We start from the raw sequence: 60,948 nt of genomic DNA on the forward strand, positions 1-60,948 counted from the left end.
GTGACTGAACTGTGACTTGCATGCTCCTGATATGGCAGGAAAGGCAAAATGTTGCCTAACTCCAGGAATGAGGTAGGGTCCAAAGCACTCCCTCCTTTTCCCTTTTTTCCTGTTGGTCTATGTGTCCTACTGCATAGCAGGATGGCTGGTGAGACATCCAATTAAAAGGTTCTTAGGTGTCTCGGTGCAGAAAATGGGAGATCTAGGACTCATAACTGTGAATTCCACTTATGGGTGCAAATTTCAACAAGACAGCGCACGATTTCATTGCAAACAGATGCCTTTTTGAATCCAAAACCTTAATGTTTTTGAAAATCCTATGAAGGATTTCTATGATTCTACTAGGAGTCTCCTTAAATTGTAGGTATTGTGGTGTCCAAGCAGAAGCACCTTAGAGTTCAATTAACCTCTGGCCAGAGACTATATGTGTGAATACAGCGATCATGCTTATATATCAATAAACTTGAAACCACTACTTTAAATAATTAAAATTTCAAATAAAAAATGTTCCATGGTTTATAACTTGTATCTATAATAGCAGTGCATGTTCCATCTGTCATAAGGAATGTATACTCTGTTATCAGAGTGTGTTTGCAGGAAGAAATCCTGGTGTTGTCTCCTCAAAACTCCCTTCCCAACCAGGCTAGGGTCTTCTCCCATATAGGGTCTTTCTATGTTTGCTGTGTGGGTGGGTGGGTAGGTGTGGGTGTGTGTCTATAAATGCGTAGCAGAGAGATATTCTACTGCCTGGGTTCTTCCCATTCTCCCAGCCAGGTTGGGTGTTCCAGCCCCTTAATTAGAATCAAGTCTGTGCTGGCCTTCTTTGCTCCTATGTGTATGTCCAGTGTCTGACCTGACCAGTTGGGCAAAGCCCTTAGTCCCACAAGTTGCAAAAAGAGCATGCACTTCCTCTTGTACACTGTTAAGATGGTCTTTTGAAAGCAGCTGTATAATGTGATAGTTTTAATAGCAAAAAAGAAGTTTAATGTGCAGTTTAAAAGTGTTTCTTGAATTAGGTTACTTATATTCGGGTTTTTTTTCCTTTGTCTTCTGGCTTCAGGAGAGACAGGGAAAATCTGGGTTCTGATTCCAGGTGTGCTGCAAATCAAATGCTTTGTGCCAAACAAAGTTTATTGGTGCCTTTCTTTTCCCCTCTTTGGATTGGGTTATTTCCAATACATTTAGAGGCCACATCACATGTTACGCTTAGGACATATCTGCCCTTAAAATGTGAGCTTCTGCGCATTCAAGCAGGAAAACACATGCTAAGTGCACTTGTATTATAGCAACATTGGGGCTTGTTGCAGGAGGAGTATCTCTAGATCTTTTAAGTAGCACAAATTAAGCTGTCACTGGCCCACTTTGTGGAGATGATACTTCATGGAGATGTTAATAATCGATTTGTGGTCCTCCTCATACCATAGGGATTAAGCAGCAGGTGAGGCACCCTTTCCCAGACCCAGGTCCCCATGCCTCCTCGGCCTGCAGTCAGACCCTAATACGCCAAGGGAAGGTGCTTCTGGACTGGTGCTTCTGGGCTGGGTAGTGCTGGGAACACAGCTGGAAGTGCACAAGCTCCAGCTGTGGGAGTTGCCTGTCCTCATGAGCAGACATACTGTATGTGAGCTCCGGGGCCTGGTGCTAGGCTCAGTGTCCCAGAGATGTGGGGGGAACACAGCCGGCTTCAACCCTGTCCAGGGGCAAATCAAGACAGTAAGCATTACTGTGCAACTTCTCAGAACGCATTCTAACTTTTAATACGTCATGGTAATGTTTACTATGATCTCCAATAAAACGTGTTAAATGTCTATTGCAACAAGGCTCTAGGGAGATATTAATGCATCCCTGCTTCTAAAATATTTTGACACCCTCATATTATTAATTATTGCATTAGATGACTACTTGAACACTGGTTTGTGATGCAGGTGGGGGCACAAAATAGTTTTGGGTACAAAAGGCTTCTATGTTTTTGTTTTTTCTTTTGTTTTTAAATTAGTCTCCTTATGGTGACCTTTGTTGTATTTCTCTGAAGAAAACGGCCTATACCAGTGGGGCTCAAATGGAAAATCCAAACTAGGAAATTAGAAAGAAGGCAGGAACTAGCAAAGTAACAATGTGCCATAGTTTTATTTTACATTTCAGTTATGACTTGCTCTGTTTAGCTCTGAAGTGGTGTGCAGGTTTCACTGTGGTCTTGCTTCCCAGACAAGCTGGCTGAGGTAGAAAGAGGAAAAGTAACTCTAGTCGCATAATAAGCTGGGACTAGAATGTGGAATCCCACTAGCTCTTTTGTTTTAACATTAAACTACAGAACCTTGACCTCAGCCCACAGGTATCTTTAACGTCCATGGCTATTGTCAGATGGTTGTATGAATGTGTTATAAAATTAAATAATGTGGTATTGTGCTGTATGACTAGCACTTATGTGCTAAATTATCACAGCTCTCCCTGACCTTGGCACCATTATAGGGTTCATATTTTCCCACAGATGATTTGTTCTCAAAACAATTTTTCCAATGTTTTAAGCACACACACTTTTCTTTAACCTTATGGACACCTAGTTTCTACCTCCTTATATTTTATTATTTTACAAACACTGGGCCCAAGCTGATAACCATCAAAATCAATAAAAGTATTCCTGTTGGAAACCCATGCTTCAGCTCCACTCTCAGACCAAACTATGGGATTTTGGTTTCAGAAAGAAAAACAGTATCAGTTCTCTAGCTTTGTTACAGTTCTTTTCTTGTTTCTGAATCTCTAGCATTCTTTTCCAGCATCTGACAACAAGGACACAGCCTGCGATGGGTCTCCTTCAAGACTCTAAAGCCATTGACCAAGTTGTACTGTTTGTTTAATGCTGCCAAGATTTATTCCCAGCAGTAGGTTAACCTTAAAGAAAGAGGGAGAGGGCAAGTATCTGCATCTTGGCAGATGAAAACCAAGGGCTAATCAGTACCTCCTCTGTGCCATGCCCCTGAGTACTGGCATGAAGCATGCTCCACCTGCTCATTCCTGCTCTATGCACTCCAAATCCTAGAACTGAGGCAATGTTGCCACCTCAGGCTAGGGATGGAAATGACAAATAAACCAGTGTAAGTGATTGGAAACTGATGTAAACATGTAACACAACAGAAGTTTAGTACACGTAGACCTGTTTCCAAAAGGCATAATCTGATTTAAGATGGACATGGATGGATGTCATATCAAATTTAATCAGTTTAGTTTAGACCGGTCTGTCGAACTTCTGTTTTAGATTCCTCCCTTCCTGGCTCAACTTCCCTCTCCTGACATCCCAGAATGCTTTTCAACCCTGCTAACCATCCCCTTGCAGGGCAGGCAGGCTAGCCTTCACCAGTGCTCCTCTTCTCCGGCCAAGCTGGGCTGGTCCCACCCCTGGGCTGTCAGAGTTCAGACAGCAAAGACTCTTCTCCCCAGCCTGCATCCTGCCTGCACCTGTCAGCCCAGTGGGGCAATGGGAGGGAGGCAGGGAACAGAGCCACCCTGGCCTTGCCCCCTCCCCTCCCCCAACCAAGCTGGGGTCTGCCCAGCTGGGAATATGTCCTGTGCTGCAAGGGGTTCTGCCCACCATGCCCCCTGCAAATGTCGGCCTCTGACCCACAGGAGAGAGCTTCCCACCCCCATCCTGGCCCCTCTGAGATGGAGTCTGCCCAGCTGAGTGGAGCCCCATGCTGTGGTGGGTTTACCCCATCCTAGCCCTGGGCTTCTCCTGATCCAGGGTCTGCCCAACCCCAAACTGTGGGGGATTCGCCCCCACCCAGCAAGGATGACTGCTCAGCCCTGCTCCCTCCAAGTCTCTGACTCACAGCGGGGTGGGGGAAAGAGCCCCCCACCCAGGTCTCAGGCCCCCCTGAGCTGGAGTCTGCCCAGCTGGGAGTGGCCAGGACCAGGGTGGGGAACTCCTCCCCCCTTCTCCTCTCTAGACCAGAGGAAGAGACTTGCAGGGTGAGGGGCTGAGCAGCCAGCCCAGCTGGGCAGGGGGGATGTTATCCCCTGTAGCAGGGGACTCCCCACATCTGGGCCAACCCCAGTTCAAGATAGCTTGGGGCTAGGACAAGGATCCCACCCCCCCCCATGGTGTGAGGCTCCCTTGATGTTGGCAGACCCTAGCTTGGGGGGCCAAGACCAGGGCAGGGAGCTCTGTTTCCCTCTTGCTCCCTCCTGTAGGGAAACAGCAGGAGGTTGGGGACCTGTGTTGGGCAGCTAGTCAGAGATGGCCCCCACTCAGCTGGGCTTGACAATGACCAGCAGGCTGGGAGGCATGTGGAAGTGTCCCCCGTCCCCCCCACTCTGGTTTGGGCCAGTGCAGGCATCTGCTTGCCTTCTCCAACTGAAAAGTAAACGTGAGTCCCCGTCATTGTTGGTCCAGTCTACACAGCTTAGAGACACCTGCAAAGATTGGATCAATTCTGTCTCAGACTTTTTGACTGTCTGTACTTAGCTTCAGAGTGACCCTGAGAAAGTGCCAGCAAGCACTTCTGACAGAGAGCCTCACAGCGGCTCTGGTACTTGCTCAAAGCTATTTTAAGAAGGCTATATTACCCAGAGCAGGGGTTTTCAACCTTTTTGGATCAGTGTACCCCCGGTGGCCGGACGTGGAGCAGTGTACTCCTAGCAGATGGACATGGGGGTGGGGGGGGCGGGGAGGTGGCACGCAGCCAAACACAGATGGATGTGGGCGGGTGGTGCCTGTGCAGCAGCACGGGATAGTATATGGCAGCGCTCCGTCCCCACCAACCGTGTGTACCCAGTAGGGCCTTCTCAAGTACCCCGTGACAACCCGTGACCTAGAGTGTTCTTCCTCCAGGAAGGTATATTAACATGCAGGTTCCTAGAGGAGCAGTATCCACTGTCAAGCACCACCCCAGGTAGCACAAACAGTAGCAAGAACAACAGTAGTCTTCAATGTAAGCAGTTGCAGCAGAGAATTTGAGGACTGAATGAGCATGGTTTAGTCCCCTTCAGCTCAGGGGCACAGCACATTGGCAAAGTAGTGTGAGGACCATGCTCTCCACTGACTATTGTATGGAGAAATAATGACATTCAGATGCTGTTTCCATTTTTAAGTGGGTTTTTTTTCCGCCCTGCATCATTAACGTGTGGAACTCACTGCCATAAGATATAATTAATGCTGAGAGTTTAAAAAATAAAGGGAATGGATACTTGTATAGCTAATGAGAACATTTGTAGGTATATCAGAGTTTTAAAAAACATTGAGGGATATAAAGCCTCCTGTATAGGGCATAAGGAAAGCAATAACTGCCTTTTGCTGGGAAGTTTCTATCCCTATAGCAGCTTACACTATAATTGTTCATTACAGGGCTTCATGCACCTTTCTCTGAAACATCTATTATTGGCCATTGTCAAAGAGAGGACGGATTGCTGGTCTGAACCAGCATAGCATTCTCTAGGTTTCTATCATCGTTAATTAAAACCCATTTTTGGCTGACTCGCCTGTAAATGGAGAGAGAGAAAGAGAATCGAATCATTTCAACGAATTATTAATGCAACATTAAAAGAGAAAGAAAAGGAAGGAGAGAAAAGAAACTAAAGATGTGGTTGTAGCCTTTTCTTGCAGATAGTTCTCCAGTACAGTGTAACATAAACAGATTAACTGCAGTGTTTATTCAGTGTGAAAAAGCAGTTCCAAGAGCCCCAGGTGCTTGCCAAGTCCATAATTGTACCTCCTTAAATACTTTCATTACTTGGAAGTACAATAAGGGAAGCAGGGACACATGCTTTCCATTTTCTTGTCAACAAAACACCTCCAAGAAATTAAACTCTATTTTCTCTAGAAATTTTCAGTAAGTGTTTTTTCTCCTTTTTGGAAGAGAAGGGGAGGAACACCTTAGAGGGGCCTACAGAGTGTCTCCCCAAATGGAAGGCTTTGCACATTTTGAGAAGGGAGGGACTAAGCTGAAATGGGGAGATTAACTTTTATTAAAGTTTCATTAAATTAAGCAGACTGTTAGAGCATGCAGCATTTAAACAAAGGTCCTACACTCTCAACAGATGGAAAATTAAAGAGATGTAGTTTTGTGTACAGAAGGCCATGCTATCATCTTGGCAGTATTATATTGACCTTGTGAGTGTCCTGAAATCCTGAAAGCCTGGGGCCTCTACCATCCTACTGTTCTAAACCCTTAAGTCCTGGCACACCAGATACATCTCAGAGACTGACCAACATACTCAGCCATTTTTAAAAAAGAGATGGCTCAGTTGCCTCTACAGTTTTGCCCTTCACCCTTCTTCTACTCTTATTTTCTTACTAGCACCTACCTTGTTCCTCAACAGCCCAGCTGGTAAGCTGTGGTAAATGTAGCCCTCCTTGTCCATTTGAGTCCTCTTACTACTTTTGCTCATAGCCAGACTGCTTTCTTGTCCCCTTAAGAGTCCTGTGCTCTGGGCAAGGGTTTTCAGTGCTTGTTAGCTAGTGCAGCCCTAAAAAATTGGAAAGATTATGGAGTTAATAAATTTTAATGTCAGAAGGGATCACTAGGTCATTTAGTATTGTACAAGTCATAGAATTTTGCTTATTTACCCCCTGTATTGAGCCCAGTAATTAGTGCTTCCAGAAAGACATCCATCTTCTAAAGATACCGTGAGATGAAAATCTACCACTTCGCTTGACGCTATTCTTGAGGTGCATTGTCTTCTAGGTAGAGCCAGGATTATGTATGGATTCCCTACACAGGCAAAATGTCGGGGTAATGTATGTCATGACAGAAGGCTCCTTAGGACCCTGATTTTCTGTCTGTGGCCTGCTGTATGCTATAAAGTTCAGGTCGCTCAGCAACTGTTTGCTAATGTGATTCCAGTAGCCCAGCTGGAGCAGCCCTGCACTGGCAGGGGACCCAAGGAGTCAGCCTACCAACCCAGGGCTGCTCCAACAGGGCTCCATATGCAGCGAGGGAGCTGGCTGAGGCATGAGGGTGCTTTAGTGTGGGGACTGCTCTTCAGCACCCAGCCCAGGGCTGTTCCAACAGAGCTCCGTGTCCTGTGGAGCAGCTGGCGGGGGCATGAGGGTACCTCAGCACAGGAGCTGCCTGCTGGCTAGCCCCCACAGTGAAGCACTCTCATGCCCCAGCCAGCCCCTCTGCAGCACATGGATCCTGGATGGAGCAACCCTGGGCTAGCAGGCTGACCCCCTGGGTCCCTGGCCAGCCTGGGCTGCTCCTACCAAGTACCATGTGCTGCACACGAATAAACTCCAGTCCAGGGCAATAAATGCCAGAGTTTATTTGTGTGCATTACTTGCATGTGTAGATGTGCCCAGTGTCAACAAGAACTTGCCTAGAGCATGAATAGGTTTCCAAGTTTTCCTTAACGTTTAAAAAGAGCATTGTTATGCCCAGTTTGTCTTACGCCTCTGGTTACGTATCCAAATAGGAGTCCCCTCATCCCATTCCAAAGGAGGTTGTGCTGTTCAGTGTTTTATCTCTCCACCTAGTTCCAAGCCACATCATCCTGCACTAACCAGAAGGCATGTTTTTTTGGAAATGAGCAATAAGTGAAAGAATTTGATGGATCTGATGATTATAGTAAGAACTCACTGGCATTCTTGTATGGTGCTGGAGTAAATGTTAAACTCCACAATACAGAAACCAGAGTCTTAAAATTCCACCCGTCCTGGTCGAAGTATGTCTTTTTCTCAAAGGATCTCTGTTCATTGGAAAGCCCTGTAGGACAGCTGGAATATTAGGGCTCCAGGACAGTACATTTGCAATGTACTGTGGGGCACCTCCTTCCTTGGCATCTTTTCGGTTTTGTACATAATACTCCACTCTGCTCACAGACCTGGAAAGACCAAGTGTGAGAAGATGTTTGCCAGTTTTATTCCTGTGAATCTGACAGTTCTTTTTTTAATGGTAGGAGAATGTCGATGCTCCCAGATCAGTTTAATAGTTTTCCTGTAGATCACATCCTTTCTTATCACAAAGAAATCATTTTATCCTGCTGTGTAATTAATACACATGTACAGTGTGGCAAACATTTTCCTGTAGACTGCTTATTTTGCCTGTAAATTACAGGAAATCCTATACAATACACCTGGGAGCCCTGCAGTTTGAAATTAGAATACAAACTGTCCCCCAACTCCTCCTACTTGGCCTGCTTACTGTTCAGACTTTGTAGCTCTTTTTTTAGACATATAATAAACTCGGATGGTGACAAACTCATTTACTTCTCCTTAGCTTAAAATTAATACAGGTTTTAATTCTAAAATAAAACCTGTTTATGGCCCATTGAGTTACTACAAAGGGATGAAACTGCAAAGAGGCTTCCAGCTACGGATTTCATTCAGCCACACATGCAACATACAAATTTGTAACAAAATCCCCATAGTTTAAGGTATATTGCCAGTAAAGTCTATGGCCAGGCCTTCATTCTGTGTGATGTCACATCTATATGAGCCCTGAGATAGCATTAAACTGGCAACAGCTGTTTCTTATTGTAAGAACATAGACTTTTTAAAGGGAGGCTACATATTTTCCTTTTTTTTTTCCCTGGTGCTTTTTGAATCTTGGTGACAAAAGAACCCGTTAGGAAAATGATCAGTACAATCTGACTGGGTACAGTAACTCTCTCTCTCTTTATTAGTTTAGTAGGGGCTAATTGCAGTGTATTTCATTTATTTAATATTTTTGTCTGGCAAATGTTTATTTTTTTTTCCACCAGCCTGAGATGCGGAAAATATTGATAGCCTCTTGTTGATTGTTTATGAGCTCCATGCTGCAGAACATACAGCTTTATGCTTTCTCACTGAATGCATATTCCAGTTCAGGAAGGGTACAGTAGTTTGGGGAAAAGATATCTTGTAGCTCTCCAGTACCCTGCAGGCTGCTGACAGCTGCAGTGAGAGCTGCTTCCCCAGAGCACTCTGCCAGACATAATCACATCCCTATAGGTGAGAAAGGTAATTCAGTCTCTATGAAGATCTTTCCTGGCCTTAAATCCCTCTTTTAAACAGGGGAGGGCAATTTCATCAGCTTATTAGAAGGCATCTGAGACTAGTAAATTCATTTCACTAAGCAGGTCTATTTAGTTTAACATTTGTGGGCCAAATGCTGGTCTCAGTTACAGTGGGGTAAATCTATAGAGTGCCTTCATAGACTTCAGTTGAGTTCCCCTTGACTTACATTGAAGTACATGAGAGCAAAATGTAGCCAGGTGGCTCCAGATACTACCTTTTCCTTACAGGATGAATATAGTAGGTTTTCTATGCAACTTCCCTGCTTAAAGGCAGTGGGTGGAGTAGTCCCACAGGGAATTCATAAGTAGGTGTATGACAGACGTTTTGGAGGAAGCAGTAAGAGGGTAGTGGAAAAATAAAGCACTGCTGGTTGAGCTCAAACTGTGTATCCCTTATTTTACTGTATTTCTAACCTCCTTCCATTAAAGGTGCCCTTCCAGGCCAGGACACTTTTATAAGGTGTTAGTCATAAGTTTGGACTAGCAGTTTGTAAACACATAGAAGCTCATCTTAATGGCAAGGTCTAAATTTCAAGATCTAAGCTTCACTGCTGTATCTATTTAAGAAAAATAGCAATACCAAATGCTGTTGATGGTTTGTAAGGCTTTTAAAGCATTGATGTCATTAGGTGCCTTTATTTTAAAACTATGATGGCACTGTATAGGGATATGATGTCAGGACTGTAAAAAAGAAAAGAAAAAACTTGCTGAAATACCTCTTCACATTTGGAAATTTATGTTTTACATTGAACAGAAATTACTCTGTTCTGTTCCCTCTTACCTTCACCTCCTTTATGAGTACCCCTTCCAGGCACGCTATGGGCATGCGGGAACCATCATTCCTGTTCTCCCTGTGGGAATATAGGTAACTTTTATTACTAGAACTTGTTCTTTCTTTAATGGTTTTGCAGTAAAAGTCTTAAAAAAAAAAAAAAAAGAAAAGAAACGGAAAGAAGAAAGTGGCCTTTTTGAACTGCTACAAGACATATTAAATGGTCAGCCTCCCTCTAGAATCACTACAAATTTTCCATGAAGCAAGATAGGGTGGGTTAGATTTTGTTTTTTTCAAGGTTTATTGGAATTTCACAGTAGGACTACAAAAATGTGAATACGTTGGTTTTGTTTAATAAGGCTCCTGGCTCCACCTCCCTCCTATGTCTTATTGCCTCTTTTTCTGAGAATTTAACACTATGTGTTTCTGAAATTGTTTGTAAGAATATGCTGCCATCTCACAGGGGAGGATGCTACAGTGTCCTGAACTCCCTCAATTCACATTCTCTGGAACACTTCCAAAACCAAAGGCATACTGGCTTCTGTTGTCAAAGTCATGGGTGACTCGCGTGTCCTCTGTCCACACGCTATACAGTTAGAGACTGAATTAAGACACAACAAGTGCATCTACATGTGATGGTACATAGCCATAGCAACACACTATGTAGACGTAGCATCAGTGGGCACAAGCCGTGACGCTGCAGCTTCATCACCCTAGTGATGCACTCCTTCAGTATAATGCATCGCTGTAGCAAAGTAGGGGGAAAAAAATAACTGTGCGCCACTGGCATGGCACAGTAACAGCTGTTACAGCACCGTCATTTAGTACTCCAAAAGGAGTGCTAAAGGACGTACTAAATGATGGTGCAGTAACAACAGTGTTGTAGGGACACATATAGATGTGCCTAATGAAAATCTGCACCTTGAACACCCCAAGAACCCTGGGTATTTGTATCTGCCTTTTTTTTTTCTTGGATTATATTTTATATAGGGCATTTTATAAAAAGTAGATCCAGTTCCTGGTTCCGGTGTCAGACGTACTCCTCCTCAGGACGCTGTATTCTGATTTGAAGTTTTCTTTGAAGCCATCTTTCTACTTGTCCATGACTCTCAGCAGGGGTGTGCAAAGCAGTCATGTATGCAGGCACTGATTCAAACTCAACTTTAACTCGAACTGATATTTTGGAGTTTTAAAAAGTTCATTTGATTATGGATTTTTTTTTCTCCTTTTTATTCCTGTTTACCTCATTTCTCTCAAGTTCTGGCTAAGGCTGGATGAAGTAGTGTTGAAACCAGAATTGCAAACAATCAAATTTTATGAGGTTGCCAATTTTCTTTGGCACAAATAAGAGTTTTGGATAAGTACTTAAACTTTTGGTACTCATTCGAAGCAAACCACCAAAACTTTTGGTGTTGCCTACACTATGGCAGCATTGTGTCCCAGCAACGATTGGGCCAGGCATGCCTTACTCATATGCTTCAGACCTGGAAATTCACTAAGGAATCTGTTCCACACTCATCTTTAGTCCCCGCTTTCAAGCCCTGATAAGTCTGCACAAGCCTCCCTGTCAGATTTCTGGATCTGAAAAGAATCACTAGTCATACATGGGTGGGGCATAGTTAGGCTGACCATATAAAATCCAGGACATCCTGGATACTGCCCCCACCTCACTCTCCCAAGTTAGGGGCAAGCAGAGGTGGGGGCAGGTCGATGTAGTGTGCTGGGCAGGTGGGCAGGCAATGGTGCCTATGCACCCACCTGCCTGGTGCATTGTGCCACTCTGTGCCACTCCGCCTCCCTGCCAGACTTCACCCTGCACCCTCTGTAGTTCAGGTAGTAAAAGCTTGTAATAAAAGCTTGTCCCCCAAAAGGAGACATCCATCATCACTGGTCGAAGAAATCACATGGAGATTAGTTCACTTTCATTGACATCACAGTCACTTCTGGGATTTAGTTGGGTTGTAATTCTGATCTCAACTCAGAGTTGTCAGGCGAGAAGTGCTAGAGTAGGTGTGGCTGTACGAGGAAGGCGTGCGAAACTTATAATTAAGATTGGGGGGGAAAAACTCAGAAATATTCGTCGGTCAAAGTGTTTTACTTTTTGGTAATCTTTTTTCTTACTCTATTGAGTGGGTAGTTTTTTAAGGCAGGAACTCTTTGATAATGCTGTGGACACTACATTAAAAGAGAAGAATAAAACAAATATTTTTCTATGTTTTACTGGTTAGATTATCTTGTTTAAAATAATACTTTCATCATCTAGTTATTTTTTTTTTGTAACCAGCCTGGAAATGCCAGAGGCTTAGAAAGCTTGGTAGTAGTTCTTTGGTAGGTGACGGATCATGATATGAGTGGGTATTCCCAACCTCACACAACTCTAATTAACAGTAATTCTCAGTAATGGACTTTGGCTGCGGGCTAAATAAATACCATTCCTGAATATTTTTCTTATATCATGCAGACATGTGTTAATTGAAAGTCTCACATCTTCTAAATTGAATCCAACTCCACATTTTTTTGTATCATGTCTTTTCATACCTGTTGTTAAAGTAGCATCCACTAGTACCACTACAGTTGAAAATCTGTCATTTGTTTTCTATTGGCCCACAAATATCTGGGGATCATTTTTCTTCTGGTTACTTCCTCTGAGCTGATATGTGACATGCTTTACAAATTTAAAAAACAATTTCTATTTTTTTCTGTCAGGTAGGCCAGGACAGTAGTCATGGGTGAATTTAAACCTAGGTGTAAAAATGAGTTCATTCATTCCCCCATTCTGCTCCTGACTTGGGTAAAGTATCCATGGTCAATCCAGGATCCATAATAATTTATGCTCAAAGCCAAACACATGGAATACAAGCCAACTAACAAATCCCATTTCAAGCATTATGCAGGGACAAATAAGGCAATAAGGGAAAGGAAGTAATGTTGGCTTGTGCTTTGGGAAATACAAAGTTGTGACTGGACCAACCAAAGGTGTCCAACTGGAAGAAGACAAACTCATCAGGAAATAGTTAGTTTTTGCAGGTTTCCAAAGATTATTACAAATGATGAGGATGGTGAAGAAAAGATGCAGAAAGTATTTAAAAGAGGGTACCTTTAAAGAATGAAAAAAGGGAATGTAGGCATATGGAGTTCTCCTGTATAAATTCATGCACTAGATCACACTAACACCACATGCAAACACATGTCTGCACCTGCACCTAAACATACCATTATTGCATACACAACTAGTTGGTTTGCATGTCCCAGGGGTGGATCCAGGAGCAGTGCACTGATTCACTTATACTCTCTTCTGTTTCCTACTCTACTCAAAGTTTAAAAACAACTGCCTGGAAGTAGCGGTAGCATTTCTAGTCAGGCAGTGCTAAGGGAGTCAATTGACTTCATGACTTATAATCTTCCTGATCCCTTCTAAACTCTTCATCCACAGGTGTTAATGACTCTTTCTTCTTTTTAATGGTTTTGATGTTCCACCACTCAAGCTATCCTTTGTTCTGCAATTCTGCTGCTTGTTAGTTGCTCCTGGTAATGAAGCTCCTATTTCACAGCCATGCAGAATGGTTTTAACACAGTCCAACAAAGTTATTTGTTTTGGCGTAAATCTTAAACTAATATAGCCATAGGCCCCTAGAATATTAGTAAAGCTTATCATTTATTTTTAACTGGAGAAAAATGTGTTGTATTAGAGACGTCAGATTTGAAGCCAGATTTAGTTTTCACCAGCTTGTCATCTTTGTGTCAGCGTGGGACAAAAACCGAGGAGAAATACGGCTTGCAAGTTTAATTGGGGGTTCCTTTAGACTAGATGAACCCCTCTGGTAACCAACTGGCTCTGACTATGTTAGATTAGGCACACTACAAGAGATGTGTCAGTGGGAAGGTGGTTGTTGCCAGCCATTGTAAAATGAAGCATCTCTGATTCTACTCTGAGGCCCCTGATGCATGTTATTTTCTGAAACAATTAAAGTGTTAATCACACCAGAAAGAGCAACTGGCCACATGTTCAAGAATCTATGGTGTCATAAAATCATGAAGCAGCCACAAAGATATTATTTGAGAAATGTGTAATATCTTCATGTCTGGTTTGTAAGGGGCCATTAACATATGGCATTTCATGCGGGGACTAGCAGGGATTGGCACTTTGACTGGGCCTGGCACCTGTACGGGGTGGCCCGGCATTTCAAATCCTGCGGCCACCCCTGCCCCAGGATTCCAGTCCCAGGGTGTTTCCTCCCAGCAGATGAGAGATCAGGACAACCCCAAGGCTTGAACTGCAGGGGCCATAGTTCCCTTGAACTCTGGGATTGCAGATTGGGACTGTCCCAAGACTTGAGCCCAGAGGCAGGCCTGATCTGCTGATGATCCACTGATTGTTGGCTGGATCCAGGGACCACAGAGAGGCTTGAATGACCCTGTGGGTTCTCAGAGCCAGCCACTGGTCAGGCACCCAAACAGCCGGTGTAGCGGGAACCAAGGATCGTGATTATGCGTTCACCCTGCACTGGCAATATGGTGTGATTAGGTGGCATGTGTGGCATGTCAGGAAGCACAATTGTTGGGACCATGCATCAGATCCTGTCACACCTTGAAATGCATGTCTGCCAGGGGGTAAGTTATAGTTATAAAGGGAAAATCTTCTTGCTTGTGGAAAGAGGGGGTGGAGTAAACGTGACATAAAGTCTTCAATAGTTCTTCTACACCTGTGCTGAGCACAGCACAATTGCAGCAAAGGGTTCAACCCCATATTCTTACTATTAAGCAGGGATGGAAAAGCCAATCAATTGACTACATATTTGTGACTGTTCAAAGAGTTTCACATCTTTTTCAGTTTTACAAAAAAACCTACATTTTTTGTAGTTTTCTTCACAGAAGTGTGATTTTTTAAAATTGTTTTTGACATTTTTTAATGGAAAATTTGTGGGGGGTTTCTGGGTATTATTTGTGCCTACTGGCAATTTTTTACAATTTTGACCAATATTTGACCAGTAAATTAGCTAAACTTTATTTGACCAGTCAAATACCAACCTTACTGTTGAGGTTGAAAATTTCCCCTTAATGTCCTATAGTGCTGCAGCACTATGGGACAATAGCCTGTGTGTTCTCTGATACACAGTAGGTCCTGAGTATCCAGCTGTAACAAAGGGAAGTTAAGAAGAGTTAAAACTTAAATCCTCTTTGCTTTAGTGAGTTTAAGTTGAACCCTGACTAATTTTTTTAGTTTATTATTATTATTATTGCTTTAATGTGGTTTAATTGTATTGAAATTATACTGGGGGTTCAGCAACCAGTGGCTTGAAAATTAAATGAATTATGAAAGCTGAAATGTTGCTAGCTGCATCAGTTAATGACAAGGTCGCCACCACTGTCACATTCAAAAGAAATGTCACACTTGAATGAGGCTGAGATGCCTGCATTGTCCCAGGGTTCCAGGTAGAGAAAATGAAGCAAGGGCTCTTTGGGTACTGCTTTATCCCATGTTTGAATCTATTTCATTCTTTTTTCAGCTCATTTTGGTTCTGCTGTGTTCCCACAACATATGGAGTCCCTAGATATTCTTCTGTAACATGGAAAGTTTTGGGGCTGGGAATAACAGATCATGAATAGATTGAAAAGTCCCACTAAATGTCCTCTTGGGTAGTCTGCACAAAGATTAATTTTGTGTTGTTTCTCTCTTTTACAAAAATCAAATAAGTCTAGAATTATTTTAGTCTAAGAGGGGATATTAGTTACCAGACTTCTAACATACCCCATATGCTACCAAAGAAATGAATACAGATGTTTATCTTCACCAGCTCAGCCTATTTACAAGGAAAAACAAAGTAAGGGTGTGTGTGTGTGTGTGTGTGTGTGTGTGTGTGTGTGTGTGTGTGTAATTTTGATGAACTTGGTCCTGTCCTGGTGAGGCTGGGGATTTGTCACTGACTTCACCAATAAAAACAGCTTTGGGCCCATTGCATAAGACTCATGATGCGGTAGCTAAAGAAGGAGCACATACATTGTGTCCTTTGTGTGAATTATTTGCCTAATCCAGATCAAAAAAAGGTTGCAACTAAAGCAGCAAGAAGAGTTATTCTGTTGTGTAACATTCTATGAGAAAGATGAACTGATAAGCACAGGAAAATATCGTTTCCAGACCCAAGCCCATATCTCGAACCAGATTCTCTCCCCCCCATTTTAGATTGGAAGGAGTTTATGCAAATATTGTCCTGTTTCTAGCCAGAAGGACTTTTTCCTCCTTTCCCCTTTCAGTGGCTGCAATGGGCGCTGCAAAGTGCACAACTTTTTTAAAATAAATTTTTGCTGGTTTTGAAAATTAAGCCTAGGTATGGAAATTGGATCCTAATTTGAGGCCCCTTTTTTTTCAGAAATCTTGGTTTCCAGAAGGCTGAGTGACAGTCCCCTAGCTTTAACAGTGTTGTCAGCTGGCAGCAGTAGTCCCTTAATGTGATGACAGTCTTCCATTAAATAGGGAAGTCATGTCTGTAGATGACTGGGAAGGCCAATCCAAGATCCACATATTTGATTGCAGACATGGCAAATTTTCCCAGGTGGAAAGAGCAGACCCTGGTTATATCAGGTCACAGGTGTTTCTCTTTGTCTGTCTCATCTATCCACCTCCATAGTGAACTGAGTTTGCTTAAAATGGATGCTGTCTCATACACTGTGGCACTATTTAGGACATTTCAGTCCTTGAGTCTCCCAGGTATTGATGTTAATATTGTGTTTCTTCACTTTGGCCTTCAGGGTGTCCTTGGATTTTTTCTTTTGCGCACCTCTAGAGCAGTGACCATCAGTGAGTTGGGAGTATAGGACCTGTTTTGGGAGTCAGCTGTCAGGTAGGGCTGTGCGAAATTTCACTGGCTGCTTCATTTTGATGCTGTTTCAACTTGTTTTGAGCTTGAAACAGCAAAATCAAAATGAAGCAAAAGGCTTCGAAACAGCCTCAAAATGAAACAAGGGCAGTCGAAAAGTTTTGAAAGTTTTGAAATGTTTCAAGTTTTGAAGCTGAAGCTGGGCTTGTCTGCAGGGAAACAGAAAGTAAAGAGAGGGAGGGAGAAGAGAGGGGAAGGACTGCTCTGATATTGACTGTGTAGCTGGCCAGTGACTGTGATCCTTCCCTAAGGTCCCTTCCAACCCCAGTGCTCTGGGAGAGGGATGGCAAAACAACATAAAAAGCAGCATTGTTTGAACTGAGCTGCTTTCCGCCTCGGGGTCAGTTACTGAGCTGTCTTCCAGCAGCTCAGCAGCGTCAGACAACAAAGGCTATCATTCATTTCTTACTGCTAGCCTAGGTAAGTGGGATTCAGCAATACCTTTTGCTTTCTATACCCTTTTATTTTATTATTATATTAATTAATTCCTTTCAATTTATTCCTCCCCCAAAATCCTCTTTTTGTTTTTGATAGTCTATTTTCTTTTTCCCCAGAAAAGAAATCTGTGCTTTTTCTCACAGTGTGCATTCCATTCACTGTGCAGAGAAGCACAGCATATATTGCATATTATAATATAGAATGTATACAGGAACACGTACATTCATTTCTATATTTTATTTATTACATAAATACATACAAACATTAAATAAATACACATACATATACAATTATCTACATAGTAGCCAATTGCTAGTTCCATGGGTGTGGGGGGAGGGGGCTGGGATGGAGTGCCGCCACCTAACACCCCATGCTGCCGCTGTTCTGCCTCTTGCAGAGAGTGCTGCTGGCCCTGGTTCCCCCACCCCCTGTCCAGATCTCGGCGCCACTTGCAGGGAGCGGGGTGGGGGAGCCAAGGCTAGTGCTGCTGGCCTTGGCTCTGCCACCCTCTGTCCAGTCCTCAGTGTGGCTTCAGAATCATAGCAGTGCTCCCCCACACTTGGAGCACTCTGATTGGCTGTTTCCATCAGCCAATCAGAGCACAAATAAAGCGTTACAGATGGATAGACTGACAGACAGACTTAGGCTTTTATAATATTAGAATATTACATAAGTCAGATTACATTTCAGAAGAACACAAACTGAGGTGCAGCCTCTTTGCTACAAGCAGGCATGAGGCTTCCACTAGTTCTACAGGCAGCAAGGAGAGGGACCAGTGCCGGTGCCACTGCCTGTGCCTGAGTCTCCATCCTTTCCAAGAGCACCAGTCATAACCTCCCCCCCAACCAGCACCAGTACCGGTATGACAGTCTCCTTCATCCCCATTTCACTTCCCAAGCTGAGCCTTCCAGTGCCAGAGGAAGAGCTGGAGCTGTATCTGGATCTGAGTGCCTTAGCAAGGGAAATTCTGGGGAAGGAGAGGGAATCATCTGAGTTTGTGCTTCACACCACACAAGTTTCCCCTAGAGCCAGGTCTCCTTCCCCAAAAGGCACTTCAGAGGAGGTTGGGGTAGAGGTTGTGGAGGCAAGTGGCTCAGCTGAGTCCGCTCCTCCTGTTGCTTTGCCTCTGCCAGCTGAGGAGAGGGAAAAGGCAGCATCTGCACATGCACCCGCACTCCAGAAGCAAGTGAGTAGTGTGGTCTGGGATCAGTTGGAGCTGGCAGATGATCCCACATATGCTATCTGCCTGCACTGCCAAGCCAAAACCAGTTGTGGCAGGGAAACAAAACACATAAGTACCACAGGGATGCTGATACATCTCCGCAGACACCACCCCCTTGCCCTTGCTCCTCCTCAGCCTGGCACCATTGGAAGCATGCCCGAAGGGGAAGTCCCCCTCTCACTCCAAAGCCACTGTCCCACTGAAGCAGAGGGAGGCCACCCTGGAACAGTGGGGGAAAGGCAGACAGAAATGGGGGCACATTGCAAAGGGTGGGAAGTCACCCAGACCATTGGAGAGATGCTTTCTGTGGATGGCCAGCCCTTCTCCCTAGTTGAGCAGCCAGGGCTCAGGTAGCTCATGGCACTCATGGCTTAATCGTACCAAGTGCCCGCACATACCACCTTCAGCAGGACGGTGGTGCCCTCCCTGTATGAGACATGCAGGGAGCACTTGAGGGAGGAGCTGCACAAAGCAGGTCTGCAGGTGGCCTTATGCTTCACCTCAGACAACCGGAGCAGCTGGGGTGGAGATCACGCATATCTCTCCCTCACAGGGCACTGGTACAAGCAGTCAGGCCATAAATTTGTAAATTCCCTTTAGGGATCAGGCCTGAGAGATTAGAAACAGGTGGTGTTCTGTTCTTGTCTTTGATAGATCTTTGGTGTGCGCTCCTTCTAGTGCACAGTTGGTGTCTCCTGCGTATTTTCCATCAGGGCACTTGGTATAGGGCTGCAGGAAGTTGGCTTCTGGTGAGGAGGTTAGTGAGGTTCAGTGCTTGTTTGAATTTACAAACCACTTTTCACAGACGAGCCTATGAACTGCACTTCATCAACCTCCTAGGTACAGAAATTCATAGACTCAATATAGACATTGGAATTCTGACACACTACAACCTGCTGGACATCTGACTCTCCAGATACCCCCTCCCACCCCAGCCTGTCCCTCACCCCCTGATACCTCCTTTCCCATTTCACTGACTAGCTTTCTTGCCTGCATTGCATGCCAGCCTCTGGCTTCTTTACTATTCCTTCCATCCAGGAACAGCACATACATACACCGACTGCAAGTGCTTCCTCAGCCTGATGAAGGGTTTTTCAACCTGAAACCTTGCTAAGATATATTTCTCCAACTATTCAGTTAGTCTGCTAAAATATACCAGATCAGATTGACCCAAAGAACCTTTTCTGCCAGTGCCATGTCCTTAGACCAACACCCCTAGCACCTGACCAGAAGGAGGCAGGGCCCTGGGCACATCTAAGCCCCAGGGCTGCGGCTGGAAGGGAGAGTTCTCTGCCAGCTGCTAGAGAAAAAACTCCTGCAGGAGAGAAATTAAAGGCTCTGTTACAGTTTGGCTGCCTGAGATGCTAGTTCTACTGTGCTGCTTACTTACCTGTTGTTATTTAAAGTGGTGGACCAAACTGAGACTGTAGGGGAAGAGGAAATCTCATTGGGGCACACAACTGTGTCGTATGCACCTTAACACAGACACAAAGTCACGCAAGTTTTGCTTGTCAGCAGCTTGAGGTGCAGTTTCCCAGAAACCCCTGCACCTATCTTCTTGAAACTTGACAGGCTTTGTGCCCTCAGCACAGGCTACCCCCCTGCTGTTTTCATTCAAATAAGGCAAGAAATGACAAAATTATAGGCAGTTTCATGATTCCCCATTACAGCCTATGGGCAAAACGTCGAAACAGCATCAAAACAGTTTCAATTAAATGAAACGTCGAAACAAATTTGAAATGGCGAAATGGAAGTCAAACCAAAACGGTGCTGTTTTGCACAGCCCTAATGTCAGGCATCCTTATGACATGTTCTGTCCAACAGAGCTGGTGCTGTATAAACATGGCTTCAATGCTGGTGGTGTTTGCTTGAGCCAGAACACTAGCATTCATTTTTCTGTCTTTCCAATTGATATGGAGGATTTCCAAAGACATATCTGATGGTAACGTTCCAAAGCTTTCAGGTGTTTCTGGTATATTGTCCAAGTTTCACACCCATACAATAGGATAGGGATGACAACAGCCAGGTAGCTTGGTTTGGGTCATGGTGCCATGATCATTGAAGACATGATTTTGGAGATGTCCAGAGGAAGCACTGGTAGATTTTATTTGGTGTTGTCTATGTTTACTTTTTGGAAAGGATGGCTACCCATGTAAGGGAAATGTTCAACATTCTCCAAGGATCGCCTTCAAGTTGTAATGTGTGGAAGAGCAGCTAATTGGTTTAGGGTAGGTTTGTAAAGAATCTTGGTTTTTGTGAAGTTGGTGGTGAGTCCAAGAATTTCATACACTTCACAGATGTAATCAGGCTCTTCAGCCCATTTGGTACACAGGACACATATTGAAAATCAGTAAGGAGGTGTTGGTTATTTTGGATCTGGAACATAACAGGTTTATTGTTAAAGAGATTCCCATCCATGCAATACTGGATGCTGACTCCAAATGGAAGTTCATCAGCAATGAGATGTAGAATAGCTGTGATATAGATGGAGAAGAGTCTTGGTGCAGTCGCACATCTTTGCTCGGCTTTAGTTATAATAGTGAATGGGTCCATTTCTGAGTCATTGCTTAGGACCGTTATTATCATGTCATCATGAAGGAGTTTGATTACTAGAACAATTTTTGATGGGCATCCAAATCATCAGGATTTCCCATTGGACCCCTCTGTTGATTGAATCAAAGGCTGTAGTCAGGTCAATGAAGGCCATGGAAAGATCTCAGTGTTTCTCACAGCACTTCTCCTGCAGCTGTCTAGCAACAAAGGAGATATCTATTGTACCGTGGAGTGGTTTGAAATCACACTGGGGTGTGAGTAGAATCTCCTCAGTGTGGGAAGTGAGCCCATTGAGGAGAATTGGGTAAGGATCTTCCCAACTACTGACAGGAGTGCAATACCATGATGATTGCTTCGGTATGATCTATCTCCTTCCTTGATTTTTGTAATGAATCTGGCATGTCTCAAGTTATTGGGAATCTGTTCATGTGTTCAGATGTTCATAATAACTCCATGTAGATGGGGAGAGAGCTTTGTTCCACCTTGCTTATAAATTTAAATTGGTATTCCATGTGATTTGTTGTTCTTCATGTGCTTAATGGCTTTCAAGGCCTCTTGATAAATTGTTGGATGTGCAAAGTAGTTCTTAATAGGTTGTTGTGGAACAGCTTCAGTGATATTGTCTTCAGCATTGGAATCTCAGTTCAGGAGCTCTTGAAAGTGCTCCTTCCACAGTATGGTCATGGTGGAGCTGTCTTTTAAGAGTATCACTATATTCTCAGACCTCAGTGCAACAGTTCCTTGTGTGCTTGGCCCATAGATAACATTGGTTGCGCTATAGAACCTATGCATGTTTCAGCAAACTTTTGAATCTCTTTTGCTTTGTCCTCCTACCACTTGCTCTTTCACTCTCAAATCCTTCAGAAAGGATGTGGAGAAGCTTGAGAGATTCCAGAGGAGAGCCACTTATATGATCCAAGGACTGGAGGGAAGGCCATACAAAGAGAGGCTGAGGGACTTGGGACTTTTCAGTCTGGAGAAGAGAAGGCTCGGGGGGGGGGGACTTGGTGACAGCCTCTAATTACATAAGAGGGGTACATCAGGACCTGGGAGAACAGCTGTTCACCAGAGCTCCCCAAGGCATAGCAAGGTCTAATGGCCATAAACTTCAGGAAGGCCGATTTAGACTAGACATAAGAAAAAGGTTATTTATGTGTCCAGGGTCTAGAACAGACTCCCGCCAGAGGTGGTACAAGCACCTACTCTAGACTCCTTCAAAAAACAGGTGGATTTACTTCTTGCTAGGGTCACTTGATCCCAGCTGACTTCCTGCCTTTGGCAGGGGGGCTGAACCTGATGATCTCATGAGGTCCCTTCCAGCCCCTAACGTCAAATGTCTATGAAATTTGCTTCTGGGTCTTCAGGGGTGTACTTGGTAGCTGTGTTGGTCTGAGACAAAAAGACATACAAAAAACTAGAACTCTTGCTTCCAAAATGATACCTTTTATTAGACCAACTGGAAAATGGCAAGAAAATTGTCCTTTTCTGCAGTGAAGTTTAAAATCCAAAATCAGCTGAAATTTTTGAACCAAGAGTTCTAGTTTTTTGTATGTCATTTTGTCTCAGACCAACATGGCTACCAAGTACACCCCTGAAACATGGAAGATGCCAAATTTCAGCTGATTCTGGATTTTAAACTTCATTGCAGGACAACAAGGAATTTTTTTTTTGCCCCCCTGCCTGCCATCTAACACCTCCAGGGAAGGAATTTTACTTGATCAACACATCAAAGAGCTACTCAACACAGCTCACAAAGACACTCTCATGGACCCAGAGGGACAACTTTCCATCTTCAGCTCCCTCTGTGCAAAAATGAAGTTTATTTCCTACCTATGGGGACTTTTTACCATTTTGTACCATCTACACTTTTCTCAGAGCCTGACGAAGGGACTTTGATCCCGAAAGCTTGCAGAAAAGGACAGTTTTCTTCTCATTTTCCAGTTGGTCTAATAAAAGGTATCATTTTGGAACCAAGAGTTCTAATTTTTTGTATGTCTTCTGGGTCTTGGCTTTCATTTGGATATGATGTCATTCTGCCAAACTTTGGTGGCTTTCTTTTTTCTGTCAGTGGGAGCTTGAATTTCTCATTGAACTGGTCCTGATGATTTTTTGTGGAGAAGCGTAGAGATTCTTTGCACGCCTCATGCAGTGATCATTGGTGGCAAGGTTATCAGGGAGGCCTGAGAGTTTCCAACTGAGGCACTGCTGGAGATGATCAATTTTAGCAGGGCTGTTCAAGCACTCAATATTGAACCTCTTCCCTGGTTGCTTCTTTTATTTATGTAATTTTGGGGTGATAAGAATGGACATGATGGAATGTATCAAGCAATGATCTGTCTAGAAGTTATCTATGTTGATCATAATTCAGGTGATATGAATGTCACAGTGGTCCTAGGCATGTGCTATGACATAGTTAATCAGTTGCTAGTGTTTTGAGTGGGGGTGCATCCATGAAGTCTTTCATTTGTTGCTTGGATGGAATAATGAGTTTTTAATGATGCAATGATGTTTCAAACGCTTGCTCAGGAAAATAATTCAATTTGAGCTGACTTTCCCCAGCTCTTCCTTTCCAAGTGTTCCTTTCCATACCTCAGATTCCCTGCCCTCTCTAACATTGAAATTACCAAGAAAAAATATCTTATCCTATTTGGGAACAGATGACAGGACTTGGCTGAGTTTAGAATGGAATTCTTCTGTTTCATCTTCTGCATCAAGAGTCAGGGTGTATGTATCGATGACTGTTACATGTTGTGTATTGGTCAGATGAAGGCAAAGGGTCATGAAACATTCATTGATGCCAGTTGGACATCCTGACACGTCAGTAACAATCGTGGTCTTGATATCAAAACCAATGTGGTGGATGTATCTGTCTTCTTCATCTTTTCCTTTGCCCAAAAGGTACAGGCACCACCATATTCTGTGAACTGCCCCTCTTCTTCACGTCTGTCTCACTAACTGCAGCATTCTCTGCAACAAAGCATGCAAGTTCTCAGCCATGAGTGCTGTCCTTTGCTCCTGTCAGTTACTGTTAGGGTTGTCCATCAGGTAACAGACATTCCAGGTTTAAAACTAAATTACTTGATGAATGACAGATAGAGTGATCCCACTGGAGGCAGTTTTCCAGTCAGGTGAGTTGAAATGGACTACGTTCAGGGTGCCTTATATAGCAAGTTCAGGCATGATTGCAACTGCCAAGTTGCACACCTGTCTCAGTTCCAAGTACAAACTGACCATCATACAATCATCACCTCCATTTGGGTCTGTGACCAGGGGCTTCTGGTGATCACTAGCACCTGCCCCCATCACCATTCACCCATTGCTGTAGAGCTTGCTATTGAAGAAAGATGCTGGTGTTGCCCTGTGGGGTCAGTCCAACTCTCAGGATCTCAATATTGTGCTGTTAGACAGGAGGGTGTAACACAATTGCACATATACAAACACACAAATCAATTAGGTGCATGCACATACACACACACTACCAACTCAGGCACATACACATCCAAACCAGCCTAGGCACATGCATACCTATCACCAATTCAAGCACATACACTATACACCCCAAAAGTTAGACAAAAATCAACTGTCCATACCCACACACTCAGTACACATGCACAGATTACTGATTCGTATATCATGCACACAGTGACACATATATATTTACACATACACACACAGACTCACCAGTTCACACACATGCAACCCTCCTACACATAGGTAAGTTCCTAACTTGGATGGTACGGTATGTATGTGTGTGCTTGGGGTACCTGGGGGAAGGTTAAGGTGAGAGAGAAAGAGTTAAAGTGTAGGGAGTGAAAGTTGCCAGAACTAAGATTAGAACCGGTGGACTAGAGAGAAGCTGGCTGAGGAACTGAGGCTTGGGGTTACTTAAGGTAGATTGGGGCTGGAAACTGAGGCAGACATATGAGATATTGGGGGGGGCAGATAAGTGGTGACAAGAGGAAACAGTCAGGAAACCGACAAAAAATGAAACTCTAGGTTTCAAAATAACAGGTTTATTAAACAGATAACACACACACACCCCACCCCCTCCCGCAGGAGAAAAAGACTGAGTGGAAGGGTTGGAGTCCAGTTGGGAAGCAAAACATAGTCCAAGTCCTTGGTTGACGAGGGTGTGGGTGTGATAGCTACCTATCCAGGCTAGAAAGGGGTCTTTGTCCAGCAGGTGTTGTCCAGAGGGGAGTCGCCGGCAGGGCCTCTGGGTGGATAGGTGGTGTCGCATGGTGCTAGTCCAGATGGAGAGGGCATCCCAAGGAGTCAGTTTTCACTACCCCTTTTTATCAGGCAGACTACCTCTGATCTCCAATGGGGAGGGCCTGTCCAGGCAAGGTCAGTCCTGTCCCAGAGGGCTCCAGGTGTTCTTACTGAGCATGTGCAGCCTGGCACAATGGTGGGTTGCCTTATCTTTTGTTTCTTGAATGCTGAGGGTGGTTCCAAGGGCTGGGTCATTGGTCCAGGTATTGGTGTTGATGGTTCGTTCATTCAGAGGGAGCTATTTTTAGACCTACTGCCATTGTCTCTCAAGCACCCTCATTCATCCCCATTCATTCAGGAACCAAGTAACATAGGAGGGGTAGGTGTCAGTCATGGATTACACAACCGGGCCTGCGGACAGGATGGAGACTTGACAAACAAAATGGAAACTTGACATGACTTATGCTAACTTACATATGTAGGCCTAAATCATATAGTACCAGAAAACGGTTATATAGAACAGTAAAAATCAATATAAATATAATAATTATACAGTATAAAGAAGGAGACAAAACAAAACAATACAACTTGCTACCAAAATAAAATGCTGAAGCTTATCCTACGTCATAGCTCAGTTATACTTACCTATAGGGACTAGAGAGGGAGAGACAAAGTCAGAAATGGTTGGGGAAGGGGAGGGAATTCATTTAAAAAAAAAAGAAAAACTGGGGGGTTTGCTACACTGGCACCAGCCTTCCTTTAACATTGGGATGCCATTGTGCATCAGCAACCATGCAATACTTCACAGGAGAAAAAAACTCGATTCAATGGCAAGGAAAACCTAGGTGACCAGAGGTTTCTATACTGTTGCATCCTTCATCCTCCTTTGCAACCATTGTGAAGTATTCTTTCTTCATTGTCCTGCCCCACTGTTGAGGACTTAATTTTAATTTTAATTTTTGGTTTTGGTTTTTTATCAGCAGCACCACCACTCGTGGCACAGAGAGGCCAGCTGATTAATTCCACCATTGCTCACTGGCCTGGCTTCCCACAAGAAAAAAAAATTATTTAGGAGGGATGGTTGTAGGGTGAATGAGAGGGTGAAACAGCAGATGGGTAGGGAAGCCTCTAATAAAAATTCAGTGGCCTTTCTTATATTCCCTCCACAAACCTTCACTGCTTTTTACTGTCCTTAGCAGATTTCTACTAGCCACAAGACCCAGAAGCCCAATCGTCTTGTGTTGCTGTTCTATAATAAATTTGGAATCAGCCAAAAATTTCCCATTGGAAAATACAGTAGTGCTGATGATAGGGAGGAAGACTGTCAGGGGAGGGAGCTTCTGTTAACATCCACAATACCCATTGAAGCAGAAGAAGCTTTACCTTTGTTAGTACTTACCTTGACCATTTCACTGGTGCAAGCACTGGAAGGAGGACATAGCCTGCTTTCTTAGAAGCTCTTCCTGCAGATAGTTCCTTTCTGCAGTGCTCATCTCTTCTGTCTGTAGTGCATGTTTTCTCACTGCATCTCTGCTATTAAATGCTGAGCAGTCTTTTCCATGGTGTAAACCTCTTTTCCAAACAGAGATCCTTCCCAAAGCCCCACCTCATTTAGTAATATGGGAAAGACCTATTGATTTATGAACTCCTACCACCCATTTTGACCCTTCTGGATGTACTATGATTTCAAGGAGATGAAATCCTCCCGTAGGTCAAGCAGCCAGATGATTTAATGGAACTATCATTCTATTAATAATCATTATTTGAATAACAATTAGACAATTATGTTAATAATAGACATAAAATAATAATTATTATTATTTGTAAGAAGAAATCCATCATTACAGGACATTTACATCTTAATAGAACTAGATAATTTGCTATTTACATAAGTTGTTTCCTCTACCTTCCTGTATCTTACAAGTATCAATATTTTAGTCATATGGGCTAGAATTTCAGTCCATTCCTAGCAGCTGACATAGAAGTTTGTTGCCTATGAAAGCGCATGCCTTCCTGAACCAGCTAGTCTCTAATGTGCCACCCTGACCTAACTTCTGCATGTACTAGATGCACACGTTTGTTTATTCTGATCATGATCAAGGCAGAGAGCAATAAAGGACCTAATGTTTGCTTCTGGCTTTGAAGATCAAGCATGTGTGCTATGTAACAATTGTTTTCATCAGACAAATGCATTTAAAGTCTTTGCTATCTTTTCTATTGCTACTCATTTAGTTTTCCAATTTTTTAGAGAACTGTAGCTTCAGCTTTATCTAGATTTTCACTGGTCTTTTGCAAGAAGGAGCCATTGCTCTAAACTGAGAGGCATCAGCAGCTGCCCCTTGTAGGATAACAAAGTACATCTTCAAATAAAGAATTTGGAGGATTTGGACTCATAAATTGTTTTTATCTGAACCCTCCAGTCCATCCAAAACAATATTTTTTCATTTTCAGTTACTATCCAGACAGGTATATGGTCCTAGTTTTCAGGCTTACAAAAGAAGCATGTGTACAGTCCACTAGCTTAATATGAAGAGGGGTAGTAACAGACTATACATATCCAAACCTTATATGTGAGTTAAGGTATTTATCTATCTCTGATTCTGGGCATTTTTTTTTTACTGTGGGGTTCAAATTTGGTCAAATCTCAACATGAAGTGCGATAGGTAGATTTGAGTTAAAATATAAGTGAGAGTTATGTGTCTGGCAAACACTAAATACATCAGAGAGCCCTCTTTGCTTTGAATCGGCTCTGTTTGCTTGTTAATGGAAAAGCAGAGAGAAATCAGGATAAGAACCCTTTCTCCTCCCAGCTTGTTCATGGGCAGTCTCTCATAGTTAATGAATGAGCTGGGTTTGATCAAACTGTGTTGGAAGGTTTTGGTTTCTAGTGTGTGTGGGTCCCACTGCTGCATTTTTCTTGCTCCCTAGAATCCCCTTGAACTAAATGGGAGGTGTAGGTGAACAAGATCAGACCACTAGTCTGCAGCTACTGCAGCCATATACAGCCTCCAGTGACATCCTTTCCTTTCCACAAACACTAAATTCATTGCTAGTTAAAAACATGAGGTACTTCAGCTTCTTTTCAGAATAGAGAGAAACAATAGGGCACACTGTAGTGAGTTCTAAGTCTTTTATCTTTCTACAGATTCAACCACAGTATTGATTCTTTATTGACCTAAACCATCCTAAGCATGGCTGTGGTTTTTTCTCATATAGTCTATGGGAGAGTTAAGGCAGCTACTACTTTAATATTGATTTTTGTGAAAAAGGTGCAGGAAAGGGGGCAATTTGTGTCTACAGTTGCTCTTCACTATAAAAGATACCATTGTTAGGAGCTTATAGCATTATATCAAGGGTCTTAATCTGTAGCAATCTTTTTTTACAACTTAGAAATAGGCTTGGGCAAATGTGTTATTGGTGTTAATGATATTTTGAAGTGAAGAAAATTTGTCAGCCTTTCTAAGTAAAATGCTCAACTTAACCATTTAAGAGCTTGACAGGTTTGCTGCATCTGTTTGCAGAAATTATGTCTTTTGTTCCCCTGGAAAAGAGTGTCCATTTGAATAAACAGTGTTATCTGAATAAATCTTTAATAATTTTGAATTATCTGCAGGCTTAAATAAGCACTAAGTTTTGACAAGAAAGGCATTATCATCTAATTATACTTACTTCATGAAACAGGGGGGCAAGGGCCAACCTCTGAGCCATCTAAAATATAGAAGTAGAGTGATACCCATCGCAGAGTAAGGGGGGAGTCATGAGACAACAATAAAACACAGCCAATACATTTAAAATTGCAGTTGAGCCCCCACATTCACTTATATACACCTTCTTGATGCTGAAGTGCTCAGGAAAAAATTATAAGAGCATGGTAGAGTTTTCACTCAGAACTGACCCAGCTAAGTGGATGTGAGAAATTCTGTGACACCTATTTTACAGTATTCCTAAAGGCTTCTTTAATTATCAATTAGTCGATACTATTATATTAACGTTCTATTGGATAAGTACCGAGTAGAAGGATCTGTATGTGCATTTACAAGTAGTTGTAAAGATATAACTGACATGAAATTCCTCCTTTCTGTGGGCACCTGGTTGGTAGAAACACTTAAGATGTTCTGATGACACAGCTGCAGTCTGGGTTCTTGGCACGTATGTCATGTGTGTTACGCTTTTTTGTATTGCCCACTAAGTTAAATAATAAAGAAGTGCTGTGCCCTTTGTGATACATTTTTTATTACGTATAAAGCAACATAAAACTAGGCACCTCCCAATATAGCAATACAAAAGCCTTGTGCATGTGTGTGCATAAGTGCACACATGTATGTGTGTGAATTTCTGCATATGTATGAACTTATACACATGCTGTTCCTAGTAACCAACAGAGATTTTGATTTGATCTCTATATTTTTCCTCCACTCAGTGCCTATAAGCAGGCCAAATCACTGTAATTGATGTTCACAGTCTATTTGAATATTTTAAGTAGCTTGTCAAAATTATTTGACTGGTTCTAAACTCTCTATAGCTGCATTTATTTCAGTGGAGCCTTTGGGTCATAATTATTTGTCAGAATTAACAAAATTGCACAAATCTCAGTTTATGTAGATTAGCTATTAGATTTGGAAATACCTCTTACATTTGGAAATACCTCAAATATCACTGTGTGTAGACATGTTCTCTGCGTGTATATGCACACAAATATACTTGTGTTGTGTATAGTTAACATGCTACCCAAAAGCATACGTTATTTAAGCCTTGTTGGGTTTATGTATTAGAATATAGTCTTAATTATAAACCTATATGCTATTTTCCCCGTAGGAGGCTTGCTTCATTCAGGACATAGGATAGACCTGCTCTTTGGATGAATCTGGGTTATATAGTAAAGAAGACTGTTGCCTTTATTTATTTTAGCAATTGGTCAGACATTACAAGGAAAGTTCAGCTTCTCTCATGTAACCTCAGGCTGGAGTGTGTTCATTTGCTCTATGGAGATGGCCAATGAAACCTCCAGTCACACCTAGATATGAGGGGAGGAAGCATACTTATTTTCTTTGGGTGGTCTGGAACATGTGTAGTCCAGTGAGCACAGCAGTGCTAGAACCGTTCAAGAGAAAGGTCACAAGATTTTTGATTGTGAAAAAACAAACAAATCCCAAAACCCTAGCATTAAAATTTCAGCCCAAACAATTCAAATTGGACAATATATAAGATCCCTAAACTGGGTCTTATATCAGAAGTACTGAGCAAACTTAATAATATGCAATATCCTGTCATGCACAACTGCTTAGCATCCCCCCCCTCTCTTTTTTTATTTTACATAGTGGGTCTACATACATGGTGGAGGTCCCATTGTTGAAATGGATGAGATGGTAGCAGTTGGCTATTGAAACCCTCCTGGAAAAGGCTTCTCTGTGTGCCCACTGACTTCATAGAATCATAGAAATTGTAGAAAATGAGGGTTGGAAGGGAGGGTTGGAGGGCTGGGAAGTCATCTAGTCCAACCCTCTCCTTAAAGCAGGACCACTCCCCACTATATTATCCCAGTCAAGGTTCTATCTAGCTGGGTCCTAGTAACACCCCCCCACCAGGATAGAGATTGCACAACCTCTCTGTGTAGCTTTACTATTCTTCTAGTGAGAAAGTTTTTCCTAATATCTAACCTAAACTTCCCCTACTGCAACTTGAAATGATTGCTCCTTGTTCTGTCATCTGACACCACTGAGAACAGTCTAGCCCCATCCTCTTTGTACCCACTCTTCAAGTGTTTGTAACCACACTTCCTAGGTTTACTTTTTGTAAATATGTCATACCACATTCACATCAGAATTCAGTTACTTGACTACAGGGTCAAGCTGAACATGAAAAAATAGAGGAAGACACTATGGGAAGATATAGTGAGAGAAATTTTACCTGCAGTGGATTAAAAGCAATTAGCAAGATGTTATGGATTTTCTGTGTTCTGTTTTCCATTTTCTTTAAATTTCAAAATAGCCAAACCATTTCTGATCACCCTTAAGGCCAGAACCAAGGCTGAAAAAAAATTACCTCAGAAGGTGAATCTTTGATGATAAACCAAAAAAAAGAAAAAAAAGAAAAAAAAAAAAAAGAAAGCCCTCAATGGAGATGTTTAGGCAAGCTATAGTAACCCCTGTAACAACAATCTATGGTTGTTACAATGCCCTTCAGCTATTACACCTCCTACATGTAAGTCTGCCTACATGTTGCTGTTATAAAGGCCATTTTTGCTTATTGTATAATTTCTTAATGTAATTCCATATAAACAAAAGCTTGCAGGCACTTGTAACAGATATAATTTGAGGTCTTTTTTACTCTTGCAGGCAAGCTGAACAAGTAGGATGAGGTCACACTAAACAAGATGAAGATCACTTGAGAAAAAGATTTTAAAAGTCCACAAGATGCAAGAGCAACACAGCACCTAAGCCAGGAAGAGCTCTCCACAACAAGTACAATGCTCAGAGCATAAAGTTATTCCCCTTCTATTATGTATAGACAAAAATAGACACATATAGTGAGTCACAGAGAGAAAGATGGAACTTAGAAATAACATTTATACTGATTCTGTTCAGCATTGCTGGTACAACTGCATTACTGCTTACCCTTCTCTAATAATAAATTTAAAAAAAAACCAACATTCCTTGAACCAGTTAGATCTGTTTTCTGATCATGAGCAAACTAACCTAAAGAACCAGCACATAAAGTAATTTGCTTCAGCATCACTTACTGAAAATTTACTGTTTACATAAAATAGGTAATTGATTGATATTTGAAGGGTTTTAGGAGATATAGACAGACATTTAAAAGCAAGATGAGTATATAAAACCCCTAGGCTGGTTTGAAAATCTCTCCCTCTAGTAGCATCATCCACCTGGGATGGAGTTCTTGCCCTATTGGATTCGGAGTACTGCTGTTGCATGCAGTGGTCAGGATGTCACATGATACTTAAGACAACTGGTTAAGTGCACATATATTTATCTGAAAAATATTGAACAGACTGACACTTCTGTGCTTAGGAAGATATCATGTAAGATTGGATGGTATCTCCCGCATCATTAAATCTAGTCCTCTGCTGTGCAGAAAACCATATCATAGCGGGTGCGTCAACACATTTATTAATGCGCTGTACTTACTGTGCATTAAATTTAGTATTTGTATAATGGTGTACTAAATGAATGTACAGTAACTGGCATTACTGTGCAGTAGCATTGGCGCACACCTTTTTAGTGATAATACTGCACATTAGCATATTGGCACCATTTGTGCTGTGACGTGCTATTGCGCAGTATTAGGCTGCTGTGCAGTTAACGTCTCATGTAGACATGCCCAATATAATCTCATTCATAAATGTTTTATGCTCCACCTTGAGGTTAGTTGGAGTTTTGTAGTGGGTGCTTCTACGCATGCTGTTAGTGCGAAGAAATAAACTCCTAGCTGATCCCAAGGAGCAGCATTTACACGTGCATCCAGGACCGCAGCACTTTGAGCTGAGGCAGAGCAGCCCTAGGCTGTCAAGGGACCCTGGGAGTCAACCCCAGGCTCCAGGTGGTAGCATCAGGGGATGGAGGGGTTGGCTGGGGCACAAGGGTGCTACAGTGAGGGCCTAGGCAGCAGGCAGCCTCACAGTTTGGAACCCTCCTGCCCAAGCCAGTCCCTCTCACCATCTACATGTGCGTTTCAGCGAAGTAAATTACTCCACCATAGGTTAGCACCATCCCTGACAGTACTGTTCTATGGCAGAGTTAATTAATCTACTGCTCCCTAATACTGATGCACCTGTAGACTATGATGCTTTACTGCAGAGCAAATTAGTCAACTCCTCAGTAAAGCGCACATGTAGATGCACCCACTAACTCCTAATGACAGACTGTTCCACAGCCTCACTTCTCTAATGGCTAGAAATCTGCTTCTGATTTCTATGCTAATATTTTAAAGGGCCAGTTCATACTTTTGAAGACCAGATCATCGCCTCATACAAGCATAGGTGGTGCCCTTCAAGATATTTGGAACTGCTATGGTCCGGAATAGATGGTGACTTAGCTACCTCCATCTTGGCTCATGATGATGTATCTGTGTCAGAAAAGGTACACTGTGATAGACCCAGCACAATTTAATGCTGCTTCAGAGTAATATAGACAGAGAGGGAGACTGTGGGTCCCAGGCTACTACATGACATGCTGCTTTCTCAGAACAGATCTTATTATCACAATCTAGCTCTATCCTGTTATTACAGAGTGAGTGAATGAGCTATAGAGATAAAGAGATCTAAAATATCTGGTTTCTCATCAGCGTCCACTAAAAACCGTATAGTGGTAACCATTACGAAAGCAGCTTTTCTCCTCAGTGACCAAAGCAGAGTAACAACAGCACTATAGCCATTATTTCCTGGGTTAGGCAATGTTAATGTATCCCAGAAATTATGATATGATAGTTGTAGGTAAATGCTAATATTTTAACAGGTCATGCAGCAGTTGCCAACAGAGACTAAAGCACTGTTTTTTTTATATTATTCAGAAGTCCTTAAATGCACGAGAGAGGTCCAGTCATTTGTAGGATGAAATGCATTGGGAAGAAAGTTCACTTTGGGATAGGATTATTTTAAGGGACCAAGTAGGCAGAAGGTTCTGATTCTTTTCTTTTTCCATTTTGAAATTAAAAAAAAAATTCATTTTGAAAACATCCCTGTGACTAAGCTGAACCAGCAAAACTGCAGTGGAAAAATAATATTGAACCCCAATTGATAAATATACCTGTCTCCTTCTGATAATTAGCGATACCTTTGTGTCCATAGAGCTGACTCGGCTCATCTAAGGATCACAGCCTCAAGTTCTCTAAGTAGCCTTTGGTGGTCTTCCAATCCCATCAGTTCCAGAAACTGAATTTGTTTGACACAGGGCTTGTCTTCATTTTCCCTTGACTGCCTCCCGCTACTGTCAGTTTAGTATAGGCAGGCTTGTGATAATGGATGCATTTCACAACTACACGTGTACATAAAGCAGGTATTGCATAACTAGTATGAATATCCCTGCCACACGAGACTCCCCCTGGTGTCTGAGTTAACCCTGCAGTTATCTGAGATTTTTGTACGGAAAATCCTCAAAAAATTGCAACCCATATTAGAAAAAGACCCTATTCTTAAAAAAATCTTCCCAGAGCCACCCATCCTAGCCTTCAGACAAGCACTGAACCTCGCCAACCTCATCACCAGAAGCAAACTTCCTCAGCCCCAGAACACATCAAAAGGATCCAGACCGTGCCGTGACAAGAAATGCAAAACCTGCCCCCACATCTCCACCACCTCCACTATTACTACACCCCACAACAGAGCCATCAGCATCCCAGGATCTTACAGCTGCACCTCCAGGAATGTAGTATACCTCATCCAATGCACCAAATGCCCTGATGGAAGATATGTAGGAGAGACCAGACAACAACTGCGCACCAGAATGAATGCACACCGGAAATCCATCAAAGACAGAAATACCCAATTACCGGTGGGGGCACATTTCTCACAGGAGGGCCACTCTCTCTCCAATCTCTCAGTCCTGATCCTCAAGGGAAATTTACACAACACATCCCAGAGACGGGCCTATGAGCTCCATTTCATCAACCTGCTGGATACTAGAGATCAGGGACTAAACATAGACATTGGATTTTTGATACATTACAATCTGCCTGGCAACTGACTCCCCAGCCCAGCCCCTGGCTTCTTTACTTTTCATTCCATCCAGGAAGAGCACGCAGCAACTGCTGCAGCGTCTTTAGCCTGACAAAGGGTTTTTGAACCCGAAAGCTTGCTTAATAACTATTCTCCAACCATTTGGGTTGGTCTAATAAAAGATATCAAATTCACCCAAGGAACCTTGTCTGCCTATGTCCTAAAATTATGTTTTCTTGAAAAATGTGTGCTGTAAAAGAAAGAAGTGATGCCAGATTGACAGTTCCAAAATAGTAGCCATCCAGTTGTCCACAGAACAGATAAAAGTATTGGCTGTGGTACTGCATTTGTCTCCATAGCTGGTATGTAGGAAAAGGAACAGAGACCTTTATTTTCTTGGGGAAAATCCCATTTTCTGACTACATCTAACGAGATCTAGTCAGAAAATGGGACTTTTCCAAATAATTTTTTGCCAAAAAAAAACAAAAAAAGAAAAATCTTAAAAAATTGACTTCACCCTGCTTGTGAAGGGAGGCAGCTGTATAATTAAGAGTTCATGGTCACAAAAGTTTCAACAAGAAGTGTTGTCTGGCTGGGAAGCCTAATCTATTAAGCAAAATGGGGAATTGTGGAAACTGAACTACAACTTCCATGAGACACTATGGCAAAATATCCAAATCTAAATATTTTTACGAAGGAAACTTTGGGGTTTTTTCAGTAGAAAGAAGGTATTTTTTATGATAAATTTTGTTTAGTCTGAAATCCAATTTTCTGTGGAAAATTGTTTTGATAGAAAATTATTAACCGTTCCTATCAGTCAGTCCTATAACTCAAGTCCCCAGATCACCATCAGATAGTAGCTATTAATAGTCGGTACCAGTTTTGAATTGGTTGCTGGTGATGAATGTATTGTTATTCCCTGATCTGTCTAATCGGGTATAAAATAGTATGGTAATTAATTAGATATTTGATTATACTTCGGGCATTTAGAAGCTCAAATGTTTGGAGGGAAAGGGCATATTTGAAATTCTATAACCACTTTTACTATTTTCCTAAATATAGAATGGTGATTCCATTCTTGCCACTGAATTATTTTGCTAAACAAAAAAAATGATATTTGAAGCAAACATTTAAAATAGAGAAGGATGCCAAGTGTAAAAAATGTGCAGAAAGGTGTTATGTCTACACACAGAGCCAATCCACAAAACGGGTAGTCACTAAAGGAGCCAAGATAAACAAGACTATGTTGAAGCTAACTTAGTCCCCCAGAACCATCATGAGTGCATTTATATATTATTGGAGCCAAGTGAACTTTAACTGTGTCTTATTTAACTTGGCCATTTACATGGCTAACCGTTTTTGTAGGTTGGCTCTGTTTGTAGCTATCACACCTTTTGATTGCTGACCTTTTCTTGTCTAACTCTGGATTTTTAATCTATATTAAATATTTTTATCTTGTTTAATTTCCTTGATGTTTTTTCTTACTGTAGTAAATATTACAGAAACTATTTTATGATAGAAGGCACATTTTTTTATTAGAAAATTCCTTAGCTTCTCAAGGCCAATAGCTTAGACATCTATATAACCGGTAACACCTGACTTTTTCCATAGGATGTTGGTGAAGGAAAAGCTTTTATTGAAATAAAGGTTCACATGTTTCATTGAAAGATCTTGTAGAGATGCAAGTTCACTGCAGTCTTCATCAAAAGCTTATTTAAAAGGTAATGAGATAATAACTAAAAACAGTATTTTTTCCTATTTTCTGTTTATTGCCTTTTTATGTGGGACCTAAAAAGTCAGCAATTCTGAAAAGACTCTGTACTTCTCAGACTACCAGAGATATATTGAACATGTGCACCATTTAGCATTGGGCTTTGTGATGGCTTGAGATACAAGTGTTTCTATAACTTGTAATGGAAGTGGTATAATTTCCAAGAAGTAGAGATTTGTTACAAGTACTGTGGATTCAGTTGTTGAGTGCCTAATATTATCTGTATAATCAGTGGCATGTGGAATTTTGGGACCTGACCCTGTTTCAATAAAACACAATTGAAAGACTCCCATTTACTTCAGTGGATCAGGTCTTTCATGAAGAGAATGAGAACTATTTTTTTCAGGATGATATTTTTTTCATCCAGAATTTTGGACTAGTGGAAGTTGGTTTTTCCCAGTAGTTAAATTTGAAGTTAATTTCCATTACAAGCTCATGGAACTGTTGTGTAGATCTCAAAATGAGTAGACTTTATTATTCAGCTTGATAAGAATGCGGTGGACTCAGAACACTTCCTATTAGAGTGAGGTCTATATTAAAACATTCTCTATAGCTGTAGTAACTTTTCTGGCAGCCTTTTATGAGTAATTCACCACTGACCACTTGTGTCTGTGGGTTATATATCCCTAAACACCCAAATCTCATGCATACAGTAAGAGTTATATTGTCATGGTACTCATAAAAGTCACATATCCTTTGATTTTCTAAGTTAATTTTACTTACTAATTTATTATCATCATTAATCATTCTCCAATTTATATCATAGCTAAGATTTCAAAAGCAATTGTCCTGGTGAAACAGCCTCCATGAGAGGAATTCCACTGCAGTTGGTGTAGGTTATTCTTTTTTTATTATTGTTGTTTCAGGTAGTGGCTGTAAGGGGTGAATCCAATATTATTGAGTTATTGGCAGGATTCTCATCAGTAGTATTCTGGAGAATATGCCATTTTTTGAAAAGGGGAGAAAAAATCCATCCAAGACAGAGTTGTGAAACACAATTTTCATTAATGCTTTTGAATGTTCTCTGGTTTGGGCCCTGGCTGTCTCCAATAGGCACAGTATTGGTTTAGATTCATTCTTTTAATGAGCGCCTTTGTTTCTCAATACATCTAGATTTGGGTGTCTCTTGGAGTTTTGCCAGAATTCAGCAGATTCTGCTACTAAATAACTTTTCCTGTTTTTAATCTAGGCTGTTGTCTTTTCTGCATGGTAGTGGATCATTCCCTTTAGAGGTGTGTCATTTTCCTGACTTTACAGATTTGCCACATGCTAATACTTGCAGTTTCTTTCACTCTCTTTTTGAGTTTAGCTTGTCTGCAGTTTAGGCATTTCATTTGCTCTGTTTCCTTCCTAATCTGTTGCTAAAGTTTCCTTTCCTAGATGCTTCCTGAGTTTGAAGCTTTCTTTTCGCTAATTTATCATTTTCCTACACGCTTTTCTCTTTGGTGCCACCAGCATATTCAATTTACAGACTTCCACCATTTTGAGTCATCAGCCTGATTCTTTATAATCTTCCCCTATTTCCTTTTCTCTCATATAATTGTATCAATATACAATTCACTAATCCATTTGCTGTGAAGATATTCAGATAGAAAAGTGCAGGAACGTTAACCCTTTGTTAGCCAGAGACATGTAAGCCCTCCTCTCTCCCTTCCTTCCCTCCCTCCCCCCCCTGCTCCCCCCTCAGCCCCCTAAACCTCCTAAGGTTGCCTTTTGATGACAGTGTAAGAAAGACAGAAGGCAGGGCAGGATGGCACCTTATAGACTTGTTCAGAAATGAATACATTTTTGTAGGCAACAAGGGACAGCATGTCTTCTCAGCAGCTAATGTTTTACTTTACAAAGTTGCTTGATTATAGTCATGTGCAAGAAAGAAGTTTATAATTTTATGGTGTTTAATATATTGCTTATATACACGACCATTTGAAATGGGAAGAATGGACTGGTGGTAAAATATCAAATTAGGAGACAGGACTCCTGGAAGTCCCAACTCTGCCACTGTATCAAGCATCACTGGGAAACCATTCAACATCTCTTCTGTTTACCTGCTTGGTAAAATGAGTAGATGAATGCCTGCTTCTGCACAGCAACCTTGATCCTGTACTATTAAAGTTAAAGGGCAAGACATTTTACCATTGATATCATTAATAGGAACAGGACTGAGACCACTGTAAAGCTCACTTAATAAATGTCTAGAAAATACTTGAAGCTCTTTGGATAAAAGAGCCTAATACTATTATTAATAAATAGTGTCTGTACTTAATAAAAAACCTCCACCAGATTGTACAAGATCCTTGGAAATAAAGAATGGCAGAGATTTCTTTTAAGGATCTCCCCATAGGTTTGGCTATATGGGTTTCTCACAAGCAAGTCTTTTATTTCTAGGATTTCATATCTCTCTGCCACAATTATTCATGTTCAAGTCCTAGAGCCAAATCCTGCCCTTAGATGCATGTTTGTAGCTCCCATTGGCTTTGTTGGAAACTGCAGGCACTTATCCTAAACTATCCAGTATTGCTGTGGTCATATTTGCCTGTCCAACATGACTGTGGCTCTCCATTTATAATCTTGTAATTTGAAATCTTTATTGAGACACTGCTGTGGTTTTTCTTTCATTACTGGCATCTTATTGTCATATTGATTTTCTGTTAAATGGAACTGCATTCGTAATTTTGGCTGGCCGCTGCTGGTTCTTGCTTTCTTTTGTATATTTTTGAATGGGATAGAATATTCAGTACACTATATTTCTGTTGATTTCCTTCATATGACCTATAAGCAGAGACATAACAAGGCAGCCAGGTGCTGGGGGCAGCAGCGACTTCTGGCTGCTGCTGCGTGGCTGTAGTAGCACCAGATATTTTTCTGCTTGGTCTTCCTGTTCCCTCCCCCCACACCTAATGTTGGCACCTGGGGCAGCTGCCCTGGTACCCTGCCATAGTTGTGCTGCCTTCTACATGTTTTGGATGTCTAAACTACCTTAAACCTACCTAATCTATCCATGCAGTTGTTGGTCACTATGGTACCTAGGCGCTCCATTAAAACTCTCTCCTTAGGCTCTTTTCTTTTGTTCTAACAATGCATTGCTAACTTCCTGTTTGAGTGAGTGACTTCATTGTCATTCTTTTCTAAACTGTTTTCTTCTGCCTATTGATTTTGTTCCAACATTGGAGATCACCCACTGTTTCAGATTGGGAAAGAAAGTAATTGTTATACAAACAAACACTGCACATGCACCTGTAGTGGAGAGCCACTTCAGCAACTTAAGTTTGGTCAGAGACCTGACTGCAAGACAGACTGGGAAGCTGTTGGTATCTGGGGAATAACAAGGCAGCTTGCTGGTTGAGGTGCCCAAAGTTAGACCCCTAAATTCTTATGCAGATGACTTAAGCAAGGGATCATATTTGTAAAAGTCCTCAGCATCTAAAGATCCTGCTAGGGTTGTATAGGGCAGGGCACAGGGCAGCAGCACCTCCTGGGTGCTGGTGCCAGCAGCATGGCTGACTAACAACAGCTGCACCTCTTATTTTTCTGTGCCCTCACCCCCAAGTCAGAGCACAGGGCTACTGCCCCAGTCACCCCACCTTAGTTAGGTTACTGGGGGGGAATTGCTCACATTTTCATTCTGGGGGTTATTTTCTATGGGGCAGTCTTTTTATGCCAGACTAAGATAGTTCTTGGCCAGCTCTTGGCATCTACCAAAGGCCCTGAGATAGAGAACAAAGTGTAGACATCTCTCAGCCAAAGCCATTAAGTTGGTAGTAAGAAAGATGTGGCATGGGATTATTTATGATAGTTTTACACTTGGTTTACACTGATAATTTGCTTATATTGATGAAAATCTAGGGTTCAGACCCATCCTCTGTGTAGGCAGAACAATATCTTACACAAGATTGAAAGTGACCACTCTGTACTGATTTCCTCCAATGCTAAAATGTTCAAAAGTGTTCAAGTGACTTGGAAACCTCAGTCCCACTTACTCATACAGCTTCATTAGCACAGTACTATGGAAAGTTATTTGTGGAAAATGAGACTGCAGAAGTAAAAATAAGAGCATATTCTCCTTTTCAGATATAGGATCTTTTTTTGTTTAAAATGCCTCCTTTCCACTATCCAGTCACTGGAAGTCCTTGTCTCACTCAAGCCATTGGGACACAAAGGATAAGTCTACACTGTATTGCCAGTGCTTCCAGGGAGGCTGCTCTTGAACTTGTGCTGACCATTTGCTCCTGTTTATACACATGAATCCTAGACATGAGGTAGTGAAGCCACTTTGGAGCACCACCCTAGCCATTCTCAAGGATGCTGGAGACAGATCTTGAGAGTATCAGGAGAGGAACACCTTCAGAGGAGCTTCCCTGGTACCTTTCCAGGTTGAGAGTGACTCTCCCCAGGGATGCTTGAGGCATGGTATAGACATGACTAGGGATACTATATCACCTTGCTTCTGAGGTAGCTAATGAGCAGTATCCCCAGTTGATATATAATCCTAGTAGGAGCTTTAGATGCTGAGGATTTTTACAGACCTGGCCCCTTGCTTAAGTAAATCTGCATAAGAATTTAGGAGTCTAACTTTGGCCACCCCTGTTTGAGTTTTAGCTTTAAGTTTTAAGATGGTCCTCTGAATTGACATGAATCCCCTTCTCAAATCCCCTTATCAGTTGTATTCTGGAGAATATGCCATTTTCTGAGAAAGGGAAAAAATCCCATCTAAGACAGAAATGTCACTGTCAATTGTCAGAGCCCTGATTCTGTTGGCCAGAGTTATAACTAGGCTTTTTTTGTCCCTTGTTCAGAGATATCGCCTGCCAGAGAGCTGGGGTGGGAAAGTATGAGGATGCCAAGCACTGAAGAGTCAGGGGAGGGAGGAGAAGGGGGAATGCTGAACACTGGAGAGTATATTTATGGAGCACTACAGGATGCTGCTGATACCCCACTCTAAATTTACAGTCAGGGTTAGTGCCCCGCTTGCCCTGCCCTTGTTATGCTACTGCTTTTGGTTGTTCTTTCCCTTATTTGGCACAGGACTATCTTTACTGATACAAGGGAAATTGTGTGTGCGCTGAGAGAGAGCAAGAGAACTACCATACTTGTAAGAGCAATTTTTGCCTAAACAAGGTGTCACTCTGTGATCACCTACCAGAGCCCTATTTCCTATCCCCTTTTCTCAGTACATCCTTGGCCAAGATGAGAGCAGTGCTCCACAACTACCGTATCCAAGCCATGACATATGGTACTGTGTTCAGGATGACTTTCATGGAATGACCTAGGCAGCCACAGCTCTAATGTTTGCTAACAGACCTATAGAAGAAAGTGATTCACAAACTATAAATTTATTGTCAATTTTGTTATGCTTTAGGCAGGCAGTAATTTCAGTTTTCACTGCCATTAGCTAATAATAGTAATTAATTAGTAAATCACTCATTAGGATCTAGGGGTAAACTAACAGGGAAAATGTAAATTTTAAAAAAGGCCACTAATATGTCTGAGTATTTTCTGCCTCAATTGAGAGTTTATGTCTTTTCATCCCTCTGTTTATGTCTTTTCATCCCTCCAGAGTGAATTGCTGCTCTTAAGAGCACCTTCCATAACCTGCAGTGTTGTCTGTGAAGTATTTTCAGCAAAAAGAGGAGCTGCATTGAGAATTGTCATACGGGTGCCAAAAAACAATGGGGAAAGCTACTCAGGGTTCTGCTGAGAGAGCTCACACTTGAGGAAGCTGGGCTGAAATCCACTATGTTAAAATTTTCATATTTTTTTCACTGCTGATAGCATAAGATTTTTTTTTCAACTTAACGATCTGATGAGAGACTTCTTATAACCAGCTGATGCTCCTGTGCTCCCTCAGATCTTCCTTTATGCAAACTTCCTATAGTGCTTGCTCTTGACATTTGCCATCAAAGATAAAATGGTTTGAACTCTGTCTCTCTCATAGGGAAGTGTAAACTAAATCAATCTAAATTCATGTTATTCGTCCACTTTCAGGATCTCAGATGCTGAAACCACCCCTAAAATTATTCTTTCTCTCTCACTCCCTCTCTCTCTCTCTCCATCATTTTTACAGCATCACCTCTGAGGCATTTTGGACACAGTGAAAGGAAACAGCTGGGCAAGTCCAGAGCTTTCAATTCAAGGTCATTCTGAACCTTCTTACTTGTAAAAAATGTGAATTAGTCTGAGTCATTTTAACTATGAATTGTTTGCAACCCCCGGAATCAGATCTCTGCTGTTCAGTATGGCTCAATTTTCTTTCTGAGTTAATAACACATTGAACAAACATGCTATACCAGACTTCGTCTTCTTTTTTTAAATAAGCTCACAGTGGATTTGCATTCCCAATATAAAAATGTCTCTATTAGCTTAGGGTATTTATAGAACTTCAAAGAGGGTTGAAAGATAGTTAAAAATTAATTGATTACCATCAAATAACAGACACTAAAACTTAATGTATGAAATGCCTTCCCCCCACTGAATAAATTAATAACAAGAGGAAGAATTTAAGATTCTGATTACAGGCTCATTTTTACATCTCTTTGTACAACCTAGCAGCATGCAGAGTTCTGGGGTTTTGGCTCTAGGTCTTGCATGCCAGAAGAAGTTGAAAGCAGGATCCTTAGCTGAGAGACTCAAATGCCTCCAAGAATTAGGGGCTGTGTTTCTACTGACATGCAATGAATTGAGCATCTTAATTCCCTTTGGCACCTCAGAAAATGTCAGCATTTGTGATCCAAGCCTGTGGCTGCAGGGGACCTTGACAAAACAGTGTCCCAGCAGGCTTCTCAGCCTGTCCAAGTGCAGGATGCCATATTCACATACATAAATGGCTCCATTATATGACTTTCTAGTTCTCATTAAATGCTTCTTGCAGTAAGAACAAGGGGATGCCATAGCATACGTGGCAATGCAGCATGCCACACCCACTCTGCAAGTGCTGCTTCCTGAAACATATGTAATGAAGATACTTTAGTGAACCACTGGGCATTCACTGATAAGCTGTCCTGAGTGGCATAAATGGAAAGTAGGAAACCCTGGGTCTAAAGTAAGCAATGGCTTTCTAGTGAAAGACATTTGCAAGTAGTATGCATGGCACCATGCATGGTGTTGGCTGTCTGGTGCTCATTGTTCACCTGCAGCCAGAACTTGATCCAGGGAGGATAGGGAAGTATCTTGAGTCTGGAATGAACCCCTCAGCCTAGAGATGATGTCCTGATATGGCTCAAAGAGTGGGAGTGTAAACAGTGAGTTGGAGAGGTTTGATTCTACCATGCAGCCCATATTACTGTCAGTTCAAGAACTGAATTAGGTTTCTGAAATGGGATGAGTCTAGATCCAGTATCATTTTAGTTCATGCTTTTTAGGGCATAACAATACGGTGAATCTCCAGTATCACACTTACCCATGGATAAGAAAGAAATTTAATGGAAAGAGTGCCATCTCCAGGTCATGGAGTTCAAGGCTGCCTATAACTATTACTGATGGACTTCAGTACACATTACTTAGTAATACACACATATTAGTTGGTCTAATAAAAGATATCAAATTCACCCAAGGAACCTTGTCTGCCTTAGTAATACACAGAGTTTTAAGAAGAGTTCTTTATTACTGCTGTTATTGCAGAGTCCACATTTTAAAACTAAGGTCATATTTTTGCATGATTAAGAATTACTAGTTAAAACGAAGGTAGTATTGCTCAGGCTTTGACACACCAACCTCAGATGGTTGACACTGGGGATTTGGATTGGCTTAATTTGGGCTTGAATGATGCCTGTGGGGGAGAAGGATGGAATAAAGATTAGCCAGATCTGAGCTTTATAAGTCATAGATCATGCATGAAACAGCTCTCATTCTTGAACAGCAGAAGGGCCTCCATAAGCCATTTTTTCAAGAGCAAACTCTTTCCCCATCTCTGACCACTGCAGCTGGACCTCCCAAGTTCTTAAAACGAGCTTGACACTGAAAATCCTTAGGACCTTCCATAAATGCAATCATCTTGTATTATTGAGCACATCAATGAAACGTGCATTCAGGAACACACACATTCAAAGAAGTTGCATATTTTATTTGTTTAGGTACCACTGAATAAGATTTAATGCTGTAAAAGACACTTCCTTTCCCTTTAAGATATATTTGGAAGGGTAACAGCAACTTAGCAATATTGCATTTGAATAAATTTAGTGCAACTTTTTAAAAAAGTGTTATTATTCCATAAGAACCTGATTGCTTGATTTTGAAGATGGATTTTATCTAAAATTGAAATATTGGTCAAATCACTGTTTTCTACCACATTGATATTTTGTTCTGTTTTCTTTAGAGAGAACTGCTCTCCAGACCTGGCATTTTTCACTGCACTCGATTCTGTCCTGACTGGAGTCTTAAAATAGTGTGGCATACATTTTATTATAAACATAATAAAGCCATTTTCTAAAACTGCAGTGCTCAGTTAAAGTTTTATCTCAAGCTACATAATATAAATTATTTTCAGTAACAAAATTAATCTAATAGGGTATTTATCTTATGGAGAACATACATATTCTGATCTGAAATAATGAGTTACTGATATACCTTTGCCCACAATAATGGTTGTTACCCTTAACTCTCTCTCTCTCTCTCATTTTAACTTCTGGTTATATTTATTACTTATTCTGAACTGAGCTAAGTTCCAGAAGGTTAATATATCTTAGGATATTGTGCCTAACATAGATAAAGTAACAGGACAGTATAGGTATGTGAGAGAGATGGAAGATTTTACTAAGAAATAAAAAATAAATACATACAGTAAAGAGTTACACCAAAGACTGTAGTAATTAGTTTAGTATTTTTTATGATACAAGAGCTATCATAATCCTACAGGGTGGTAGGTATGCCCTGGTAAACATTAAACAGATACCTTCTGATGCCATAAATATATTTAGACAAAAAAATCTACCAAGACTCCACCTGCAGACAGCTGTCTCAGACAATGACTTTCTAGTGACACCGTCCAAAATTATTCATTTGTCAAATGGAAAGTTGAGAGTTATTTGTGACTTTTTGGAATCATCAAGCTGTCCAAAAAGTCGTTCGTTTTCTCTCAAACTATCCAAAATCAAAGCAGTTAAATGAGCATGTTAACTGCTAAAATATGCATTGTCCAGCTTTCTCCTCTACTACTCACTTAGAACCAGATCATGCAAAGCTTATTCATGCTAGCAAGCAATTACACATGCAAGAAGTGCCACTGAAGACAAATGATTCCTGCATCAATGACATTATTGCTGTGTACAGGAGCTGAACAGTCAGGATCTTCTGCTCCACCAGAGACAATCTTAACAAGCAACTCCCCCTCTGCATTAAATGAAAGAGGACTGGTCTGTATTTCTGGCACTTGAACTGATGTGAGCATCAAAAGCTTTGGGGACTGAGATGAATTTGGTTTCTCTTACAAGTCACTCTGGGTTTCCACCGCCATGACAGAGGAAGGAATGTGGGCATTTTGGCCTTGTTCTTTAGAGTAATGGATGCTGGCATTTTAAAATCAAGTTGAAGAAGGAACCCAAGGGAAAACCATCAGTGAACTGTCTACCTCCAAAATGGGTAATTCTTATTGTCCATCAGGAGTACCTACTTAGGGTTGGTCCTGTAAGGTACTGAGCCCTCTGGCTCCGATCCTGTATAGCACATAAGCATGTGCTTAAATTAGGCATATGCACAGTGCAAATTAAGTCAATAGGGTCAATTCATGTGTTTAAGTGTTGTATTATAGTACAGTCAGAATGCTTAGAACCCGAAAGAATTGAAGCTCAAGAAGATCTGGATTGCAGCTTGTTAGGCAAAGCCTCCTGCAGGCAGCCTATGAGAGGGATTGTGCTTCCAGCAGACAGGGCAGCTCCATGCATCAGGGGTGGGAGCGAGGTACTGGGTTGCAGAGGATATCGGAGCCAAGAGAGCCTCGCCCAATCCTGTCCTTTTTTTGACGTCCTGCTCTCCGAGATGGTGGGGCACAGGTGAAGCCGGCGTGAGTTGTCTGTGTTCTCATTCCACAGAGGACAAGCGGACCATGCTTTGCAATTGTGAAAAGCCCTTGTGCAGCTATGCAAAGAAGGGCTGCCTGCCTGTATGCCCCACCACCATGGCATGGCAGAGCAAAGGCCTCTGACAATCTGGCTTGTAATGTATTGAAAAGGCAATGCCAATGACTCATTTTACAACCAAGTTATCATTTATCCTACTAGCAAAATCTGTTCAACCCTGGTTATATAGGTTATACAGTAATAAAAGATCAAGTATCCATAAAATTGCCGTTGAACTGTAAATTAATGTGAGGTAAAGCTGTTGCCCAAGGGAATAACCAAGCTTCAGAAAGGTGTGTCCTAAATTAATTAGTACTGAGTTCATCACTGACTGAGAAAAGAATAAGTCTATATCAGCCTTTGACTGTGGAGCTCAGAGGTTTATTTTCAAAGACCAGTTGCTGCTTTCATTTGCTTTGCTTTTAAACAAGGCTTTGTTAAATAAAACCTATAAAATTCATGAATTCATGATTAAAGTCTGTTTTTGGGGGGAGAGAGGGGTTGATTGTTTGTTTGGGATTTTTGGGGTTTTTTTTTTTAACTACTGCTGCATCCCTCTGACCTTGTGAAGTAATGCCATGTCTCCATCACTTCCTGCAGCCTGCATCCCGGGAGCTTGCATTTTCTCTCATAAAACCCCTACTATGTTCTCCAGTCTCCCCAACAAATCACAGTCTGGCTTTCCTGTCTTTAACTTCACCTTTGAAACCTCGCTTTTCTCTTTAGCTACAGTTGGACAGATTTTTGTGATACTATGCATTAAGGATACCACATACAAACAAAACAATGTTTCCTATTCCAGGGTGGACTATTTTAAAAAGCAGCGCACATATTTACAGAGCTTGATGCTGCTTGGCATATCAAGAGGTGTGAATCTCAACATAGCGTCCAACAATTAGCTGCTGTACATGGGCACGCACAGATAGCATCCGAGTTCACCAACACCAGCTGAAATCAATGGGTGTAATTTTGTTCATTTAAGTGATCATTGAGGCCAAGCTGTCGGATACCTAGGGGCTTTTTTTAGTATTCATTACATCTGTATCATGAATCAAACAACAACAACAAAAAGCAAGGGAGAACTGAAGGCCTGGGTCACTAGGAAGAGGTTATAATGAGTGAGGAAAAGAGCTTATTGGTCCAATATTCTGTCTGAGTGAGAGACCTAGCTGTGAAAGCAATTGGACAATGGAAGAGCCTTCTTAGCAAATGGTAGCAATTTCCCTTCTTGGGTTACTTAAAATAAGGCAAAGATATTAAAAAACACGATGGGCTTCAGCCTGGCCGCTTTGTGTTATTTTAGGAGTGCTAAGTAGACTTCACTGTCCCCTGAGGTTTCCACCAGCATTGCTGGAAAAAGAAGCTTGGCCAAGCTTGGCTCCACTGATCTCAGCCTGTGTAATGAATCCTCAGGAGTCATAGACCGCTGGCTTAAGCAACAGCTTGTGCCTAGGATGCAGATCTTTGTAGGACAATTTTGTAGGGAATCCCGAGGACCGCAGAGTACCCAGATGATAAGTACATGCATAATCCATACACACTGAGCAAAAGTCATCCCTCTGTGGGCTTGTCAAGTTACTTGCTAGTGGTTATCTACCAGCCGCCATATAAATTGCTGCTATATTATTACGAGATGACTGAAAAAGGTATCTCCTTGATCTCTTGCTAACAAGCTTCAAAGATCTGTATTGAGTATCTGACTGTTCCATGTTCACCGCAAGAACCTTTCCACAAAGTTTCTATCATGGGCACTGATGCTAGCCTGTCTGCATGCTGCTGAACTGACACAATGGAAAACAGCACTTTGTGTCAATTATTAAAAAAAAGAGCATGATTGTTATTCTATAGCATTGATTAAGTGCTGCCAGCACACTTGACACTGTGTAAGGGCCAGGGCCATCACAGCAGCATCAGTGGCAGAAGCCTCTAAAACAGTGTTTTCGAGCCCTTCTTTTTCCTTTCATGTGAATCTTGTTTATTCATTTTTTCTCTCTCTTTTCTCTAGCCTTGTACTTTTCACTGCCTCCTATTATTAGCTATCCCTCAATTTTCTTTCTTTCCCTGCCCTCTCTCCTTCCTTTCCACCCTTCTTTCACTCTTCTCCTGTTGTCTTTTAACAGCCCCATCTTTTCTTTCCTCACAGATTTCCCCTTTTACTTGGCTTTCTTCTTCCCAGTGCTCTCCTTATTTTATCTGCAGCCCTAATGCTAGCTTTTCTGTTCATGAATAAACTATGGCAAATACATGCAGCTAAAATCCTGACAAAATATGGAATTATTTTCAGGACGGATATTTATTGTTCTTCTGATCAAAGAGTATGACAGCTCCTGGTGATAATTCAGAGGAAGATACATCTAGCCTTTTGACACTTGCACTAAATAGTTACTTCTAAATTAACTGACATTAGAGCCATTGTTGTGGTAGTCAGGCTTCTGGGGCTAGGGACACAAATTACACATAAACCGGTATAAGTGATTGGAAACCAGTTCAAATCTGTAACATAACAGAAGTTCAGTGCACATAAACTGCTTTCAAAATGGCTGAAATCCAGTTTAAAATAAACCTGGATGGACGTAGTATCGGACTTAACTGATTTAGGTTATATCAGTTTATTGAACTTCTGCCCCAAGTCCCTTCCAGATTCAAGTTAACTCAGAGTCCCTCAGCATCCCAGAATGCTTTGTACCTCCCCTGCAAAACCCCCTTTCCAGGCTGGGCAGGATAGCCTTGACCCAAGCTGCCTGCTGTAGCACCCCCCCAGCTTCTGGCCTGGGCCACTGGAGGAACATGGCTGCATTTCCTGACTCAAAAATGAATGTCCGTCCACTTGCTTATTGGTTGAATCTACACACCTGTGAAAATTGAGCTTTTTGACTGTCTGTACTTAGCCCTGAAGTGTACCTGCACACAGATACTAGTTCAGCCTTCTAAATCTAAGCACTATAATGAAATTAACTTTTTCCGTTTTCTGCCAATGAAAAGATATCATCCAACTGATATGAGAGAAATGTGTTGTGTTGCCCTAAAAACATAATTACTATAGTCTATCAAGTACTGTTCACCAGGAAGCTATGTCCACAATTTAATACTGTGGAAGTTCTTGAAATAGTTTCTTTTAACCATGCCATCTGGACCATGTCTGTCTGACTTGGTGACAAAGGGAACATTTTTGTGTCCTTGTCCAAACTCTCTAGTCCTGGTAAATAGCAGCAACCTGTCAAGGAAAACTGTTCTGTGTTTATAGTGCTTGCTGTCAGGTTCGCATATAATCATATTCCTCTATAATGTTCTCTATTAGGAGAAATTTGCATATGGATGAAAATTAATGGATTAGATAAAGACCTTGTGCAGTATCTCAGCCAGTACGGCTGTTATTTGTGATGGAAGGTAATGGCACATTTGGCAATGCTGTAAGTTGGAGTTTGGTGCAGACCATTGCAAGTTGAAGCTATATTAAGGAAGTAGTGCCCAACCTTTCATCCCCATGGACTAGATGATTGGCGCACTGTTTCATTGAAGACCAAATCCAGTCTGTGTGCCCAGTCAGGCACATGCCAGATCAGGCCCCATTTCCAGCTTCAGCCCTGTGAACTGAATCAGACCCCCATGCCAGATTGTGCATGTGGCAGCAGCTCTGCATGCAGGACCATGTCACATGGCCCACAGGGATGGCAAATCTGGCTATGGGTGAGTGGGGACAGTGCTAAGTGCCACCACTTGTCCACCGCCACATTTCTGGACCCAGTGGGGAGTCCCACAAGCCAGAGGTTGAGCACCACTGTAGTGAAGTAATGCTCTGCAACAGAGGAGAAATTCAGTGTTGGTATGCTGGTCACACCATTGTTTTAGATGGAAATTGTAAGCCCTGAGCAAAAAAATAGCATAGGTTGAGGTTCAAATCACTTGGAATATGTTTGAAATGTCATACTATATCCTCAGGTTAGCATCCTAAAACAGTAACAGTCCACTTGCCATACCTTTTAACATGTTCTCAGTCTCTCAATTTCTGGAGTATGTTTGGTTAAGTAAAAAGAGGAGAATTTCAAAATCACAAAGAACGGGTTATTCCTTTGAAAGTCTATGGAAACTGTGTGTTAAACTTCTCTTACTCTTTCTCAGAAGATATTACCCATACGGTCCTGCTTTGGCATGTATACGGTGCCACAATCAGTCTTGCCCATAGTTTTGAATCTCATGCACACGTATAAGGCCCACATTCTTATTCAACCTTTCAGCTCTTTCCGTGCATACCATTCAATTTCCTTGCAGTGTCACAAACTTTCTACGGTCACTGAAATGTGTCAGGGCTGTTTTTGTCAAACTGCTGAGAGCAGGTTCTTCAGCTCCCACTATGCACTTCTGGGGTGATCAGATCAAAATGTTAGTGGAGTCACATAAGAGCTTATTAGCAGCTGTTGCAGACACTTTCTCTGTGCTCTAAAAACAACAAGAACAACAACTCAGCTGGGAAGAGCATATGCAATAGCCTTTTAATCACTGCTTCAACTCACCATGTCATGATGTGTAAGCTTTATCATCAGTTAGGCCAGGAAAACAAACCAGAGAACTTCTTAAATATTTCAAACACCTGCATCTTGTGAAGCAAATTTATGTTTCCAAAAATCTCCTGGATCAAAATGTCTCACTACCAGGAAATGAAGGACATGAACAAAAACACTTTTGTCTTCCTCCTCTTCTCCCACCCCAAACTCTATGATAAAATTCCCTAATCTGACAATCCACAGCAAATTGATAGCTGAGTCTTTACAGGCACAAACGATGCTTTTCTAGGCAACTGTGCAATTTAAAATCTCTCTAACATGAGCGATTTCCATGCTGGTTAGGCTCTGTCTTCTTTTTGTTGCTATCTGTGTGGCCCAGCTTTTCTGTCCTCCTTTATCTGTTGCAGTTCTGAAGCCAAAACTAGTGACCACACATACGGGTACATAGGCAGCTGGGGGATACAAATGCCAAGCTTCAGATTCTGTTTATTCAGCAGTGGCATGAAAGTCTATAGCTGGTCACTAGGCTGGATATCTGCCTACAGTCCTGGCGTGGGATAAGTCTGTTGTTCAGCTTCCCTTCTTCTCTGTACTTCATTTCCTGGCAATCACAGTGATGAATTTGTTTCCTTTCATAATAAGTCAGACAATAAGAACATCACTAAATTTTTCATACAGCCCAGGGGCAGGGCTTTTGGTTCATATTTCTTTTCCATAGAACTGTGCTCTGTGTGAAAGCCAAGTAGCCACTTGACTCAGATTGTCCAGTTTTGCCATCTTTCATGCAAAAGCCAGCATCTGTACAATACAATAAAGCAAACTGGCTTGCAGGTATCTCACAGGAGATTTTTTTAGATGGGTCAGTCAAACTCCCTTTCTTTTCTGGCCCTATACCAGGCTCTGTAGGTTATGGGACCAGAACCTTGTCTCCCATTCTCTCCACCCATTTTCTGCACTTATAAAATATGTAGCTTTATATTGCATAATCCAGTATAGGTGGTTGTAAAGAGTTTGCCTCCTTCTACATAGGGCCTTCCATCTTCAAAATACTTTTACAACTTAGCTAAGAAAAGGCCACTCTACACCTGAAATGTTTTGTGGTATAGTAATGTTGGTTAGAAATTTTTTTTTTTTTCTATTGGCATTTTAATAAGGGGGAAAGACCAATATAGATAGAATTATGACTCATTTTTGGTGGGGAATGAGTTTAAGCTACATCAGCAAAACCATTCTTCTGCTGGTAAAAGCTTAGTCAACACTAGATGAACATCTCTATAACTATATGAACAAATGTTTTCTACTGTGTATTTGGCCTAAGTCTCAGGACTGTTTTTAGGTAAGATTATAAACCCTGTTTAGATTGAGAAATTGAGGCAGAGAGAATAGGTGTCTAACAGAAGGCCATAAAAACATTCATTTTGGCAATACAAGTGAAATTTGGGGGTTTCTTTTTCTCCGTTGTGTTCACACCAGCCCCTCGCATTTTGATCTGAACAAGGTGTCAGGCTCTCTACTTCGGCCATGTCTCATTGCTTACAGTGTTAACATTTTGCAAAAGCTCTCCATCTACAAACCTTCTTTGCCACTTCTTTGAGAATACAATAGTCCATCACCAATTCAATCATGTTTCTCTGACTAAGGGGGTTTGTGTAATTACAAAAAAGGAGATGATTTGAATGTTATATCCCTCTTGTGGAATTATGTTTGGATTTTATCCGAAGAGACAAGGAAGGGATTTTGTTTGTTTTGTTTGATCATTTCTTATCACAGAACTTTGTTTGACTCAAACCACAATGATACAAGCATTCAAACACCACCTTCAGATGTAGTATTGATTTATAAAACAGCAGTGCACAGCTGCTAAGCTTCACTGTTGCATACAGAAGGTCTTCAATTCCCAACAAATTACTGGCATTTCTACCTATTTACAAATTAATGCTTCCTCTGAACCTTGTGTTGTTCTTATTATTCCAGTCTGCTTTTTTCAGTCCCTGCCTGGAATCCTTGTGTGTTTGTCTGTTATGCGGTGGAGGGGCAGCTTTAGAGCATTAGTTAAATTGGAGTTAAATAAAAAAATCTAGATCAACTTTTATCCTTAGGCAAGTTATGCACTGAGTAAAATTAAACCACAATATGTACTTGTAGATTGAAGAATCAGAGGTGGAGGATGGGTCAGAAACACTAAGATCAAAGTTTTCCTTCTTTGAAAAAAATCCCTTTGAAAAGCCCCCATGCCACCTATTCTGCTTGTTAATGTTTTGACTGGAAATGTCTGGCAGTGTCATCATCAGCAGAATATTTTTAAAGACCTTTATTTTTTTTTGGAGCTGACTCTAATAGCAACGCAATGGATCCTTAGCAGCCTCTGTTATATGTCTCTTAAGGGAATATTTTTGTTAATTGCAAATATTTGATTGACAAACATGGGATGCAATTAGTAGGCAGGCACAGTAGGAATGTGCAGTGAACTGGATCTCTGAACCAACAGATCTCAACTCTCTCAGCTTGATCTGAAATAGACTAGAGCATTTAAACCATATGTTTCCCTCAAACTTTCTCTTTCCTCTGCAAATTCCTTATTTCCCTAAACTGGCCTTCTTTCACTCTCTTCACCAAGAGAGCTAATTCATCTGCTATGATCATGTCAAATAAAGACAGAAAATTCCACACAAGCTTCAGACTTATGCTGCTTTTTGACCGTGGCAGTAAAAATTAATGTGGACAAGACTATACATGCCAGTTGTGCCTTACAAAAGCCCTAGGTGAAAGAGAATACAATCTAATTTAACTTCAGACATTTTGAGCTTAATGGTCTATTTAAACAACCCAGTACCATCTGACTACGTTTATCAATTACATTTCTTTTTATTTATACAGGGTACTGTCTTTCTGGGGAGGCTGTAATTAAAACTTACCTAGATAAATTGTGCTAAAATTCTGTGACATGACAAGGAATTCAAAAGATTTGTGTGTCTCGAGTGTCCAAAGGATTGGCTCTGAAATATAAGTGGGGTATATTCCCTTTAATAAACTTAAGAAAACATAAAAGACTGCAACATTTCCATGAATTTAATAGTGCTGATGACACCCCATGAAAATACTTCATTTATAAACATTCTGGTACTAGAGCTCATAATTTTTTTAGGGAGATGGATGGGTTACACAGAAAGTTCCCCCTTTTTTATTATGTTTCATTTTTTTTAGAACTGGTTAATCTACTCTTCTTGCTGCTTGTTTGCTTCTTTTCTAAATCTGTTCTTGTGACATCATAATTATCCTGAGCAGCAAATTGTGACATCACAAATTGCTCTTATGGTAAAGAAGGAGCAGAAGGAGTTCTCTAGGCAGGTTATATGCTTGTTATTTGGCATCAGTGGGTGTGTCTACATGTGCATATTAATGCAAAGGAATAAACTCTGGCATTTATTGTGCTGGAGTTTATTGCTCCCAGGTTCTGTGTTTACATGTGAGCCTTGCACCGCATCATTTTAAGCTGGGTCAGACCAACCCTGGCTGGCAGGGGCCCCATGGGTCAGCATGTCAGCCAGGGCTGCTGTGACTGGCTCAGATACCTGTGGAGGGGCTGGCTGGGGCATGAGAATGCTTCAGTGCAGGGCTTGCCAGGAAGCAGCTCCCATACTGAAGCACCGTCATGCCCCAGCCAACCAGGTCAGCACCTATATGTGTGTTGCTGTGCATAAAAAAACTCTGCAGCAGCATGATATTTATATTTACAAGTACTAACCAGCTGCAGAGTTTATTAATTTCCTGCAGTCTAATAGGGCCTCACTTGTAGACACTGGGTGCATCTACGCAAGACTCTAACTGCACAGTAGCTTAATAACTCTGTGCAGTAGTGTGCCAGGCAAAACCCATGCTAGTAGGCTACTGTGCAGTAGTATTAAACTACTGTGCAATTAGTGTCTGTAAAAATCCGTGCGCTGGCACTACTGGCACTACTGCACAGCTGGGCACATTGATTTAGCAAGTACTAAATCAATGCACAGTAACTGGCACTACTGCACAGTAGTGCCAGTTACTGTGCATTGATTTAGTACTTGCTTATCCAAGTACTAAATGCACAGTAACTACAGCACAGTAATGAACATGTAAACACACTTGCTGAGATGTTTACTGTGGAGCTAATTAGGCAGCTCTGCAGTAAACATTGAGTGTAGATGCACCCATGGCTGCGTCCAGATGAGCATGGATTTTTGGTTCCCCGGGGACAAGTAGCAGCAGTGCACCTTGCAGCTCAGCTACTTGTCCCCAGGGAACACCCATGCCAGACGTGCTTTGGCACATGGCAAGTTACCCTGGGGGGCAGTAGGGGAGGCTGGAGCCAGCGCTGTGCTGGCCCCAGCAGCCTTACATGGGGTCCTGGGGTCCTCCTAGGGTTGCAGCAGTGGCAATTCTGCCAGGCTGAGCCTGGCTGGCAGCCACAATGCAGCTCCAGGCAGCCCAGCCCCACTTTTCAGTGGCGTGCACTGATCTGTTTTTTTTTCCATGGTTTTTTTTTGACCCCTGGATGCAGGGGTGAAAAAGCCCCACAGAAACAAAAAAAACCACAGCGTATGCACAGGCAGCGCACCTGTGCAGCACAGAGAAGACCTGACTGTGCAGTATGTGGCACTACAGATGTGTCTGTGGCACTGCAGACCACGCAGCTGCACTCATCTGGACACTCCCAGTGAGTCTTTAAGCCCTATGGCTAATCTGAAACTGGGATTTTATAGTTATAGGGCATAGTTCATACAGAGATCCTCAGCTTTATTTTTCATTATCATTTGTGGGAGCAAGACTGGCGGTATAAATATCAAAATCTGAGTAGGTACACAATATTTTGTATGGGGACTAGATGGAAAAATGTCTTTCAGTTTTAATGAATTTTACCTCACATGCTTAAAAGTAACTTATTTTTAAAATATTTGTATGATAGACATCCCGTTTCATTTTAGACTTGTTTTAGAATTTGTTTCTTACCTGTAAAACCAAATATAAGACTGTTCAGTAATAATGAAATATTTATAGGACCCATTCCAAAGTTAATCAGCAATCATGGATATGACACGAAACCCAGAGATGCTCTTATACTCCAAAGTATCCAAGTTAATGAATTGATAGGAGAGAACAACAATATTATCTCTCGAAAGAGTTCAACATTTCACATAAGTCTTAGGCTGTATGCTGTTATATTGTCTAAATAGATCCAATAAAAAATATTACCCACAAAAATTCTTGTCTCTTGTAACTTTCAATGATATCCTTCTGAACGGCTGAGTATTATGAGTCCAGTTCTGACACCTTTGTCATGCTGAGAAGCATCATCAGATCAATGATGACCACAGAGTTAGGCACTTGGCAATATGGGTAAGAGTAGTGAAATCAGTACATCTTCACATCCAATTTAGATCATAGAATGGTTTGACAAAAATGATATGTTCACTGCCCCAACCTATTTCTTTCCAGGAACTTTCATATCTTATGAACTAGTCTTATCTGATGCTCCTTACTCAAGCAAGTTCAAAAGCCAATTGATACCAGTGGGACTCCATACGTGAGTAAAATGAGTTTATTTGGACCAAAAGCTTTGGATTTTGTTAGGACACATTTGTTTATAAAGATACTTGAGGTGCTAATGAGGGTTTGCATATATCAGAAGGGCCCAGGTTGACCCATTTATAGATGCTAGGATCAACTCATAATTCATTTTAGTGTCATATGATCCAGTTTTTCAACTGAAAATACCAATACTGATACAAGTTATTTGGACACTTTATCAGTGCAAAGAACATCGGTTGTTAATAATCTGAGTGATAGCATTCAAGAATATAAACTATATTTTGTACAGCTTCCTTAGAGAATCCCATCCCTAAAAAGAAGAGAACATTGTCTCAAGAACTTCAAAGTGTATTAGTTTATATTTTATTGTTAGCCACACAGCTCAGCTACCAGGAAAAGATCACTTTAAATACATCATCACAAAGATCACATGATTGTAGAACATTTTGTCATTTATTCATGCCCTTTCTATTTGTAATAATGTTTAACATATGTCTATTGTATAAAATTTTCTTTTCAGTTGGCTTTGTTGTGTCATTAGATAAATATACTTCAGGAAGGTTTATTATATCACTAAACTAAACTATGCAGTATTGTATGATCGTCTTCAGTATGACAGAGATATTTTAAAAGCTTACACAGGTGCCTGCTTGGGCAGGTCCAGTTTGGGCTTAGTAAGGACTGATCCCCTGAAGGTGATTCCTCTTTTCACACTGAAGTAATGATCATCTTTCTCTGCTAAGTGCTCAGCATAGATGTTACAGGTAGACTGCACATACTGTAAATTGCCAGCTTGCGAGATTATTCTACGTGACTGTGCTGAAAGTGACTTTTGATCTCAACTCTTCTTTTCATAACCAGGGATAAATGTCAAATGGTTTAAACTGTTTTTCTGTGTCACACTAATATAATTCACTTGTAAAAAAAAACTATATAAATTGTCCTTAATCAGCCTAAATATGAGGTTATCATTGTAATGATCTTGGAGGTATTGTGCAGTAAGGCACAAAAGCCACTTTAGTGAATACAGGTGATAAATGGTGTTGACATTAACAGCTGCAATTACATAGTATACATCTAAACAAATTATTGAACTCTGTGTATACATATATATATATATATATATATATACACACACACATATATATATATATAAGTGCAGTGTATTTTTATATACCCAGCTATACATTCACACATTATGTAAATATGCATACCTTTGACTACACCAATTGAAATGAATATGTGATTGCAGAACCAGAAGCATGCTACTGAAAAAGTCATAGGGGTGTTTTTGTTTGTTTGTTTTTAACCATTCTGTAGAATTTAACAGAGAAATAAAACCCTGGCATACAATTCTATAGGTTAGTCATTTGAAAGACATTTTTTAAAGTACAGAATCCTTTACTGATGTTTCTAGTCTTTTACAGTGATTTCTGCCCTATTGGTTGTATCCATATTAAACTGTGGAATTTTCCCTTTGGCTTTGCAGAGGAAATAGAACTTTATGGTTATTTTATGTGTTGCTTGTTTGTTTGTTTGTTTGTTTGTTTAAAATTTGGAATATCTTTTTAAAGTGATTTGTATGTGCATGTTAACACTAACTATTGTTTCCACCGATCACCTATCCAGGCACTCCCGGAGAGAACATGGTGGAGTCAAAGCTTGCTGGCGTGATGTGACTGAAAGAGGGACATCATACTGTGGGCTGAGTGATGCCATGTATTGGTGATGCCAAGCTGTACTATTCTAGGAGGAGCAGCAGGAAGCAGTGTCCCTCCAGCAGAATACTTCCTCAAACTCCAGGGGCAGAGGGGGTGCAGTGGCATGGTCAAACCCCACTTTCAGACAGCCCCGCAGGAGTAGCAGCCAGGGACTTTTTTTAAGCCCCTGAATCAGGTAAGAATCCTGCCCTCCTCTGCTTTCAGCTCCCCCATTCTTCCCCTCCATGCTCAGTGGCACATTCCCCTCCCTCCCATCAACTTCCTTCCCCCACCAACCACTGCCACTGTCCCTGGCTGCCCTGGGAGTGGGGAGAGTCCTAGATCCAGACTGTACATGGGGTGGGGATCATCCTGGGATAACGGCTGCCATGGCATCGGGCAGATTCTTCTTCCCTGTCTGGTCCCACTGGGTGTTTTCCACCAGCCCAGGAGATGCTTGGGGAGGAGAAACCTGCCTCCTGCTGCTGCTGTCCCTGGTTTAGCCTTACTTTCTTGCACAGCCCAGCTGGAGCAGGGCAGGAATGACTCTTGAGCTCCTCCACCTCTGGGGAAACTGGGGACGGCAGGCACAGACCCCCCTGATGTAGATACTTGAAAATGTCCCTGACTGCTTCTCTTGTTGTGTGATCTACCCACCTGAGTGAGGGGGGAGGGAGCTGGGAGCAAGGGTATCATCACTCTTGCAGTGCCAGTTGCTGCTCCTGCCCCTTTACAAAATCTTGGGTCCGCCCATGTAGGGCTTCCAATGGTTGTGTGCCCAGTACTGCTTTTCTTTATGATATACAGCTTGCTTAAGCCTCCATGCTGTCAATGTCCTAAGTGTGAGGAAGCTCTGTTTCTGACTCATTCTCATGCTCTAGTTGGGACTCTTGTGGCAGGAACTCTTGAGAGGGAATCTCCATAGAATGCATGGTTGAGGAAGAGCCTGGATCTGAGTGCACAAGCAAATGAAGTCCAATTTTGCTCCATAGCACATACTTAGCCTTAGCATCTCCTCTCCAGCCCTGCACAGCCATCAAATATTAGAAGCCTAGCTCACGTACCAGCTGTGACAGAATCCCCAGAGCGGCTGGACCAGGTCCCTAACATACTGTTTCTATAAGAAAGCTCTGCACAGTGACTTGACAGTTTTTTAAAAATTGTAAAACTTTACATGGGAGTTCAGTTCCATTCCCATCCTTGCCACCCTCCTTGAAGTCACCTACAAAATAAGTTTCATTTTGGCAATTCACAAATACACACACATGCACACACACACACACACACACACACACACACACACACATACATTATTGTTGCTTCCAAACCCAAAGAAGACTGTGAACTGGCAATCTCCTGGCATGCAAATACTCCCTCTCTGGTGCTTTGTCATCTTGCATCCACACAGCACTTTCTAAGCTCCTTTGTTATCATAGCCTGATAAATAAACAGTCCCAAAATTACAGAATTTATTATGGTAATTGAGTGAAGAAAACAGAATACAGACCCTCTCTTTCTCTCTATTACATAGCCATTGCTAAAGTTGCCTAACCTGTGCTACTCACATGATATTGTAATATTAGCCTCCTTTCTTTTTTCACAATGATTGTTTTCTGTCCATCTCAAGCTGGGTGTCAGTTCATTTAGATTTACATCAAGTAGTAAATTAAAATAATCACTCAGCAAACACTCTCAGCTCAGTTTTCTCTTTCAGTCAGGAGTTGCGGGAGATGCTTGAAGCATTCAAGCAGAAAATATTGCTGTCTAGATATTTGTCCTCTGGGTGATAAAGGAGGCATTGTCTTGGGACCCACTCAGGCCTCGGAGCTGATAGTTGCTGTGCATCACAGCTGTGAAGTGCGCTTTGTTATGTGTCTGAGGATTAGGGTTCAGGACCTTGTTTTTCTTGAAATACCAGACTGATCAGAGCTGCATATGTTCGGGGGAAAGCAGAGGTCGATGGTTCTCTGTCCACATTTTTACTAGATTATTCTTGGACAGAACTCTGGGAGAATACCCTGCAGCTTAAACCATCCCAGGAGTTTTTCATATTCTGCATTGTAACAGTCATGGAAAAAGCTGTAGTTTATCTACATGCATCTGAAACAAAAGCTTACAGCCTCTCAGGCTCTCTGGGCTTTGGACCCAGAGACTGTAATGCACTGAGTTATAAAGCTGCCCCTTTGTGTTCCATTTACATTACAACTGTCCATTTAGAAACAGAAATGCACCTTATTATAATAACCCAATATGAATAATGTGAGGCCTGAAGGAGGCTACATTCAATCTATGGAAGGACAGCTAGTCTTAAAACTAGGCGTGGAATTGATGTAAATGACTGGGGGTTTTCCCCCTGGACCATCTTTTTCAATAGACGGGAACATGAATTTCTTGTTTTTATTTTTTCAAGGAGAAAATATTTTTGTTTTTTCAAAAAAATTACTGCGCCAATGATTTCATTTAGGTCCTTTTTTCAAAAAGATATTACTACAAAAAGGTATCATGCACACAGCTTCATTGGGGTGCTTTCATTAAGACTGCATCCTGAGCAAAGACTGCCGTATCTAGCTGATATATATTTATCTTTACAAACAGTCTGATCTTTATATTAGCACAGGATCCTTGTCTGAAAAATAG

The 60,948-nt window shown here is 41.6% G+C and overlaps 1 long non-coding RNA gene across 1 annotated transcript; it reads left to right on the forward strand.

Moving 5' to 3' along the window:
* Positions 1-29,206: 29,206 nt before the first annotated feature.
* On the forward strand, positions 29,207-47,011 carry LOC109286501 (uncharacterized). The gene is made up of 3 exons (XR_002094569.2): positions 29,207-36,451; positions 42,563-42,632; positions 44,810-47,011. It is a non-coding gene; the product is annotated as an uncharacterized LOC109286501 (long non-coding RNA).
* The last annotated feature ends 13,937 nt before the right edge of the window (positions 47,012-60,948 follow it).

This window comes from Alligator mississippiensis, chromosome 1 (assembly GCF_030867095.1).
Source record: "Alligator mississippiensis isolate rAllMis1 chromosome 1, rAllMis1, whole genome shotgun sequence".
NCBI lineage: Eukaryota > Metazoa > Chordata > Crocodylia > Alligatoridae > Alligator > Alligator mississippiensis.